This window comes from Xenopus tropicalis, chromosome 5 (genome assembly GCF_000004195.4).
Source record: "Xenopus tropicalis strain Nigerian chromosome 5, UCB_Xtro_10.0, whole genome shotgun sequence".
NCBI classification, from domain to species: Eukaryota; Metazoa; Chordata; class Amphibia; order Anura; family Pipidae; genus Xenopus; species Xenopus tropicalis.
Window position 1 is genome coordinate 24648148 of NC_030681.2, and position 72089 is coordinate 24720236.

Here is a 72089-nt window from a genome sequence, read left to right on the forward strand (position 1 = left end):
CCCTTCCATTGAGGTGCAATCCGTCAGGGCTGTATAGATTGTACCCCAAGGAAAAGTCAGCCCAGTGCTCTAGGAACCCAAACCCTTCCTTCCTACACCAAGACTTTAGCCACGCATTTAGCTCCCTAAGCTCCCGCTGTCTCCCTAAACTTGCACGCGGCACCGGCAAAATTTCCGAAAAAATGACATTGGAGGACCTTTGCCTAATCTTAGAGCCTAGATCCCTGAACTCACTCTTTAAAGTCCCCCACCTACCGTTCATTTTGTCGTTAGTACCGATATGTACCAAGACAGCCGGGTCTTGCCCAGCCCCTCCCAATAATGTGTCAACCCGATCAACCACATGCCGAACCCTGGCACCAGGAAGACAGCAAACTGTCCGGTTGAAGCGATCCGCTTGACAGATTACCCTGTCCACTTTCCTAATGATCGAATCCCCTATAACCACCATCTGTTTAGGCCTAGCTCTGCTCTCCTCCCCACCACTACTAGTGAAACTGGTCTCCCGGCTGTTAGAGAGATCAGCCTCACCTAGAACCGCCAATCCAGAGTTCACACTCCCATCTTCTTCACACAATCTGGCAAAATAGGGGCTCTGCTATCCATTATGTATTTATATCTCACACATTCCTATTGTAATGATTGCCCCAGGTGATCTCTGCCACATCCAATGTGCCCAGCAGCTCTCCTAATTCCAAGGACCCTACTTGTTACTTGTATGCCACTGCACTGTCCTGGCAACTGGAATCTCTACTGACTGACAAGTCAAAAACATAAGCATTGGATTAGATCTCTTATGGCCCACTACAGCACCGGACACCATTGGCCCACCAGTTAGATATAGACAGCAGTAAATCGTATTAGGTTTGGCACCAGTTTGGTTTTGACCCAGACAGTTCAGTTTTTCTTAGGCCTATTTGGGTCTCAACTGTTTTAAAGGTTTTAAGCCTTGTGAAACCCGAACAATAATCTGCCCAACAAATGAAAAATATTTTATATATTGAAATCCGCACTGTGATTTTTTTCTATTAACGTGGCTTAGTTACAGTATCAGCAAGTACAGTTAATTTCTTATTAAAGGTATGGGATCCCTTATCCGGAACCCATTATCCAGAACGCTCCTAATTACGGAAAGCTTGTCTCCCGTAGACTCCATTTTAATCAAATAATTCAGAATTTTGAAACAGATTTCCTTTTTCTCTGTAGTAATAAAACAGTACCTTGTAAATGATCCCAACTAAGATATAAATAATCCCTATTGCATGTAAAACAATCCTATTAGGTTTAATTAATGGCTTGTTGATTTTTTAGTAGACTTAAGGTATGGAGATCCAAATTACGGAACGACTCCTTATCCGGAATACCCTTGGTCCTGAGCATTCTGGATAAAGTACTGTACTTACAGAGAGAAAATGCAAATCAATCAAAAATGTGAAATTGTTTTTCTTAAAATTGCTGATTTCAAAACTTTTTGGATAACTGGTTTCTGTATAATAGATCTTATATTTTTAGTTATAGGATTTGATTTACTTATTAGGTAAAATATAGATAGAGCTAGGGTTGCTATCTGTTTTCTCTAGTTTTGAACCGGACATCCCAGTTTTTCAAAGAGCTGTACCGTTTAAACCTTTCTGTCTGGTTTAAAACATTGTGAAAACTGAACAGAAATCACATTTACTAAAACTTACATTTCTCATTTTTTTTTAATTTTAAAATTCAAGTAAACTCGAGTCCACAAATGTATCTATATTTACTAAAAAGTCTCAACTAATAAAGACTGCAAGAGAAAAGTTGAGAAGATTGCAAATTTTTGGACTTGACACATGAAAACACGCAACTTTTTTGAATTGCCGCACAAAAAAACAGCATCAAAAATCCAAAACCTCCAGAGTTTTGAAGCAAAAGAAGGATCTTTCAGGAAAGGGAAGGGACACCTGCCACTGACTTCTGCACAACCTCGGCAACTTTTAGCTGACGAATTGTCAGATTCGGATTTTCAGCTGTCTGGTCACATAGTAAATCTTGAAAAAGTTATGACTTTTTTCTCCATGACTTTTAGAGCTAAACATCAGAATCAGAAAAAATAATCAGACAGTTAGCAAATGGCCCCCTAAGTGTCATAACTCCACCAGGGTTTGTGCTTACCCCTGACGTCATCATGCCCACCCCTAGCGTCGCTGCCCCACTCCCAGTGCCACCAGCCCTCCCCTTTGTTTGGGGTTAGTCAAAGATTGAACAGTGGAAATAAGGATGGGCTGATGGAAACTGTCCTTGGCAGGGTCCACTGGGAGATCCTCTGGCACTTTGGTAGGCCAGAATGGCTCTGTTGGATATGAGGTGGGTATGCTTAGCGGTTGGTCAAAAGACAGTTGTAAGATAGAGAGAGCTTTACATATGGACATCACACCACATCACAATACATTCTGTACATGAATTGCGAGTAAATGGAAAGTGACTGTACATCACCAAGGGCACAATTTGCCGCAGCATACAGAGGTTGGTGGGATTTCTTTAGTCAGTCAGCACTGCTTTATATACTTTCACTTGGGTGTAACCTGCTTACGTTTTCCCCTATGATTGTTTTGCAAGTGATGTCATTGCCATTGTGCCTTTGAGACAATTACAGCACCTTTTAATCTTTTTCATATGGCAAAAATTCAGCTGCACGGAAGACACTCAGTTCAGATTAGAAACCGACCTCCAGTATAAAGACATTTTTATTTTAAACATGTGGCCACCAGATGGAGATGAGTGAAAAGCAGATTGATTTTGGCTGATTAAACAAGAAGCTGGGGTTGGAGATACTGTATAGATGGACATGCCAAATACAAAATGCCTACCAGTCACAAGGTGTAACACACCAAATTCTTCCAAAAGACCCCATATTTATAAAGCAACAACATATTCTGTTCCTCTTATTTAGAACAAACCCCGGTGCATTATTATTTCCCCCATTCTTATTCCGTACATTAAATAGGTAAAGATGTTTACAGTAAATGTTCTTCCCTTCCAGAAAGTCCAAGGCACACAGGGTATAGAGGTTGGCCTGTGGTTATAAAAGTTGATAAGCAGCAGAGTGGGATTTATTAGGCATTACAAATCCATCAAGTTCAACCCTTCTTAGTAAACCCAGCACACACAACCTATACTTACCTATCTATACTATCACATACATAAACCATATATACAAACATCAATACTAACTAGATCTAGATACTAGATATTAGTATCACAATAGCCGTGGATACTATACTTGTTCAAGAACTCATCCAGGCCCCTTTTAAAGGCATTAATTAGTAATACCGGTGCTGGCCATAGCCAGTAATTTACCATTTAGGCTGGTCAAATACTGGCCAGGTGGCAACCATAACTGACACATTCACAAAGAGTCTCACAGAGAGTCTTGCTAGGAAGCATGGTTGCCACCTGGATTGTACTTGACTGGCTCAGCTGGCAAAACATATATTTCATGTCAGTATAATTAATGGGACAGAAAGATAACAGAAGTAGTATGTTCAGTAATTTTTGGAAACTGTAGGAATTATCTAACCAAAATGTAAAGCAGATTGGGAACCTGTGAGTTGTGAAAGTGTGTTGGTGTCAGGGATGGTCTAAAGGGTGTTGGACCAAAATGTGCAGCAAGGCCCATATACTGTACCAGCCGAGGCCCTGAGAACACAGATCAACATGCTTCTCCTTTGTCATAATTATTCCCATCTTATTTAGAACATATGCAGACCTGGAGGGCCTGAATAAGTCCTTATTAAAGAACAAGCAGATTACCTGGAAGTACATTATGTAAATGCAGTAAAACATAAATAGAATTCCTAAAATACAAAGGCTGAAAACTGTCATGTGAAAGTTTCTGACACAGACCCCCCATGGTGAGTGGGACAGCAGAGGCCTCAAGAGATCCACTCATTGCCTGTTAGTCCATCTGGCAGATCCGCTCTCACATCTTTAGAAATAATTCCATACAGGCCTTGAACATAATTAGATTAATCACAGAGGTGATTTTATTCAAAACAGCACAAATAGAATAGAGTGTATGTGCATATTATGTATATTAGGGACATTAAATATGCATAGGATTGTAATAATGATGTTAACCTAGTTATTTTGTGGCCACTATAATAAAGCCAACATGGAAATCTTAAAATGTATTGTGCATCAGTGCTGTCCAAATGTTTCCATGCATGGGGCTGATTATGCACAATACAACATATTTGGGGCCAGATTATAATATCATAAAGTTTTTATAGAACAATGCCTGTGGAGAGCTTGATACATGGGGCTACCAGTTAAGCAGCAACATTTCAAATAACCAGATACTTTTACTTTACAGGAGCAGTATGCAAAGTGGTTGCAGTTACCATGTAGTTAGCTGCTTCCTAGAATTCCAATATTGTTGCAGTCACTAGGGGGCGCTGAATCTGACACTATTGGAGCCATTGCGTCAAAAAGGAACACAACTGCACTCACACTTTGACGCAAACCAGGCTGTAATAAAAGTTTTCTAAGCCTGGCTGGCAATATTTCAGAGCGAAAGTAACTTTGTAGGTCATTAATGAGTAGTGATGAGTGAATCTGTCCTGTTTCGCTTCGCCATAAAATTCATGAAATGGCAAGAAAATTTGCGAAACGGCAAAAAATTCACAAAATGCATTTGTTGCGCAATTTTTTTGTTGCCCACGTCTTTTTTGTCATCCGCAGCTATTTTTTTGGTCGCCCGCATCTATTTTTTGTTGACACGGCTATTATTTTGTTACCCGCATCAATTTTTTTGTCGCCCTCACTTTTTTGACGCAACCGTACCCTTTTTTTACGTGACCGCACCCATTTTGACGTGCAACAAAAAAAAAATCCACAAATTTTTCCGTGCCGAATTTCGCCAATGGCGAAATGTGGAAATTCGCTGCGAATCCATGCCTGGCGAAAAAATTCGCTCATCACTATAAATGAGCCCTGTAGTCTACAGAATGTGTTGGGCAAGGCAAACAACAAGGCAGCTCCCACACATATGTTTATATAAAGTATTCATGGAAGTGGATTATATGTGCAATAGTAGTGTCACACACTGTTCTGCTTTTTATGCAAAAGGCTATTTTTATTCTTTGGCTGATTAATATGCAGTGTTACTTTATATTAACTGATGGAGATCCCCTTCATGGATAATTCCTTAATGACCAATGTTAAAATCTCCTTGGGCGCAACATAGGCTTCTTGTGTGTACAACTAAATGAAACCACGAAGCACAATGTGGGCTCCTTGTGAGTAATAGCAAAGGAAATAGGCTCACTTTAAGGAACCAAAGGTGCTATATGGATTCAATGGTACAGTACAGCCAAAAAAAATCACTAAGCACAGTGAAGGTTTATTGTAAGCAGGGTCAACTTAACCCCTTAAGACCAATTGAGCCCCACGCCCTCTTTATGAGATAAGACTGTGAAGTCACTTCCCTGCATTATATAAACTGCACTGCCAGCTGCCTGTAAATGAAAGGCCTAATGTTAAAGTCTGTGAGGGACATGAGGTGGGGGCAGTCACTGTGTTCATCACAAAATGTGATAAAATAATTAGGGACCACAATGTATCAAACCACAGGCCACAATATAGAAAACATCAGGGTACAATGTGGGCTCACTAGAAGTACGAATAAAAGAAACAGCAAAGCTATACAGGCACTTTCATTACAAAACCAAAAACAAAAAAAACATAAGGCCTAATATAGACTAATTTTAAAGGAAAACTATACCCCCAGAATGAATTCTTAACCAACAGAGAGTTTATATCACGTTAAGTGACCTATTAAAGAATGTTACCAAACTGGAATATATATCAGTAAGAATTGCTCTTTTGCATCTTTTTCCCTTGAGCCGCCATTTAGTGATGGGCTGTGCGCTCCCTCAGAGATCAGCTGACAGGAAATAATGCAGCTCTAACTGTAACAGGAAGTATGGGGGTAAAAAATTTAACTTTGTTCATTAATTGGCTGATATGGCCTTGTAATTGCGTATCTTGGTTTGTTTGTGTGAACTGTGAATCATACAATCCCAGGAGGCGGCCCTTAATACTTAAAATGGCAATATTCTATTTAGGATTACCCAATGGCACATACTACTAAAAAAGTATATTTTTATGAAAATGGTTTATTTAGATGAAGCAGAGTTTTACATATGAGCTGGTTTATGCAATATATTTTTATAGAGATGTACCGTATATACTCGAGTATAAGCCGAGTTTTTCAGCACTAATAATGTGCTCAAAAAGGCACCCTTGGCTTATACTAGAGTATATACGGTAGTTACGTTCTCCCGGCCTTGCTCGCACCGGCCACCCCTGGACATATGTTCGCACCCCCCGTGGAAGTATGTTTGTGCGCTCGCAGATCCGTCTATCTCTATTTCGGTGATCCACTACCTTTCTAGCCATCGGGCGCGATAGCATGCGTGTATCCAGTGCCGGGCATCCGATGCGCGCACACTCAGTGCCAGTGCGCATGCGCAGCGTTTTGGCTCGTTCCCCTGCAGCGCGGATAATAACAGCAAGCGCACGCAATGGGGGAGCTGCAATATTAAAAGGAGGACCGCAGGCACCCAAAGTATATCAACTTAGTAACCTGTTACTAGAACTTCTAGCCACGGATTTGCCGCTGGATTCTTAGCAGTCATCTCCCGGAGAGCCGTATTAGCACAGAGAAATCTCGCACAAGAAAAAATGGGTGCACAATGTGTATATGGTAGATTTGCAAAATGACAAAATAGAAAAAGTACACAAATCTTGGCACTCCAACTTTAAATGTTGTATAGTGGAGTGCCAAGATCTGTGTACTTTTTCTATTTTGTCATTTTGTAAATCTCCCGGAGAGCCTGCATCGCCTCCCTTCCTTCCCTCTACTGCATGGATGTAAGTTATTCACCTACTGTATTCACTCTTGCAATGAGCTACTGGGGCAGGCTTTCCTGAAGCTACGGCCGATATGTACTACAACTCCCAGTGTTCCCCCGCGACATTTAAGGCAAGATCTGTAGTTTACCAACTGCACCAGAGCCTAGAAATGTATGATCCATACGCCAATGTGTACATTATTTCCTATTGCTGTGTGACCTTTATACTGGCCTGTCCTGTCTTTTTATACAGTACTTCTGTCACTGTGTCTCACTAAAGTCTTTGCATTACCAGGGCTAATTAAATACAATAATGTTGCACAAACTAAGGTGGCTTAACACAAGCCTGTTTTCTTATGGCTTGTCATTTTGAGTGTTTGAGGGACTGGGGGCCTGATTCACTAAAGTGTGATAAAAATTATCGCATGCTTTTTTGCGGTAAAAAAGACGCGATAATTTGCGCGCGATTCACCATAGTATTATCACGTGCGATAAATCGCCATTTTCGCATGCGGTATTTCTCGCGCTAGTTTTACCGCATGCGTTAATTTCCGCGCTGAAAAGAATAGAATCGCATGATTCACTATAACTTTTGCGCACTAAATATCGCATTCGGCTATGCGAAAATTTACTCCTACTACAGGCAGGCGAAAAATTATAGAAAAGTACAGTAAATTATTTTTTTGCAATAAAATATGGACTTACAGTGTTATTTATTCAAGTATGTGTCTTTTTACTCAATTTTACTCAAAATTAACACCTACTACAGGCAGGCGATAATTATAGAAAAGTACAGTAAATGAGTTTTTTGCAATAAAATATGGACTTTGCAGTGTTATTTATTCAAGTATGTGTTTCCCCTAGAGTGACGCAGCCGCCAGTTTGCAGCGAAATGTTCATTTTTAATACAGTAATTTTCTGCAAGTATTGGCGTGTATGGCTAACATGGCGTGCGTTCATTTGCGCGACTATTTATATTTGGCTACAAGTGATGAAATGTTTCGCCAGGCATGGATTCGCAGCGAAGTTTTGGACGTGCGTTGAATTTTTTCGCGGCGGAAAATTTATACAAGCGTCAAAAAATAATAGTCACGGGCAACAATTTTTTTGCCCGCACAACATTTTTGCCGTTTCGTGGATCTTTCGAAAGATTTGCTAATTTTTCACTAAAGATAACCAGAACACATTTGCTCATCACTAGTGGCTACTATTTATAAGCATCTACTATTTATATGCTACCATTTATATGCTACCATTTATATGTGGCTAATATTTATATACACCATTTATATGTGGCGACAATTTTTATACACTATTTCTATGCTACCATTCATATGCGGCGACTATTCGTGTGCGTAATTTAGCGTAATGTACCGGCAAATACCGCATTGAAATAGTCTTCGCGAGTTAAATAACGCATGCAATTTCGCACGTAAAAAAGCGCAAGTATGCTTATAGTGAATCGTGCGAAAAATCGTCAAAATTAAGACGCGGTAAAATTTATAGCACACACTAAAAATAGCGCACATTTTATCGCACTTTAGTGAATCAGGCCCTGGATATACTGTATGTTGTTTTGCCAAACTCAAGGGTGGTTCTGGATGCTTCTCCGATGGCCGAAATACACAGGTGGAGAAAATGCCCAATTTATTTATCTATTTTATTAATATATTATTTTTTCATCTGCAATGTTTTCTCTATCTTCCATGATGATGATAGCGTTTTGTGCAGGTGTGTTAAAAGAAATGGATGCCTCGGCTTATACTTGAGTCAATAAGTTTTTCCAGTTTTCTTAGGTAAAATTAGGTACCTCTGCTTATATTCGGATCGGCTTATACTCGAGTATATACGGTATATTGTTCAGGGGTGTAGTTTTCCTGTAAGCAGAACCAAAGTGCAATGTAGGCTCATTGTAAGTGCAAAGCAAAGAGACCGCACCACCTCACTGTAAGTTCAACTAAATCAAGTCACCATCATTGTTTTTATAACTAATGGCACTTTGGTGACGGAGGGGGTGCCCCTGTGTGTTTACATGCAATTCTGTAGCATGTTGACTGTCTCTTGTCTGTTTGTCTAACCATACCTCCCAACTGTCCCGATTTTTGCGGGACAGTCCCTCTTTTGACAGCTCAGCCCGCAGTCCCAGATTCTTACTGAAAAGTCCCTCATTTCCCTTTGATCTCCTGCACTGAAGCTAGAAAAGATACAAATTTAATTAAAAGTAGCTTTTGCAGAGAGCCCAGAAATCTTAACGAGCGTCACCTGCATTTAGAAACATTGTTTCTCACTTTTAATTAAATAAGTGGGCTTTTGGCATAGAGCCCAGAAAGGTAAAAAGCCCCCCCTGCACTGAGTTACAATTGTAACTAATAAGCTAAACAGGTCTCTTGGGGGAACTGAGACTTGCAGCTTAATGGACAATGAAAGGTTAATATAAATTAAAAGTAAGTCTAAAGGCATTCTTTTTAAGTACTTACTGCATATCTTAATTCCCAGATCCCTCCTTGCTTCTCTGAGATATGGTGCTGGCAGCCTACAGCAGTGTGAAGCCTACAGTGACATCACTGAAATCTCTCTCCCCTTCCTGTAGGTGCCAGCGGCAGCCTTTCTATTCTCTGAGCATGTGTGTAACTTGATCCTGTCTCCTGTTCTGAGCTACACATGCCCACCAGCCAATCAGAAGCGGATCTGGCAGAGGGGAGGGGGGGAGGGAATGAAACACATGTGCAGTATGAAGCAAGGAGGGAAAGGAAGGGAGAATACCTGTTTAGAGATGGCTGCCTGTTCTAGAAAATGTGAAGTAAGTGTGACTGAGTAAATATGTGATTAGGTGAGCCAAAAGTGTGGCGTTTTTACTAAACAATAGGAGGACTATTGGGCAGTATGCTTTTTACATTTTGACTTGCATTCTCCTTTAAAGGGCAATTTCACCTTTTCAGTAAAACTGTAATAACACATAAAACAGGACCCCCAGAAATATGTTCAATATGTGCCAAATTTAGTCAAATGGGAGTTGTATTTAGGGGGTGTGGTCCCAAAAATGGGCGTGGTCAAAAAATTTGCCGTGCTGCGTGCAGCATTTATTTTTGTCCCTCTTTCCATTTTCAAAATGTTAATAGGTATGGTCTATCTGTCTTTGATATTTGCCTCTCGACAGATTCTTTATTATATTGCTCAGATTCTCTCTTATAACTCTCCTTATATAATAAATAAGGGCCAATCCCTATTTATATATGATATATATTATATATCACTTTCTGAAAGACTTGGTCACGATTGGGACTACTAGTTAGTTGGCCTGCATGTGTATGGAGGTATAAATGCTGAGACACAAAATATTGATTTATATCTGGGTTTAATGCCAGGCACATAAATGACCGTAGAGGCTCGTGGCTTCTGGTTTTGCTGACACACCTGCTGTAAGGTAACCTAATCTAGACATATGTGTTGGTAGCTTTCAGTTTTCGTGTTACAGTAGTTCCCTTTCACTATCTGGCACTATCATATGTAACATCTGGGAAATGTCTGGGAATAGTTCCATGCTTTCAGAGTGTTCTTTGCAGCACATGAAACTGCCTTTTGGATATGCCACTTTATTGCACAACTTAAACTGAGCAATTCAGGAGGGAAATCCATCCAGTCCAATTAACAAATAGGCAATAGGACTACACCATTATTTGAGCATTGTTTGCATTGGTGAGAGCAAAGGGATTTTGGTGGAGTTTTTTCCATTTTGCAGTTAGCCCCTATTAATAAATAAGTCTCTAGTCTAAACTACTATATCAGTAGTGGTCACACTTGCTGGGTAGGCAGGAAATCAGTAGATAGATGGGAAAATGAAAGATGATAGAGATAGATCTGCTAGATAGAGACACATAATAGATAGCTAGAGACAGACACCCAGATAGGTCAAAGAAATACATAATGACGGTAGATAGATAATGCATAGATAGAAAGAGAGCAATATAAGAGAGAATCTGTCTAGAGGCAAATGTTAAAGACAGATAGACAAACAGACAAGAGACAGACAATATGCCACAGAATTGCATGTAAACAAACAGGGGCACCCCCTCCATTACCTCTGGCTCTTTCATGAACTACACAACCCCACTTCCCCCTCTGTAATGGTGTCTGCTCATCCAACAGCCACTGTCGATATAATATAGAAAACACGGCCCAACCCTGGTTTAGTCATGTTATGTGTTAGCATAAAATTTGAAAAATGTAAAGAAGGACTGGTGAACATTTTTGATCAGGCCTGTTTTGTGTCCACACCCCCAAGGAATACTTTCCTTGGTTGGAATAGAAGTGAAGAATGGGCAGTGAATAGCCCGGTGCATATTTACTATACAGTAGGGGGAAATAGGTCAGATGCAAATGTGCCAGTGACACTGCACGTGCTCAGTGGGCTCTGGGCAGCTGTTGAGAATCTAAGCTTAGGGGTCATTACAAATAATCAAGCACAAAATGAGGTTGGCCTATCATATAAGCTGATGCTACAGGGTTGATTATTAAATTCTGATGCTAATTACACTGGTTCTGATCTGCCATGTAGTTATTATCTGTATTAATTACCAATCAGCCTTATAATGTGACAAATATGTTCTGTATATTCAGTGCTAAAGGGCTGTGGTTGCCTTGGGCTGGTACAGAAGCCCAAAACATATTTACAACATTTCTAGCCTACTTTTTCTGTTAAGCTTCAGTTCTCCATTAAACTTCCGATTCGGACCCTTTCGGCAGCTAAATCTAGTCAGGGGCACCCAATGGGCCTACCCCGTCATTATGATGTTGTGGATGTCATGGCAATTTACTTTTAAATGAGAACTCCGGACAGCCACACCTTTCAGGGGTTTTATTACACATGCAAGCAGAGCCTCACAGCCAAGCCAAGGCAAATTACATAGATCGTGCAGCTCACTATATAGCAAAGTCATATCTTAACACAGTTTTGAACCAGCCAGAGGTATGTGCTAACCTGTCAGTGGAGTAACTAGAAGTCACAGGGCCCCCACGGCCCAGCCCCAACATCCCCCCCGGTTCCACAAAGCATATAAATGTAGAAGGGAGCACATCCACAGAAGTTAAACTGCAAAATGAAGAGGTTTACAATTTCTGAGGTGACACAGTGACAGTCACAGGCAGCAACTAGTAGCAAAACTGTTGCTGCTGATTGCAGCTGAAGACACTCTCACTCTCCGTGTGGCTGGGTTGGCTTGGCTGGTGACTTTAGGAAACTCAGGCCAGCTCAGTCACACAGCCACAGGCAACACACAGCACAGGGGTCCCCATCAGAGAGAGACACTGACTTGCCTGGTGATGGCTGTGTGCATCCACCCCCAACTGTCCCGCTGTTCCTGTTTCTAAGGGCAGCATCATATATCAGTCACAAACCCTGCCAGCAACTCACCAAGGGGTGGGGGCAGCCAATTAGGTAATGTCCTTGTGTATGACTGACTCCCTCACAGTATGCTGCTGCTATCCACTGTGATGGAGGATGCTGCAGGCAGAGACGGAGTAAGGCAGTGCTGCCACTAACAAAGCGTTCCTTCTGTCCCATCAGATAAAATCCTTTCCGGGTTCCCTGTGGCCTGCTTCCTTAGTAGTTACGCCAATGAATATATATATATATATATATATATATATATATATATATATATATATATATATATATATATATATATATATATATATAACATTCGTAAGATATCCTTGTGTCTGTCCCACTCTCCCATATGTACTGTATTAGAGTACTGTATAGGAGAAGCTGAGTTCATGCCCTGAGAGGGTTGGTATTGTGAGTCGCTATGCCAGCTCCATCTTCTTCCATTACACACTTTAACTGATTGTAATTTTCAGGGGGAATGGGGTCACTGGGTGGCTGCTAGAGAAATCAGAGTGTTGAAGGCAGTCCCCATCCCAGGCAGCTCCAGCCCTTCCTTCCAGGCACTCCCCTTCCTTCCTTTCTTGTACAGGGCTGTAGTGAGGGCCGGACACTTTATAAACTTAGCTACACACTTTGAGAGATGACACAGAGCTCAGAGAGCAGAGATCCCAGGATCCCGGTGCTGCCACTGCTGCCTAGAGCCTTCCACGTGCCACTACCCTGCTGCACTTCTCTCCCTGTGCACTGACAGATGATGAGGCGACTTCTGCAGACCGTTTTGTGGGTGCTGCTCTCAGCTCAGTTGGGGATTTTATCACTGGCCGACCAGAACCTGCCAAACTTTACTTGCATCGGCCAATCCTGTTATGTTGGCTTCTGGAACAGCAAGCGGTACAATAAGGCAGAGAGAAAGTGCAGGGAGTTGGGGGGGCATCTGATGGCCGTGAGAAGCTCTGTTGAAGCTGAAGTTGTTGAGATGCTCATGGGCGAATCAGGCGATAAGGTGGCCAGAGTGTGGATAGGGCTGGAGCTGAGAGGACAGTGCACAGACATCTCCCTGCCCCTGAGAGGGTTTCAGTGGGTGACAGGTGAGAGTGACACCAATTATTCCAACTGGAAGAGCAATGAGAGAAAATGTGGGGATCAGTGTGTGGTTGTTCACAAGGACCTGTCCTGGGAAGAAGCTCTTTGCGATTCCAAAACAGATGGAAATTTGTGTGAGATCCCTTACTCTACTTCATGCCAGCCCATGAATTTTCCCCAAGGATTAGATGTCACCTACGAAACACCCCTGGGCATGGCAGGCCCAGGAATCACTTTCCTTCCCCCTGACACCAAGGCAGTAATACCCAGTGCCCACCTTTCACTAGTTTGTAAAGATCAAGGTGATGGAGAGATGAAATGGACTTCTGAAGATGATGGGGCTTGGAATTGCATGATTGAAAATGGGGGGTGTTCTTTTATTTGTAATGGGGATACTGAGGGCTCAAGGTGTGAGTGTGGCCCAAACACGATCCTTAGTGATGATGGCAGGAGCTGTATCCCCCTACCAAGTAGTCTGCAGTGTAACCCTGACCAGCCTAATGGCACCTGTGTGTGTGCTGAGGGCTTCACCTCGTCAGAGGATGGGAGGACATGCCAAGATATTGATGATTGTGCTCTCATCCCTAACCCTTGTGATCAGGTTTGCACCAACACAGACGGGAGCTTTATATGCACCTGCCTTCCTGGCTTTGTGATGGCCGATGGACAATGCAAAGACATCATTGAATGTGATAATGAAACCATTTGCGAGCAGAAATGCGAAAATTTCCCTGGGGGTTTCAGCTGTGTCTGTGGTAAAGGCTACATCATTGACGAGAAAAATCCAAGGAGATGCAAGCCAATATGCAACACCACCATCTGCCCTGCTTTCTGCCATAACGGATGCAGCTGCCCTGAAGGATATGTTCTGGACACAGAAGAAGAGCTTAAACCTGTGTGTAGAGATATTGATGAATGTGAAAATGGATTTTGCAAAGACTTGTGCAAGAATTTGCCTGGCAGCTATGCCTGCTATTCAGATGAAGGCATTACAACAACACCAATTCCACCATTTAAACCAACTTCACCTAGGGATGACCATTCTGTTCAGCAGCCCATTATCGCTTTTGGCATCTGTGTGGGCATCCTGTCCATTCTCATTGTCCTTATAGCCATCATTTGCCACCTGGTGAGGAAGCACCACATGGACCAAGCGGCACTAGACTATAAGAACCCAGAGAAAGGTGTGGTGCTCCAGCAGGTGAAAACAACATCTTCAATGAAATTATAGCGACTGTGCCTTGTCACAATGTAATATCTTACACCCTCCCCCCAAACACCTTCCCTGTCTCGGTTAGAGACACAGGGATAATGGCAAGCAGATGGATACAGCTAACAGCTGGATAAAGTTTATGCTCCAGATCAGGTATCCAAACACTATGTGGCTAGCAACATTGGCTGCCAGGGTTCACTCATTATTTGTGTAATTACTTGAGTGCAAGGCCAAGCAGGTGCCTAACCATATTGTAAATAAAAAAATCAAAGAATTTTAGTCTGTTAGATCTCATTGGCATTAAACATCACAACACAATGCCAATGAAATCTGCCCAGTGAGTTTAGTTTAATGAGCCAGTAACCCTAAAGCGACATGTTATATTCACTTAGTTTTCTTTTCCCATATAGCAGGGCTTACAAACCTAAGCTGAAAAAGAATATGATTTGAAGTTACCGAGGACACAGGAGTTGTCTTTTTATTTTACAGGTACAGGATAGCAATAACTGTCTTGTCATATTCAATGCATTATTTTTATGTCTTGGTCTTACTTGTCCTTTAACATCACTGTCTGCTGCTGTGGGCTCTGAACATGCAAAAGTGTTGTGCAAATGCTCTGTTTGTAGCAAACACACACATTGAGGGGTATAACATGTTGTTCTCTCATCTAAAGGTATGTACTATCATATGTTGCTGTCATCATGTCTTTAATGGATCTACTGGGAGCTATAATCCAATCCTTTTCTGACAGCCAGGCCAGAGATAGAACTGATGTTACAACAGCAGACTTTGTGCACATACAGATGGAGCACTGGTTTTCTAAATAATATATCAGGATTTCCCAAACAGTTCCTATGGGTTTACATCATTAAACGGCTTCAAGTATGCTGAACACTTTCCAGATGATAATGCCAAAATTTGGTATATGTAAGGGAATATATATATATATAGAAAGAGAGAGAGAGAGAGATTTCTTTAATTTGGAATAAATATGTTATACTGCTTGTTACATCCTTATCTGAACTACTGAGTATTATCAATGGCCTTAAAAATCAAAGAAAGTTGTGGGAGATTGTCTAAAGTAAAAACCTTTTTATATAACTGCCTATTTTAAGCTTTACTGTTCCTTTAAGATTCTAGATTCAAGACACGGAACCCTTTGCATTACTGAGCACCCCACGAGTTCTGAGTTCTGTTTTCAGTGCAGCAGGTTCAAATAAGCTTATGCACTAAATGTATATAACAAGCAGTCGCCCTGTGTGTATGGTGTGTAAACAAGGCTATAGCAGCTCTACTGAAATACAATGTAAGGGAAATATATAAATGGAGAGAACAGGGGGCATTTTTACCAGCCGCCCCAGGTACACTCGGAATTCAGAGAACAGAGCTCGCACTGAGTTAAAATGCCTGTGGAGGAAAGAGTAAACTGTAAATTGTAATGTTACATGGTGTTACATTGATTTGTGAATAGTTATTTATTTTTTAAGGACAAACATGTACAGATACTTTTCATAATTAAACTATATTTTAAGAAGAAAAGGAGTGGGTCTTGTTCTTTTATATATTTACATTTAAACCCATAGTTTAGGGGTTGATGTGACTAACGTGACACTGTGTTTATGGAGCATCTCTGGAAGCAATTAAATCACCCTGGGGGGGGGCAGTTACTTGAGTACAGAGTGTCAGGCTTGTGTAAGACGCTCGTACCTGCGCAGTGCAAGAGTGTAAGTGAATAGCGTGCATCTGAATGCCGGGGCTGTGTTTGTACCAACACCTGAGGGGTTGCTTGCAGCTGGCGACTGGAAATGACTGTGAGTAGGGACAAAAACACATGTTTTCCATATTGCACTGTTAGGTATTTTTGTAGGCACACAGCATTTATACACAGTTTAACATATTCCAAGGTTTAATTAAAGCACTTGAGATAATGGGGTCGATTCACTAAAGGTCGTTAACGCATAATGCATAGTTTTATGCGTTAAAAAGTGTTCGATAATTAAGTACCAATTCATCAAAGTAATTTTGCGTGCGTTACTACTCATATCGCACGCGCAAAAATCACGATTAGCGCAAAGCGTTATGTCCATCACATTGTGATAATTATCTAATAGAAATAACGCATAATTCACAGACATATTTTAAGCGTTACAACATAAAATGTTGCGATAATTACTGTGAAACTTAACGCCTGCCAGGAGTAGGCGTTACTAAACAAAATTGCAGCTGGTGATTGGCTGTGGTGACAAGATGGATTTTGCAGTCGGATTTTTTCAAGTATGTGCCCTAGAGTGATGCATCCTCCAGTTTTCAGGGAAAAGGTAAGTTTCAGAACGGTAGTTTTCAAAAAGTAACGGTTACGTGCGTAATAGCATGCGCTAATATCGCATGCTACGAAATACATACGCATAAATATATTGCATGGTTTCAAATAACGCTTAAAAATATGTCACCGCAACATAAATAACGGCAATAACATCGCTTCTTAACTCAGACAAGTGTCTTTTTTGTGAATCGATCGTTAATTCTCAAAATATAAGAAGTGATAATATTTTTAACGCATGCTATAAATAGCACTCATTTTTTCGGCCTTTAGTGAATCAGACCCAATGACTTGTTTATATGATTTCATTATCATAGGATAAACAATGATATATACAGGTAGAGGAGCCATCATTCAGAAACCCATTATCCAGAAAGCTCCAAATTAAGGGAAGGCCATCTCCCATAGACTCCATTTAAATCAAATAATTCAACATTCTAAAACATACTTCTTTTACTACTACTGTTAAAAACATTCTCTGTAATAATAAAACAGTACCTGTACTTGATCCCAACTAAGATATAATTACCCCTTATTGGGGGCAGAACAGCCCTATTGGGTTTATTTAATGGTTAAATGATTCCCTTTTCTCTGTAATAATAAAACAGTACCTGTACTTGATCCCAACTAAGATATAATTACCCCTTATTGGGGCAGAACAGCCCTATTGGGTTTATTTAATGGTTAAATGATTACCTTTTCTCAGTAATAATAAAACAGTACCTGTACTTGATCCCAACTAAGATATAATTACTCCTTATTGGGGGCAGAACAGTCCTATTGGGTTTATTTAATGGTTAAATGATTCCCTTTTCTCTGTAATAATAAAACAGTACCTGTACTTGATCCCAACTAAGATATAATTACCCCTTATTGGGGGCAGAACAGTCCTATTGGGTTTATTTCATGGTTAAATTATTCCCTTTTCTCTGTAATAATAAAACAGTACCTGTAGTTGATCCCAACTAAGATATAATTACCCCTTATTGGGGGCAGAACAGCCCTATTGGGTTTATTTAATGGTTAAATGATTCCCTTTTCTCTGTAATAATAAAACAGTACCTGTAGTTGATCCCAACTAAGATATAATTACCCCTTATTGGGGGCAGAACAGCCCTATTGGGTTTATTTAGTGGTTAAATTATTCCCTTTTCTCTGTAATAATAAAACAGTACCTGTACTTGATCCCAACTAAGATATAATTACCCCTTATTGGGGGCAGAACAGCCCTATTGGGTTTATTTCATGGTTAAATGATTCCCTTTTCTCTGTAATAATAAAACAGTACCTGTATTTGATCCCAACTAAGATATAATTACCCCTTATTGGGGCAGAACAGCCCTATTGGGTTTATTTAATGGTTAAATGATTCCCTTTTCTCTGTAATAATTAAACAGTACCTAGTTCTTGATGCCAACTAAGCTATAATTAATCAGTTGCAGAAGTTGACTACATGCATCTACAGCCCTGGACAGCATCACTTCAGAATGATAAAATAAATTAAATTAAAGAGAAGGTCTATTAGGCAATTCTGTAATGGTGATGGTGGCCACATATGGGCAGATTTAAGCTGCTGATTTGGGTCCTTCATACAAATTTGTCATCTTGTCTGCCCATGTATGGGGCCCCCCAGCGGGCCTCCTGGATTGATATCTAGCTGGATATAGGCCAGATATTGATCTGGCAGGCTTGATTTTCCCTTTGGATCAAGGACTGGAGAATGCCATTATGAGCAGTAATCAGCATGGCTTTATGAAGGACAGGTCATGTCAGACCAATTTAATTGCTTTTTATGATGAGGTAAGTAAGAAGCTGGACAGTGGGGATGCAGTAGATATAATCTTTTTGGATTTTGCCAAAGCATTTGATACCATTCCCCACAAACGACTGCTTTCTAAGCTAAGGTCTATTGGTCTTAGTGAAGCCGTTTGCACATGGATAGAAAACTGGCTACAGGATCGGGTACAGAGGGTGATTGTTAATGGTACATTCTCTACTTGGAATAAGGTCCTCAGTGGGGTCCCTCAGGGTTCTGTACTGGGTCCACTTTTGTTTAATTTGTTCATAAATGACTTAGGGGAGGGTATTATGAGTAATGTATCAGTGTTTGCAGATGACACAAAACTCTGCAGACCAGTCAATTCTATCCAGGATGTGACATCCCTGCAGCAGGATCTTGACCAACTGGCAATCTGGGCAGCTAAGTGGCAGATGAGATTTAATGTGGATAAATGTAAGGTCATGCACCTGGGATGTAAAAATATGCAAGCCCCGTATACCCTTAATGGGACTGCACTAGGCAAATCCATAATGGAGAAGGACCTTGGAGTCCTTGTAGATAATAAACTTGGCTGTAGCAAGCAATGCCAGGCAGCAGCTGCAAGGGCAAACAAGGTATTGAGCTGTATTAAAAGGGGTATAGATTCACGGGAGGAGGGGGTTATTCTTCCCCTTTACAGAGCGCTGGTAAGGCCCCATCTAGAATATGCTGTTCAGTTTTGGTCTCCAGTGCTCAAACGGGACATTACTGAGTTAGAGAGGGTCCAGAGAAGGGCAACTAAGCTGGTAAAGGGTATGGAAAGTTTCAGTTATGAAGAAAGACTGGCCAAGTTGGGTCTGTTTACACTGGAGAAGAGGCGCTTAAGAGGTGACATGATAACTATGTAAAATATATAAAGGGATCATATAATAACCTTTCTAATGTTTTATTTACCAGTAGGTCCTTCCAACGGACACGAGGGCACCCACTCCGTTTAGAAGAAGGGAGGTTCCATTTAAACATTCGGAAAGGATTTTTTACAGTGAGAGCTGTGAGGTTCTGGAATTCACTCCCCGAATCAGTCGTGCTGGCTGATACATTATATAACTTTAAGAAGGGGCTGGATGGATTCTTAGCAAGTGAGGGAATACAGGGTTATGGGAGATAGCTCTTAGTACTAGTTGATCCAGGGACTGGTCCGATTGCCATCTTGGAGTCAGGAAGGAATTTTTTCCCCTCTGTGGCAAATTAGAGAGGCTTCAGATGGGGTTTTTTGCCTTCCTCTGGATCAACTAGTAGTTAGGCAGGTTATATATAGGCATTATGGTTGAACTTGATGGACGTATGTCTTTTTTCAACCCAATTTACTATGTTACTATGTTACTATGACTGCATCGGCTTATTGATACAGTCTTTGCTCCTATCCCCTTCATTGTAATGCATTTGTTTGACCAAGGGCCAAACGATTGGATTAGGTGGACATTTTGGGGGGAAAAACCTGCCTGTTTGGCGACTTAGCCAGCAGCAGATCGAGCAGATATTATAAATATTATCTGATCTTATAGTGTATGGCCACCCCAATCCACACCATCAGTGAGAAATTCATACACAAAGGCACATGTACATATATTCACTGTGTATAGTATTTGCTATATTATATTACATTAACATTTATTTATAAAGCGCCAACATATTCCGCAGCGCTGTACAATAAGTGGGTTACATACATTGGACATACAGAGTAACATATAAAGCAATCAGTAACCGATACAAGAGGTGAAGAGGGCCCTGCCCAAAAGAGCTTACAATCATATATATGTAGTTATGGAGCAAGTTCTATGAAGCCATTGGGCCTATTTGTGAACACTAAGATGCAATCCTTGTGATGCATTGAGCACATCATTTGGGGGTTTATGTCTATGTGTGTGTTTGAGTAGCCATGGGGCACATTTTTGTTTCTATAAAAGGAATGAAAGTATTTGCATCACTAATTAATGAGAATGTTGGGTTAGCGTTACTTACTTGTGTGCATTACCTGCTTCTGGGAAATCACTACCAATGGGTGATAGCATCACCATGAGTACACAGGTGGTAAAGGGGGCCCAAAATCTTCTAAGCTGGTGAACTGGGCCAAGGCTTTAAGCCCTTAAATATATCTATCTATCATCTATCTATCATCTATCTATCTATCATCTATCATCTATCTATCTATCATCTATCTATCTATCTATCTATCTATCTATCTATCTATCTATCTATCTATCTATCATCATCTATCTTTCTGTCTATTTATCTATCTATTAATCATCTATTTCCCTCTCTCTCTCTTTCTACCTATGTATCTCTCTGTCTATCTATCTAAGATCCCCAACCTTTCTTACTCGTGAGCCACAGTCAAATGTAAAAAGACTTGGAGAGCAACACAAGCACCATAAAAGTTCATGGAGGTGCCAAATAAGGGCTAAGATTGGCTATTAGGCAGCCTCTATGCACACTATCAGCTTACAGGGGCTTTATTTGGTAGTAAATCTTGTTTTTATTCAACCAAAACTTGCCCCCAAGTCAGGAATTCAAAAATAACTCCCTGGTTTGGGGGCAATGAGAGCAGCATCCAAGGGGTTGGGGAGCAACATGTTGTCCCTGAGCCACTGGTTGGGGATCACTTAGGGTTTTAGGTTCCAAGACAGAGAATCTTCAGGAGCAGAGGAAGAGTTTACTCTGATATTCATTGTAAGCAGTAATTCTGTCCTACTTTATGGCTGAGATTATAGTGAAAAAAAAAGCATCCTGTCACAGTCATTTTTTTTAAATAATGACCCTTTAAACTAGCACTTTGTTACCTTACAATGGCACACTGGGTAGCCCAGAGACCCACAGCCCTGGACAATTTGTAGTCTCTAAGAAACAGGGAGATCCTAATGAACATTCGCTGGCCATCTTAAGAGTTCTTAAACTTAATTTTGCAGTTTAAAGGTCTGTGAATGTGCTCCTGTGGATGTGGCAATAGCAGAACTTTGTAAAATTGGGTAGTGGGGGCATGGTGGGGGACTCAAACTCTTTTTTGCAGGGGAGGACCCTGTGACTTTTAGTTATGTCATTGACCCAATGGTCTTGCTGTGGGGCCCCAGGCTCGGATTTGTGGCAAGGCCTAGAGCGGCATAAATTTTGGGGGTGCATGCCGCATTGCAGCACATGCATTTGCTCATATATGGAGCATTGGGGAGAGGACACGCAGAAAACTTCAGTGCGTCCTGTCCCCAATGTTCTGTATGGGAGCTACAAGGATGCACATGCGCCCAATCCTCAGGAGAGAGGGGGGCAGAGAATGGGGGTGCCCTAAAAAGAAATCCGGCTCTGTGGGGCCCAATAACTAGTCATTCTGCTGCTAAAAAGTTCATGTAAATAGATCCCAATAAAAACAGATGATGTTACTGTATAATAAATAGTGCCTATAAATAGTTACAATAATTAATTCACACACTAATAAGTCAATCAGTTCATTGGGGGTCATTGGAGTTTGTCCCTGCCTGCCCTGTCACACTACTCTGCATTGTCACTGCTTGAAACATAATAACGATAATTATTATGTATTATCATCATTATTATCATATTATTATGGTAATATGTCCGTTATTAGGCAAGTCGCAGCAGTAATGTGATTTGCATATAGTCAGGGGCACTGCTAATAATGGCACATTGCTGCTGGGCAGCCTGACCTATAAAACAAGTGCAGCCCTTCTAACGGGATCTCCTTGAAGTGTTGCTTAATTCTCTTTATCTGGAAACCTTAACATTGATAATGGATAGATTGATTAGATTGATTGATTGAATGACTGATGATGGTGCATAGAGGTGTGGTACATACAGTAGAGCTATAGATTAGATAGATAGATAGATAGATAGATAGATGATAGATAGATAGATAGATAGATAGATAGATAGATAGATAGATATAGAGACAGACAGATGATAGTAGATAGATAGATAGATGTTAGATGATAGATGATAGATGATAGATGATAGATAGATAGATAGATAGATAGATAGATAGATAGATATAGAGACAGACAGATGATAGATGATAGATAGATAGATGTTAGATGATAGATGATAGATAGAAAGATAGATAGATAGATAGATAGATAGATATACTGTAGATAGATAGATAATAGATAGATAGATAGATAGATGATAGATAGATAGATAGATAGATGATAGATAGATGATAGATGATAGATAGATAGATAGATAGATAGATATAGAGACAGACAGATGATAGATGATAGATAGATAGATAGATAGATAGATAGATAGATAGATGATAGATAGATGATAGATAGATAGATAGATAGATAGATAGATAGATATAGAGACAGACAGATGATAGATGATAGATAGATAGATAGATAGATAGATAGATAGATAGATAGATGATAGATAGATAGATAGATAGATAGATAGATGATAGATAGATAGATAGATAGATAGATAGATATAGAGACAGGCAGATGATAGATGATAGATAGATAGATAGATGTTAGATGATAGATGTTAGATGATAGATGATAGATAGATAGATAGATGATAGATATATAGATAGATAGATAGATAGATAGATATAGAGACAGACAGATGATAGATGATAGATAGATAGATAGATAGATGATAGATAGATAGATAGATGATAGATAGATAGATAGATAGATAGATAGATGATAGATAGATATAGAGACAGACAGATGATAGCAGGGCCGGAACTAGGGGTAGGCAGAAGAGGCCGCTGCCTAGGGCGCAACGATTGAGGGGCGCCAGGCAGGGGCCTCTCCTGCCTACCACTAGTGCTACTTTGTCATTGCCTCCGCTGCTTAACATTAGCGGTGGAGGCAATGACCGATCGAATCGCACCGCCCCCCCCTGAACGGCGCATGCGCGCCAAAGCACAGGAGCAGGGAGGTGGGCGGAGTTGGCTGACCAGGTTGCCTAGGGCGCCCGGTCGGCTTGGCCCGCCCCTGGATGATGATAAATAGATAGATAGATATAGAGACAGACAGATGATAGATGATAGATAGATCATTGCCCCCACCGCTAATGACAAGCGGCGGGGGCAATGACTAAAGTAAGTGGACTAGGGGTAGGCAGGAGAGGCTGCCTGGTGCCCCCCAATCGTTGCGCTCTAGGCAGCTGCCTCTTCTGCCTAACCCTAGTTCCGGCCCTGAGCTGCTACCCTGTGTTACATTGTCAAACACCAGAGCCACCAGGGCAGAGAATAAAAAAGTACAAACATTGCTTTTAGCAGCAAATATATGTGTGTATATATATATATATACACAACTTAAATACCATTACAAATTTGTAATGAATGTACATTGCAAAGTTGCTTGAAATTATGTTTTCTTAGGCAAAAAATTATTTGTGGGTTGACATGTCCTTTAAGATTATCTATTTTCCATAGTAATTACACTGGCATGCCTGGGGTTAAAATGGCCATTATTTTATTTAGTCTCTCGCGCGTTCTGCACGTGACATCACTTCCTTGACATCGCTGGGTTATTTTGGCATCAAGCATTCATTTTGTTGGCCAGGGAGAAAAAAAGGAAAATGGAAGGCATCACAACGAGCCGGGTTTGAACCAGCGCCCTCTGGCTATTGCTTTCCTCAATATCCGTTGTTCTACCACTGAGCTCCGGTGGTGAAGGATCACTGGTTGCGACTCTGTGGTTAATATGCTGGTTATCTATTTCCTGTAGTAATTATACTGGCACGTCTGGGGTATGTTGTGGTCCAATGGGTGTGGTATTTAGGGGTGTGTTCACAAAGTGCACGTGGTGAAAATGTTTCACAGTGCGTGCCAGATTTTCATGTGTTATACTCTCTACTTAAACAGCCCCCCCCTCCCAGTTATACAATTATGTGAGTTTTGTAAGCAACTTTATGGGCTTCACCAATAAATTGGTTTCCTACAAACTGGCCACCTAGTTATTGTATGCAGGCTCAGTCTTAGAATTACAGCTTGTTTTTGCTTGATGACTTTGCCCCTCCCTTGAAAAAATTTCTGTGGACGCCCATGGTGACCAGATCACTGGAAAATTCAGAGACACGTCTAGAAAATCCAGCTAGAAATGCTGCCCTGATTGCAATGGACTTTACATGTAATCAGTGCAGCCCTGCAAAATGCATTTAGTAGATATAGCAGCACAGGGCAAAAGGAAGGCAAATGGATACTAACGCATGTAAGGGCTAGGGTTGGCAACAATTCTGGAAAAGAAATACCAGACCTCCTATATTTTTTTCTTTCCTCCTTATTAATAACATTGGCATCAAGCATTCATTTTACTGACCAGGGAGGAATTATGTTTGCACCTGGGAAAAAAAAGAAGGGATCACCGATGAGCCGGGCTTGAACCAGCGCCCTCTGGATATGGGTATCGGTTTTAATTTTTTATGGTTTTTGAATGATTTAGTTTTTTGTTGGGCAGCTCTCTAGTGAGGAATTTCAGCAGGTATCTGCTTGCCAGAGTCCAGTGTACCCTAAATAATAGACTAATAGACCTTCCCTTTGATGCTTTTTAATGTAGATCACATTAGGGGAGAGATGCATGTAGCATATCACTAAATTATATTCATCTCATGTGCTAAACTGTGTATAAATGCTGTATGCATGCAAAAATACCTAACAGTACAATATGGAAAACGTGTTTTTGTCCCTACTCACAGTCATTTCCAGTCGCCAGCTGCAACAACCCCTCAGGTGTTGGTACAAACACAGCCCCGGCATTCAGATGCACGCTATTCACTTACACTCTTGCACTGTGCAGGTACGAGCGCCTTACACAAGCCTGACACTCTGTACTCAAGTAACTGCCCCCCCCCCACCCCCGGGGTGATTTAATTGCTTCCAGAGACGCTCCATAAACACAGTGTCACGTTAGTCACATCAACCCCTAAACTATGGGTTTAAATGTAAATATATAAAAGAACAAGACCCACTCCTTTTCTTCTTAAAATATAGTTTAATTATTAAAAGTACCTGTACATGTTTGTCCTTAAAAAATAAATAACTATTCACAAATCCATACATATGAAACACCATGTAACATTACAATTTACAGTTTACTCTTTCCTCCACAGGCATTTTAACTCAGCGTGAGCTCTGTTCTCTGAATTCCGAGTGTACCTGGGGCGGCTGGTAAAAATGCCCCCTGTTCTCTCCATTTATATATTTCCCTTACATTGTATTTCAGTAGAGCTGCTATAGCCTTGTTTACACACCATACACACAGGGCGACTGCTCGTTATATACATTTAGTGCTTGAGCTTATTTGAACCTGCTGCACTGAAAAGGCACTTCTGTACAGAACTCGTGGGGTGCTCAGTAATGCAAAGGGTTCCGTGTCTTGAAACTAGAATCTTAAAGGAACAGTAAAGCTTAAAATAGGCAGTTATATAAAAAGGTTTCTTCTTTAGACAATCTCCCACAACTTGTATTTTCTTTGATTTTTAAGGCCATTGTTAATACTTAGAAGTTCAGATAAGGGTGTAACAAGCAGCATAACATCTTTATTCCAAATTAAAGAAATTTTCTGTCTCTCTCTCTCTCTATATATATATATATATATATATATAATATATATGTGTGTGTGTGTAATATATATATATTGGATTTTTTTCAATACATTTTTTCACTTTATTGCTAAGTCCTTGTGTGTGCGGCTCTCTGTCCGTATATTTCCTCATTTTAGCCAGCACCTAAGGCATTTGAATCTCAATAGGGTGTGCTCCACTCTTCCTCGTATATATACTGTATATATATTCTAAACTGGATTCTTAGGAGTTAATTTGATGCAAACTACTAAATATAATATTAAATTTTTGGGCATTACCATCTGGAAAGTGTTCAGCATATTTGAAGCTGCTTAATAATGTAAACCCATAGGAACTGTTTGGGAAATCCTGATATATTATTTAGAAAGCCAGTGCTCCATCTGTATGTGCACAAAGTCTGCTGTTGTAACATCAGTTCTATCTCTGGCCTGGCTGTCAGAAAATGATTGGATTATAGCTTTAGAGGGTAACAATTGACAGCGACATATGATAGTACATATCTTTAGATAAGACCTTTCTTTAGAGAACAACATGTTATACGCCTCAATGTGTGTGTTTGCTACAAACAGAGCATTTGCACAACACTTTTGCATGTTCAGAGCCCACAGCAGCAGACAGTGGTGTTAAAGGACAAGTAAGACCAAAACATAAAAATAATGCATTGAAACTGACAAGACAGTTGTTTCTATCCTGTACCTGTAAAATAAAATGACAATTCCTGTGTCCTCTTTAACATTAAACCACACACCTTTATAGCTTGGGGATGTAATCCCTGCTATATTACAATACAACACTTTCTACAAATGGTTTTTAAATTCTAGATGTACAGACTAAACAATCTTACATGCATTTATAGTGAGATGTAGGTTTTTATGCTTTTATGTTCTGGGGTTACTGTCTCCTTAAACTAGAATGACTGAGCAGATTTTATTGACAATATGTTGTGGTGGGCTAGTTGGCCTTTAATTGCAATGAGATGTGTATTAGTAACAAAATAAGACTTTTTTTTACAATATAGACAGAAATAGTGTCCTGGCATTTAACTGATCTTCCACCCAAATGATAACACAAATAATGAGCAAACCCTGGCAGCCAATGTTGCTAGCCACATAGCGTCTGGATACCTGATCTGTAGCATAAACTTTATCCAGCTGTTAGCTGTATCCATCTGCTTGCCATTATCCCTGTGTCTCTAACCAGGAAAGGGAAGATGTTGGAGTGGGGGGGGGGGGGGGGGTGTGTAAGATGTTACATTATGACAGTGCACTGTCGCTATAATTTCATTGAAGATGTTGTTTTCACCTGCTGGAGCACCACATCTTTCTCTGGGTTCTTATAGTCTAGTGCTACTTGGTCCATGTGGTGCTTCCTCACCAGGCAGCAAATCAAAGCGATAAGGACAATGAGAATGGACAGGATGCCCACACAGATGCCAAAAGCCATAATGGGCTGCTGAAAAGAGTTGTCATCTCCAGGTGGAGTTGGCTTAAATGGTGGAATTGATGTTGTGAGGTCTTCACCTGAACCTTCAGCAGGAGTACAAGAATTGTCCTTTTCAAGGATGAAGCCCTCTGGGCAATAGCAGGCATAGCTGCCAGGCAAATTATGGCACAAGTCCTTGCAAAATCCATTTTCACATTCATCAATATCTCTACACACAAATTTGAGCTCTTCATCTGTGTCCAGTACATATCCATCAGGGCAGTTGCATTGGTCAACAAAGTTGTCATTGCAGAAAGCAGGGCAGGTGGTGGTGTTGCAAAACTGCTTGCACCTACTTGGATTTTTCTCATCAATGATGTAGCCTTCACCACAGACGCAGCTGAAACCCCCAGGAAAATTTTCACAGTCGTACTCGCAGATGGTGGTTGGGATATCACATTCATTGATGTCTTCGCATAGCCCATCCACCATCACAAAGCCAGGAAGGCAGGTGCACATGAAGCTCCCGTCTGTGTTGGTGCAAACCTGATCACAAAGGTCAGGGATAAGAGAACAGTCATCAATATCTTGGCATGTCATTCCATCCTCTGCCAGGGCGAAGCCCTCAGCACACACACAGGTGCCAGTAGACTGGTCAGGTATACACTGCAGGCTACTTGGTAGGGGCATACAGCTCCTGCCATCATCACTAAGGTTCGTGTTTGGGCCACACTCACACCTTGAGCCCTCAGTATCCCCATTACAAATAAAAGAACATCCCCCATTTTCAATCATGCAATTCCAAGCCCCATAATCTTCAGAAGTCCATTTCATCTCTCCATCACCTTGATCTTCACAAACTAGTGAAAGGTGGGCACTGGGTATTACTGCCTTGGTGCCAGGGGGTAGGAAAGTGATTCCTGGGCCTGCCATGCCCAGGGGTGTTTCGTAGGTGACATCTAATCCTTGGGGAAAATAGATGGGCTGGCATGAAGCAGAGTAAGGGATCTCACACAAATATCCATCTGTTTTGGAATCGCAAACAGCTTCTTCCCAGGACAGGTCCTTGTGAACAACCACACACAGATTCCCACATTTTCTCTCATTGCTCTTCCAGTTGGAATAATTGGTGTTACTCTCACCTGTCACCCACTGAAACCCTCTCAGGGGCAGGGAGATGTCTGTGCACTGTCCTCTCAGCTCCAGCCCTATCCACACACTGGCCACCTTATCGCCCAATTTGCCCATGAGCATCTCAATAACTTCAGCTTCAACAGAGCTTCTCACGGCCATTAGGTTCCCCCCCAATTCAGTGCACTGTCTCTCTGCCTTCTTGTATCTCTTGCTGTTCCAGACACCAAGGTAACAGGATTGGCCGATGCAAGTAAAGTTTGTCAGGTTCTGGTCGGCCAGTGATAAAATCCCCAACTGAGCTGAGAGCAGCACCCACAAAACGGTCTGCAGAAGTCGCCTCATCATCTGTCAGCAGCAGCGGCAGCACCGGGATCCTGGGATCTCTTCTCTCTGAGCTCTGTGTCATCTCTCAAAGTGTGTAGCCAAGTTTATAAAGTGTCCGGCCCTCGCTACAGCCCTGTACAAGAAAGGAAGGAAAGGGAGTGCCTGGAAGGGTGGGCTGGAGCTGCCTGGGATGGGGACTGCCTTCAACATTCACTGCAGTGGTGTAACTGTGGAAGTAGACCCCACAGCTGGGGAGGGGTCTGGCTCCTCTGTAGTCTGCCGAGTCAAATAGGGAATGCAGGGTTGTCATTTTTTTACACTATACTTCGCCCTCTTCCTCTTTGCTTTTCACAAAAAGATCACTGAGTGCCCTTTCCATTCTGCTGAAGAGAGGGGCTCTGTTATTGGATCTATTTGCCAGCTTGACCAATCAGAGATCGGATCTCATGCAGATGGAAAGGAAAGACATATAGCGAGCAAAAGTTGTCAGGGAGAGGCACAGCTCTGTGAATGTTCCTGTCCGGAGCAGGAATGTAGAGAAACAGATGTGAGGCGAGTACGTACAATTTTAGTATCATTGTATCTGGTAGTGCTTATTCAGAGATGTGAGGGGTTAATGGCACTTGGTTTTGTCATAAAATAGAGGTGTAAGTAAGTGCGCCCTGACCCTACCTTAATACATATACATCTCCTGTCTTTTTGCTAAGTTACAAGCATCCCAGCACTAAGGCAAATAGCACTAAGGCAGATAGCACTAAGGCAGATAGCACTAGGGCAGATAGCACTAAGGCAGATAGCACTAAGGCAAATAGCGCTAAGGCAGATAGCACTGAGGCAGATAGCCCTAAGGCAGATAGCACTGAGGCAGATAGCACTGAGGCAGATAGCACTAAGGCAGATAGCACTAAGGCAAATATCGCTCAGGCAGATAGCACTGAGGCAGATAGCCCTAAGGCAGATAGCACTGAGGCAGATAGCCCTGAGGCAGATAGCACTGAGGCAGATAGCACTGAGGCAGATAGCACTAAGGCAGATAGCACTAAGGCAAATAGCGCTCAGGCAGATAGCACTGAGGCAGATAGCCCTAAGGCAGATAGCACTGAGGCAGATAGCCCTGAGGCAGATAGCACTGAGGCAGATAGCACTGAGGCAGATAGCCCTGAGGCAGATAGCCCTAAGGCAGATAGCCCTGAGGCAGATAGCCCTGAGGCAGATAGCCTTGAGGCAGATAGCGCTGAGGCAGATAGCGCTAAGGCCGATAGCGCTAAGGCAGATAGCGCTGAGGCAGATAGCGCTAAGGCAGATAGCCCTAAGGCAAATAGCGCTAAGGCAGATAGCGCTAAGGCAAATAGCGCTAAGGCAGATAGCACTAAGGCAAATAGCGCTAAGGCAAATAGCGCTAAGGCAGATAGCACTAAGGCAGATAGCATTTGACTGCAGCCCTGACACCTATCTCCCAACTGTATCACTTTTTGGGGGATGGTTCCAGTTTGCTGCCCATGGCCCACAGTCCCGGATGGGCAGCTAAATGTCCCGCTTCTGAGCAGTGAGGAGAAATCAAACAGTCCGGACTCCTTGTTGCTGAGCAGGGGGCGGTACCTATGCGACACCATTGACTTTGACAGGATATTTGACTGGGAAGAGAAGTTACTGAACTGCTTGGTAATGGCAGTGTTGCTAATACAGAATGTTTATTTTTGCTACCGCTAGATAATTAGTGCTTGCTTCTGCCCTAATAAGTGCTGATTGTTTTTTTTGCCTTCTTCCCCCCTCCAAAACATTTCCTTATCCTGACATAATCTTGCAAGACAGCTTGGCTCCAGGATTGCATTTAAAAATTGCATAATTAACCCATTTTTGCCCTAGCCCACGTATTAACTTTTATCATGATGTAGACATTGATATTCTAACTGAAATTGCAACTTTTCTTCATTTTTTATTTCTTTTGTGGTTTTTCAGTTATTTAGATTTTTGTTTAGCAGCTCTCCAGTATGGCATTTCAGCTGCTTTTTGGTTGCTAGGGTCTTGTTTACTGGAAGATAGGAGAGGGATTATATAAGAAGGCAAGTAATAAAAATGAACAATAACAATAAAACTGTATTGTCACAGAGAAATAGTATTTTAGTGATTCCCATTGGAAAGAGGCAGAAAAGGAGGGCAAATAATTCACAAGGTATAACAAATAAATAATAATGACCAACTGCAAAGTTTCTAGGAATGGGACATTCAATAAGGTACAAGTTAACTTAAAGGTGAACCGCCCCTTTAAACTACATGAGAAAGTCACACCTGCTGTGAATTAAATATTGGGTCAGCTGTTGCCTCTTTTGGCTATGCTTGCCCAAGGTCTAGTAACCCATAGCAACCATTAAGATGTTTGCTTTCAAACAGGTAACCAGCATATGCCACTAACATTTATTTAATCCCTTAGCTTCACAAACAACCTGCAGTCTGTCCCAGTTCTGAGACACTACTGTCCCATGTCCTGATCCAAGACCCGAATTTTAACCAGGATCTTGTTATTGGACAAACAGTGCTGCTTGGCAGACAGTTCCTGCTCCTGTAGAAAATATAACATATTGACTATCCCTGGTGGGAGCTCATTCCCTCTGTTGTCTTCCTGGGGACCCTGCACCTGGATCTATACAATATAGTCTGTGAGGAAGGAAGTGTCCCTCCTGTAGGGCCAGACTCAGAACACAGTGAAAAAGTAAAAAAGAAAAGTACACACTAAACACTAGGGGGAAACAAAATCTTCCAAGCAATTAAGTCAGGCATCTCTTTCCCTTATTTAAATATGTAATGCCTACATGTTACACAGAGCTTTAGACACATTGTTCACCATAATTTGGCTTTTGTAAATACAGGGTACAGGTATGGGATCTGTTATCCAGAATGCTCGGGACCTTGGGTTTTCCGGATAAGGGATCTTTCTGTTATTTGGATCTCCATCACTTAAGTCTGCTAAAAATCAATTAAATATTGAATAAACCCAATAGGATTGTTCTGCCCCCAATAAGGGGTAATTATATCTTAGTTGGGATCAAGTACAGGTACTGTTTTATTATTACAGAGAAAAGGGAATCATTTAACCATTAAATAAACCCAATAGGGCTGTTCTGCCCCCAATAAGGGGTAATTATATCTTAGTTGGGATCAAGTACAGGTACTGTTTTATTATTACAGAGAAAAGGGAATCATTTAACCATGAAATAAACCCAATAGGGCTGTTCTGCCCCCAATAAGGGGTAATTATATCTTAGTTAGGATCAAGTACAAGTACTGTTTTATTATTACAGAGAAAAATGAAATTTTTGCTTATAATGGAGTCTATGGGAGATGGCCTTTCCGTAATTCAAAACTTTCTGGATAACGGGTTTCCGGATAAGGGATCCCACACCTGTACTTTACTGTATAAAACAGTGCCAAGGTAAGGGTGCTAGCAGCTATCTTCTGAGATGTGAATACATATACTAAAAGGAACATCTGTCTGTAAGAGGGAAATCACTGAGTAAATAACTTGTAATAGTCCATATTTAAAAAACTTTTTTAATAAATGAAGCCTTTTTATATATTTACGTACTGGTGGTACTGTTCCATACTGTAATACCGCAATTTTAAAATCTTAAGAGGGTAATGTAATAAATGGTCTTAGGTTTTCTAGTCATTCATAGCAACCAATCTTCAGGTAGCATATACAGGTATGGGACCTGTTATCCTATCCAGAATGCTGGGACCTAGGATTTTCTGGGTAAGGGATCTTTCTGTAACTTAGATCACAATACTTTAAAGGGGCGGTTCACTTTTAAGTTAACTTTTAGGGGCTGATTCACTAAAGGTTGATAAAACGAGCGCTATTTATAGCATGCATTAAAAATGTTATCACTTCTTATTTTTTGTGACTTAATGCTCGATTCACTAAAAGGACACGTGTCATAATTAAGAAGCGATGTTCTTTGTGTTATTTAACTTGCGATGAGCTATTTTCTTGTGTTATTTCCTGCCTTGTGCGTTATTTCCCGCCACGGGCGATATATATTTTGCCGCGTGTGATATTTAGCGCACAATATTACACACGTAACCATTACATTCTGAAAACTACTGTGCTGAAAATGACCATTTCCCTGAAAACTGGAGGCTGCATCACTCTAGGACAATCACATACTTGAAAAAATCCCACTGCAAACTCCATGTTGTGTTGCCAAACGCTCACAAACCGAAATGTAGGTGTTAATATTTTCACAGATTAAAGCGATATTTTGTGCGTTTAACGCTTCATATGTGTTTGTGAATCATGTGTTAGTACTATTTCTATTCGCTAATTAACGCAATGCAATAGAAATAACGCTTTGTGGGGATACTTATGGGAGGTCTTGTCCGGCTTCGGCTTTGGCCAAACATTTTTAAAGTGGATCAAACTATTATACCAGCATCCCACAGCAAGAGTCAGAGTAAATGGGATTACATCTCCCGCATTTTCCCTGGAGAGAGGGACTCGCCAAGGCTGTCCGCTCTCACCAATATTATTTGCCCTAGCCATAGAGCCTTTAGCCATACTGATCAGGAACTCCCCAGATATTAGAGGCCTTACATATGGTAATATCCAAGAAAAATTATCGCTATATGCAGATGATCTACTAATATACCTGGCAGATTCAAGTGATTCGCTGACCTCTCTGCTGCAACAGGTGGACAAATTTGGACACTACTCCGGTCTGCGAATCAACTGGGATAAATCAATCCTCTGCCCTATAGATCCTCTCCAACCACAACCAATAATACCCAATATACCTTTAAAATGGGCCAATCAATTTAAATATTTAGGAGTCTGGATAACCGCAGATCCTACCAAATACATACTACTTAACCTAGACCCCTTGCTGTCAGATCTCAAAACCCGACTGATTCAATGGTCCAAGTTACCACTTTCACTCTGGGGCCGCATAAATATAATAAAAATGATATACCTCCCCAAATTTTTATACATACTACATAATGCCCCAATTTTTATCCCTAAAACTTTCTTTAAGAAACTTAACCAGATTATCCTACCATTTATTTGGAACAATCGACCCCCCAGAATGGCCTGGACAAAACTATGCGCTCCACTAACGGAGGGAGGCCTAGCCTTCCCCCACTTTTTTCAATACTTCTTAGCCTCACAAATACATTACCTACACTGGTGCTTCATTCATGACCCCTACAATCCAAATCTACAGCTCCAGGCAACAATACTCGGCTCCCTGGAAGGATTACGCAACTTTCCTTACCGGCATCTTAAAGATACAGCCCCACTGCCAACAACTCTAACTACTCCACATAAAGCCTGGACCACAGCACTTATACTACTCAAACACCCGCCACCCTTACTTACATCTAGACTTCCACTATGGGGCAACAAATATCTACCACAATTTAGGACATTACAAAATTTCATTTATTGGCCTCGCCATAATATTAAATACCTGGGAGATCTTATGGAACACTCAACCTTCCCAACATACCTGCAGATCCGAGAGAAAGCACAGCAACCTAATCTCCCCTTTTACAAATATCTACAGTTACGATCAGTGTTCAGGGACCAATTTGCCACTCTCACCCCCCAACTCATTTCTTTACCAGCGGAGGCTACTTTACAATCTAGTAACCCAGTAAAGCTCACCTCAAATCTATATCAAAATCTACTTTCAACAGGTCCAAAACCCTTCCACTCTGCACAAATGTGGTGGACTTCCCAAATACCAGCACTCACCCAAGACGATTGGGAAGAGGCAACAGACGCAATGTACAACTGTCTTATATCTACCAGAGACAGACTTATACAGTATAAAACCTTCCATCACCTGTATATCACACCACTAAGATTGCACCAGATGGGCCGTACCCCAACAAATCACTGCCCGAGATGTGCAGCAAGCTCTGCCAACTTTTTTCACATGATCTGGTCATGCCCCCATATTGCTAAATTCTGGTCAGCAGTGACCAAATATCTATCAAACAACTTAGCCTTCCCCACTGTGACCGCTCCTGAAACCTGCTTGCTAGGAGTCCTAGACACTATAATTGCCCAAAATAGCTCCCGGCTACGCTACAGAATATTGCTGTTCTATGCCAAAAAAACAGTTGCAATGCACTGGATGGGCACTACCCTCCCCACTGTTACAGCCTGGAAGAATCTAGTGAATGCTGTTGTCCCTCTTTACAAACTTACATATGAGAACAGGGGCGTGTCTGATAAATTCGATAAAGTTTGGGGTCCTTGGTGTGATCTGGAGGGAAACTGAAGGACTCTACTCCCATTCACATGGTGAAATCCCCGGCGTTTCCCCACTTCTCTCTACCACATCCTGAGCACTTAGCTCAGTAGGTTGATGTACCCAATACTATGTAACTGCCGCCAGATCCACCCTTAAACTTTGTATTGTTACACTTTCCCCCTCGATGTTTGTAACAAACCTTAAAGACAGACCTGAAAAGAAAGACTAGCATATTCTATTTACTGTAATGTTATATGTGTTATTTTATGTTTTTGTTTGTATAAAAAGCAATAAAACATACCTTTCAAAAAAGAAATAACGCTTTGTGATATGCGATATGTGTCTTAACGCATGCAAAATGACTTTGATGAATTGGTACTTACTTTTCGCATGCTTTTTAACGCAAAAAAGCATGCGATAAGCGTTATCGACCTTTAGTGATCAATCTCTCAATTGGTCTTCATTATTTATTTTTTATAGTATTTGAATGATTTGCCTTCTTTTTCTTTTTGCAGTTATTAAATGGGGGGTCACTGACCCCGGCAGCCAAAAAGCTACTGCTCTGTGATGCTACATTTTTATTGTTACTGTTACTTTTTATTACTTATTTTTCTATCCAGGACCTCTCCTATTCATATACAAGTCTGTCATTTAAACCACTCCCTGGTTGCTAAGGTAATTTGGACCCTAGCAACCAGATAGTTGCTGAACAAAAAAATTACAAAATGTCTCAGAATATTACTCTCTACACTATACTAAAAGTTAGCTCAACCCCTTCAAGCCTACTAAAAATATTGTAAACATTAATTAAATCCAATAGGATTGTTTGCATCCAATAAAGATTAATTATATTTTAGTTGGGTTCAAGTGCAAGGTACTGTGATGTAATTTCTGTCAAATGACTCAAATAAATAAATGTACCCCCTGTTGTAAAATATGAGGATATTAGAGGTCATCTTTCAGCGTTATAAAATAACTCTTTTGTATTAGGGGCTTCTAAATTGTCATGGAACTCTTTGGTGACTAATAATATCCTTACATTTTAGTAAGGTGGTAGTAAGTGGTACATTATTCCCTATATAAATCTCAGGGGGAGGGCGCTTATATATTTCTGCCAGGTGGTTGTGGAGGATTAAGCTTAAAGGGACACTCCAACTTCAAACTAAAATTTATTAAAGAGTCCCACACAACAGAGAACCCCCTTATATACCTATCCCTGTAATCTGTTCCTTTAACTGAATAAATACAATTTTTATATGCTGAAATCCAGGTGCAAAACAGTTCTTCACTTTCTGTCAAATTCTCCACAGCTTATAGGCAGCATGCAGGATCTACATAAACCACAATATTTCAATGTATTTTTCTCCAGTACAGTATGAAAGACATGTGCTCCATTAATGGTAATCTGTTGTGGGTCCCTTAAAGAAGAAGGAAAGCTACTCAGACATTTTATTAAAAGCCAATAGATTAGTCATAATAGTTCAAACTAGAACACTATGTTTATTCTACAGAACGCTTTACTACACCTGAGCAAACAACACTAGAATCTCCCTTGTTTGTTTGTTTAAGATATCTTGGTCAGACTTCACTTCCAGGCAGCAGGGTGCAGGCAGGGTACAGCTCTCAGCTCAGATTACAGCAGAGAGGGGAGGGGGAGAAAGCAGAAGGGGGAGGGGGAGAGAAGCAAACTGAGCAGGCTTCTGTTGTGCCCTGAAGGATTTTTCTGAGAGGAGGAAGTCTGACACAGAAGTTCATGTGTACAGAATAAAGGGAACGAAATATGGTGTTTCTTTCCACAGAGCAGTAGTCCTGTAAGATTTTCTAGCTGTATTTACATAGACCTTTCTGATAAAGCTTCTTTAGTTTTAAGTTTTTACCAAACTCTTAGCCTTTTCTGTGTCCTACAGGGTATGAGAAAAAAAACAATGTCCTGAGTCAACCACCATGAGATGAACTATATTGTTTTAGCCAGGATAAAATATTTCCTCTTATTCCACCCCATCTGTCTCTGTCATTCTGGCTCGTGCCTTCTCCCAAACGCTTTAGCAGGAAAACAGCCAAGTCAATAAGGAATTCTTTAAATAAACAGCATGCAGCCTTCTGTGCTAGAAAGCTGATGTTTTTATGGTGAAAATCTATGTGTACATAAATGAGAGGCATAGAGAACACTAACATATCGAGCAAGATTGCTGGAAAATTCTACCTATTTCTTACCCTGCTTTGAATCAGGCCAAACTGTGCCCACATTGATTTTGCCTACTGCATGTCCAGATCTGACAACAACCTTGATAGGTGCAGCATCAATATCTGCAGTATCCTTACGTCTTTCTTACCCCCGCATAATAACTGGACCTCAAAGAGGCTGCAGTAGTTAATTAACATTATATTTAATATAAATTACATTAACATATATAAACAACCATAACTTATTGTAACAAAACCATTTGTTCTACAAACATTAAACAGCAGTAACAGCCCACCAATCATCACAGAGGACTGACCTTTACATTAAGTTGTGTCCTGACTCCAATCCAAGGTAATCCACTTTACTCCAGGACCTCAGACTTACCCATTAGCCCCCTCACTTTACCAACTAGCCATTTTAATTAGCCTTGGAGCTCAGAGTTGAGCCACCCCTGCTAACTGCTACATAGGTCAACTCCGCTGTCTGTAGGGAAGGAAGGATGGATGCCTTGGTGCTCCTGTTCATCCTGCACCCTAAAAGGAACTGGTAAGTCCAGCTTCTGGGCCCAACCTTTGGTCCTTGTCCCACAAAATATGTAGGTAATCCTGTCCTGCAAGAAAAAATAGAAAAGGAGGAGGGAGGGTCCTGCTTCCTAGCACTTTCATGCCCTGCTTCCCTCCATTGCTTTCTAGCTCATTGGGCACCAAGACAACTAGGCCAGAATGAAATAAGGCAGAGGTTCCTAAAACAGGTAAGTGTCCCTCCTGAGGAACCCAAAGGGGTGTAGCCCGAGCATTAGTCAGAAAAATGATTAGGATAAATGTCTATCTGCATTTCTGGGTTCTTTAATGCTGTTCTGGTTGGCATCCCTAAACATTAAGTGAGATGAAGAACATACTTGAACATACATGTCAAACCTGCAAAATCAAGAACAAAGAAAAGAATAATATTTTCATACAAAGGTTTAAGGAACCTTGGATACAAAGGGTCACATCTTTGAAACTATTATGATATTTCCAGGGTGATTATTTTCAGGGAAGAGAGATCATTGAGTGTTGAGACAGCGCAGAATGTTAATGGTGAAATGAACAGTATGACCAGACAGTTAGTGTTTCAAACTCTTGCACAACAAGTGAAATTACTTTTCCTTTGTAGGCATTACAGTTAATGCAACATGTTCTTTCTATATTCGGCGCTGACCAACTTCTATTTAGCAAGTCTGGAAAATGTGTAAGGTTGTTGGACAAGGCAACATAACCCGAATGTATAAACTGTGCACGCAAATCTCTGGAATGAAGTTATGAGTCTGCGATGAACATACAGTATCGCTGACACGGAGGCTCACAGCAGATTAAACATACAGAGCAGAAATTGCAATATATCTTGCCAATAAATATAACCTTGCCTTCCCCAGGGAAAATGTGGTGGCAGGATACTGGCCATGTAGTTAAAAGGCCAATGTTGCCCCCCTAATGTTAAGGAGCATGTAATTATTGTGAGCAATGTAGAGAGATAAGCCAAGGTTCCCATTTACAGTAGCTTTTACTGCAGTTAAATGTTCTTTTTCTGTATGGCATCTAATCAAATGAATGGATACCCCAATGAGGGGGCTATACACAGTATGGCCACCCTTCTATTGTTGCATGCATTTACTCCCTCATATGCCCATGCACCTTGCTCTGGCTGACATAATGAACTGGCAGATTAAAATTTCCAACCTGTTGGATCATCAAGCCAGTTGGTGTCTATGGTACTTATATATCAGTAGGGATCATCTGACCAGCATAAACATACTGAGAATCACACAAACCGGTTTCATAGGTATAGCTATGGCCAGCTTCAGTATAAAGTAAGCAAGCACCAAATCATTGTTATAGGTTATTGAACTAGGTCAATCTGTGTCCAACTTCTACAAAACCTAAAGTTTATCCTACTACTACTTGTACTGTGATTCCAGAACTAGATTATTTTATATACTTTTGAGATGAGATTTTATTCTGACTACATTATGGAGCACATTTACTAATCCTCGAATCCAAATCCCGAATGGGAAAAAAATGAAAAAACGAAAATTTTGCGATTTTTTCGTCACCGTCGCGATTGTTTCATAGTTGTTGCGACTTTTTCGGTACCGTCGCGACTTTATCATATTTTTCGTGATTATTTCGGCGCTGCCGCGATTTTTCCGTATTGCGCTATAGTAAACAATCCAAATTTTTCGCGACGCTGACGAAAAAGTCACGGAAAATATACGATGAAGTCGTAACGGCGATGAAAAAGTCACGCAAAATCCGAAACAATCGCGATGGCCCCGAAAAAATCGCAAACATACCGATCATTACGAAAAAAACGCATTCGGACGTTCGTGGATTAGTAAATGTGCCCCTAGGAGTTTACTTTAGAACCTATCGTAGAAGAGTTCTAATAATAATTAGAAAAATACAGTGTAAGATTTTATCCAATTGTATCATTCGATAAGATTCTACAACATACTAAAAGTAATTTATTTGCATTATGGGCACATTTCCTAAGCAATTTTGAGAAAAAAGTCTATTTTGTTTCACTTCTATATATTTTCGAGATTTTTGCCAGTATTTGATTTTTCTGATATTGTTATGAGTTTTTCGAAAATTTTCCTTGAAAAACTTGAGTTTTCTGAAAATAACTCCCATAATTCGAGATTTATTAAAGTTTTGTTAACTTTTTTTTGTCAAAAAATATTTGCCAGGTTTGATCTGTTGAGTCCTATGGAGGCCTAGAATAGTAGAGGAATAGAATAGTAGAGAAATAGAATCCCCTCAAGGAGAAATGAATCCCCTCATTGTGTTCTGTTTCACCCTGTTTCAAGGAGATGTTAATCCCTTCATTGTTTTCTATTTCATATGTTTTCAAGGGGAAGTCAATCCATCATTATTTTCTATTTCATCCAGTTTCAAGTGAAACTTAAACATATTATTATTTTCCAAGAATGAGTGCCAATGCTCCTGGCTGCTGGAGCAATTGCAAGTCGGGAAAAATAAGTATTCAACATCCGTTTAACGCAAATTTTTTGAGTTTTAACGATACTTTTGGCTAAAAAAAATAGATTTTTGATTGTAAACTCAAAATTTACATACAAACTATTCAAGCTTTATTGTGAAATTTTATAAATACAACAATGATCGAGTTTAATTCGAATTTATACCATGTCGAGTTTATATGACTTTTATGGCCAGAAAAAAACTAATTTTAGTAAATCAGCCCCTAATTGTCAGGATGTCATTGTTTCACAACTAAAATTTTTCAGATACGTCCAGCTGAATGTCTAGATGATATTATTGAACCACTTGCAAAATATACAATCTTGTGGCCACTATTTTACATTTTTTTTGCTGCATTTTAAAATTTGACATACACTTTGGATATAGATCCACTATTTCTATATTGCTGCTGCTCTATGACTGTTCTATGTTACAAAATGCTGTTTCGGGAGAAATGCCAACAAACAAGCACCGATATTGTACTACCCTATATACATGCATCACGAGTCATTATTCTTCCTTGCACATGAGGGGAAATGTATGACTTGCAGCCATATGAACTAATGACTCATAAATAAAACAAAAGAGAATTGGAACTTTCAAAACACTTTCTGATGCCACCAAGCATATCTAGCTGTGACCTTGTGCTTGTATGAAAAAAACAGCCCCGAGTTGCACTAGCCTAAGTATGATGTACTAAAAACCAGAGGGGTGCCTCTATAATCATGAGTCAGAGCCAGGGTCGGACTGGGCCGCCGGGACACCGGGAAAAATCCCGGTGGGCCCCGGCTCTAGTGGGCCCCGGCGGCCCAGACCCGACCCTTGCCGGCGCTCCCCCTCTCGAACCCTCCTCCCCTGACGTGTCAAATTTATGCGCCCGGGGAGGACGTCGGGTGGGGGCCCTGCGAGGGGGGTTAAGGGGGCCCCTAAAGGGGGGGGGATTTGAGGATGCGCCCGGATGAGTGCACTTGAAGGGCGCCCGGGACGGGAGTCCCGGTGGGCCCTTCACAGCCCAGTCCGACCCTGGTCAGAGCTGAGACTAAGCTAAGAGCTAAGATGTGCAATCATATGTCTCATGTGCCTTTGATTTTGGACTTGGCAAATAGATAATGGTGCAAGCTGCTTTCTTTCTGTTACGAAAGCTCTTAATAGTAACATGGAAACACAATAGCTGAGGTTTAAAACAACACACAAGGTCAAACCTTCACTTAAATAGAGTAAATCCAACCTAGAAACTAAAAGCATTAATTGGTTAGTTTGTGTAACTTCACTAGTGCAATTTAGTACTTCTGTTCAGGGTCGGACTGGGTCGCCGGGACACCGGGAGAAAACCCGGTGGGCCCAGGCCCTAGTGGTCCCCGACGGCCAGACCCGATCCCTGTTGCCACTTCCCCTGGCTGGCGATGTCCTATCCTGATGCGTTTCACTTACGCGCGCTCAGGGGAGGACGTTGGGCGGCTGCAGGGGCCCCTGGGGGGGGTGCAACCGGTGGGGGTACCTTGGCGGGTGCAGGGCCCCTGGGGCAGCAGCCCCGATGGGCCCTGCATTCCCCAGTCTGACCCTGCTTCTTTTCATATTGAATAAAACGTCTCTCCTCCACAGCTCTGTGCTGCACTTTTTTTTTCATGGTGCTTTTAACTCATTCCCCCTTACTTGATTATTTATTCATGGCTCTGTGCTAGGACTGCTTGCAAGATTAACCTTTCAAAGTCAGCAAAATAAAACAGTATTACTCGCCCCCTACAGAAAGTAGTATTCTTTTCCATATAACAAAGTGGAGTTGTTTTATACAGCAATATATTTTACTAACCTGGTGGGTTTAGGTTAGTTATTGTGTGATTAATAGTTATTATTGCTATCAAAGAAAATAGCTAATCACACAACCAAAGGTGTCATTATTACTATAATTAAACAGTTAGTGCAGTGTGGACACTCATGTTCTTCATGTTGGTATCTATGGACATGTGACAGTGATAATGCAGATTTGTAAATGAGCAGGCAAATTTGTTAATGTTGCACTTTATCGTGCACTTTATTCATTACACCTCCATGGCTTAGTTTGCCTTCCATGGCTAAACTTTATTATGATCCATTCATCTGGAGCAAATGCAGGTAGGTGGTAAATGAAACAGACTGAATGCATAGCATGCTATCTGTCGCAGTTGTTACATATACGTGGATATAACTGTAGGGGGTTATTTATCCCAGTGTCAGTACCAGAGTCTGTGAGGTCACACCAACTGAAAAGGTTTGTGATTTTTCCCATGAGTAACGTAATATCAGTGGAAGCCTGTATTTAACACGATAGGCTCATTTATGATCGCAAAATTTTATTTCACAAATTAATAACATTTATCCATAGGTAGTTCTGTTTAAAAAGACTTTTTACTTACTTATAGTTGCAGCTGGTGCCGGTGCATTCATCCTGTCTCCTGTTCCGAATTGTGCCCAAGCGCACTTATTGATGCAAAAGAACCTTGGAGCTACCACCTCCTCAAAGGTAGCCTTAGTGTTCCCACTGTGGGCTGCGCCAATATACACAGCATACATATACCTAAGGAATAATGATAGAATCCAGAGGTGCAATTGTACCAAATCACTGCGACTTAGACAAGAACAATCATGCTCACCACTCACATGTATGGGTAAAATACCTTTATAAATAGCATTAAAGGAACAGTAACACCAAAAAATGAAAGTGTATAAAAATAATTAATATATTATGTACTATTGCCCTGCACTGGTAAAAGTTGTGTGTCTGCTTCTTAAACACTACTACAGTTTTCATAAATACCCTGCTGTGTAGCCATGGGGGCAGCCATTTAAATTGAAAAAAGGAGAAAAGGCACAGGTTACTAAGCAGATAACAGATAAGTAGCAGATTCCCATTGTATTCTACACAGTTATCTGTTATCTTCTTATGTAACTTGTGCCTTTTCTCCTTTTTTCAATTTAAATGGCTGCCCCCATGGCTACACAACAGCTATTTCTATTAACTACAGTAGTCTTTCTGAAGCAAACACACAACTTTTACCAGTGCAGGGCAACAGTACATTATATTTTAATTATTTTAAAACATTTTTATTTTTTAGTGTTACTGTTCCTTTAAAGTACAGGTATAGGACCCATTATCCAGAATGCTCGGGACCAGGGGTTTTCCGGATAAGGGGTCTTTCCGTAATTTGGATCTCCATACTTAAAGTCTACTAAAAATCAATAAAACATTAATTAGCCCCAATAGGATTGTTTTGCATCCAATAAGGATTATTTATATCTTAGTTGGGATCAAGTACAGGTACTGTTTTATTATTACAGAGAAAAGGGAATCATTTAACCATTAAATAAACCCAATAGGGCTGTTCTGCCCCCAATAAGGGGTAATTATATCTTAGTTGGGATCAAGTACAGGTACTGTTTTATTATTACAGAGAAAAGGGAATCATTTAACCATTAAATAAACCCAATAGGGCTGTTCTGCCCCCAATAAGGGGTAATTATATCTTAGTTGGGATCAAGTATAGGTACTGTTTTATTATTACAGAGAAAAGGGAATCATTTAACCATGAAATAAACCCAATAGGGCTGTTCTGCCCCCAATAAGGGGTAATTATATCTTAGTTGGGATCAAGTACAGGTACTGTTTTATTATTACAGAGAAAAGGGAATCATTTAACCATTAAATAAACCCAATAGGGCTGTTCTGCCCCCAATAAGGGGTAATTATATCTTAGTTGGGATCAAGTACAAGGTACTGTTTTATTATTACAGAGAAAAAGGAAATCAGTTTTAAAATTCTGAATTATTTGATTAAAATGGAGTCTATGGGACACGGGCTTTCCGTAATTCAGAGCTTTCTGGATAATGGGTTTCTGGATAAGGGATCCCATACCTGTATTTTGACCTACAAATTGCAATTTTGCTTGTGGATGTAAATTATAACAGGCCAGATTTAATTCAATGAGAAAAAGTTTTCTCACTGAACTGAATCTGGTCCAATGAGTGAATTCTGTAGAATAGATCAACCTCTGACATTGCATTATTTACTTACTTTAAGGCTTTACTTCCTTCAATGCATGCTTTCCCCCGACACATATTATGGGAAAAATTTATCAAAAAATAAGATTAAAGATCACCACTGAAATATTCACTCACTTTGTATTTATTCCTATGAGATTTTTAGAAGCTAATTTATCAATGGGTGAAAGTTAAAGAATACCATTTGATAAATACGCTTCGAAAATCCCATAGGAATGATTAGAAAGGGGGTAAATTTTCAGTGGTGAGCTCTAATCTCACATTTTGATGAATCTGCCCCATACACTCAAACACAGTGTACCGTACTTTAAAATGCAGGCGTGGGTTTTGGAACAATGTATTTTTATACTTAAAAGGGGCCATGAGTCTTCCCTGTTTCATGCCCATATGAGGGAATCCATGACTTTCATCTCTATAAATTAAAGGCTTTTTAAATAAAACAAAGAAGAGTTAGGGTGTTTCAGACACCTAGACACCTAGTTTTAGCCCTGCTTTGATGGAAAGGATTTGTAAAATGGAACTAAGACAAGAGCGATGCATTTACAGCCAGGACTGAGCAAGAGCAACTCAATATAAGAGGGTAAATTTATCTGTAGGAATTTAGAAGTATTTGCCATTCTGTGGTGAAGGCAGTTCAGCTCTTGGGTAAGTAATAACATCTGTTCCATAGGATCTTGGATAAAACATCTTTTGAAATCACAGTTAAAGCTCTCTAAATACAATTACAAGCAGAATTTAGGATAATATTTTATGTTACCTTTTTTATGTACAGTAAATGGTCTGTAACTCTGAATAATGAAGGATATGATATATGAATATAGGATAAACTAAAAAAAAAGTCTAATCTTTTAGATAATTATAAATAATATATGTTGCTGGGTTCACTCTGGGCATGTCAGAACAGTCCCAGCCAGAAGCACAGTAGGAGGGGTATAGCCAATCACAGCCCTGCAGTCACACAAGCAAAGACAGTGTGCTGAGTGCTGCCGCCACCCCTGCGCAGCCTGGGAACAGAGGCAGCAGGAAGTGGAACAGATGGGCGGGACTAACGGGCGTTTGGAGAAAATTTCAATAAATCAGCCCGAAACACTACTTTTTGAAGCACATTCATTTAATATTAAGATGAGTACAATTAATTGGCACAATATTGTTTTTCATACAATATGTCCCCTTTTAACTCAGCCTCTTACTAAGATAAGTCCTACCTATTTTTGTTGTTAAAAATAATGTAAAAAAGTGTGTAATGCAAGCTGTGGAGGGACAAGGAGATGGGGGCCACACAGGTAGGTAGATATTAGTACATAACAGTAGGGTGGGATAGTAGATAATAACCTCTAGGAAGGGGGTGTGGCTGTGGGATAGCAGGTATAGTAGGGAGAGATGGTGCCTATAGTAGCAGTGGGGGGATAATAGCCTCTGGGAAGGGACTGGGGCTGTTGGATAGCAGGTATAGTAGGGAGAGATGGTGCCTATAGTAGCAGTGGGGGGATAATAGCCTCTGGGAAGGGACTGGGGCTGTGGGATAGCAGGTATAGTAGGGAGAGATGGTGCCTATAGTAGCAGTGGGGGGATAATAGCCTATGGGAAGGGACTGGGGCTGTGGGATAGCAGGTATAGTAGGGAGAGATGGTGCCTATAGTAGCAGTGGGGGGATAATAGCCTATGGGAAGGGACTGGGGCTGTGGGATAGCAGGTATAGTAGGGAGAGATGGTGCCTATAGTAGCAGTGGGGGGATAATAGCCTCTGGGAAGGGACTGTGGCTGTGGGATAGCAGGTATAGTAGGGAGAGATGGTGCCTATAGTAGCAGTGGGGGGATAATAGCCTCTGAAAAGGGACTGTGGCTGTGGGATAGCAGGTATAGTAGGGAGAGATGGTGCCTATAGTAGCAGTGGGGATAATAGCCTCTGGGAAGGGACTGTGGCTGTGGGATAGCAGGTATAGTAGGGAGAGATGGTGCCTATAGTAGCAGTGGGATAATAGCCTCTGGGAAGGGACTGTGGCTGTGGGATAGCAGGTATAGTAGGGAGAGATGGTGCCTATAGTGGGGATAATAGCCTCTGGGAAGGCAGCACTTAATTTAAATCAAAAGGTCCACTATTTGCACAATGCCCCATGCTGTGGGCAAAATGCAAAAGAATAGCTCATTGCAGCCTTTTTGGCACTTTGCACACTGCATAGGGCTTTGGACAACACTCCCAGCTCTGTCAACTATTACAACAGACACTGGACAATTTATAAAGTGGTGCCAGAATGATCTCAGTCTAGAAAAAATCCCTAAAGCCCATGTTATCTTGAACGTACATTCTTTCATACCTAGGCACCTTGGTGTTATAGAAGTTGATAGCATATTTTCTTCTTAATGTTTGATCATTCTGGGTCATAAATAATCCAGCAACACAGTGTAACACTAACATAATATTCCCCATAGCGCAGTTGTAAGTAATGCAGGATAATCACTTTGCACTTATTACTCTCTCTACAAGAACAAGGCTGTGTGCCCATTAGGGTTTCCCTCACTATGAAATGCTAGTCCAATTAAATTGTTGTTGCCAAATGACTTTGAAGTTGCCTTGGGAAAAATGTCTATAGGTTTACATAGGGCGATAGGGGAACGTTGTGTAAGGGACTAAGACAACAGGATGGTGTTGGAATGCCCACTGTGCTTTCATATCCCTAAATAAGTAACCTAGTAAACTGACATAGTAATTTAGGTTGAAAAACAACACATGTCCATCGAGTTTAACCTCTTGGTCTAACTGAAACTGGCCTAACTACTAGGTAAAGGCAAAAAAAAAAAACATTTGATGAATTTTCAACTGCCTGGATTAACACTGTGTTAAAAGCTAAATTCAGTAACTCTGTATTTTCTCACTAAAAAACCATCCAAGTCATTTTTGAAGCTATCTAATGTATCAGCCAGTACAACTGTAAAAAACATTTGTTGAATATTATGATGGAGCCTCCTTTCTTCTAATCTGAATGGATGCCCTTGTGTCTGCTGAAAGGATCTGGTGGTGAATTAAGCATTTTATTTACTATATAATTATAGAGTTTATTGTATATTTATACATAGTTATCATATCACCAATTAAGCACCTCTTCTCCAGTGTAAACAATCCCAACCTAGCCAGTCTTTTTTCATAACTGAGGCTTTCCATACCCTTTACCAGCTTAGTTACCCTTTTTGGACTCACTCTAATTGAATAATACGCAATTTGAGCACTAGAGACCAAACCTGTACGGCACTCTACTATGGATCTGTTGTCTATTTTATGAGCTTGAACTTTGCTGGCCTTTGCAGCTCTTGACTGAAATTGCTTGCCACATTCAAGTTTATTATCCAGGACCCCAGGATTTTCTCCATTGAGGATTTGGCTAATGTAGCCCCATTAAGTGTATAACTGGCCATAGGAGCCCCCTCCAGCTACCAGATAACAAAATCCAGGCAATCGCTTTAGGCCTTGAGTTTGAGAGAGCCCAGCATGCCTGTACCTTTCCACAGTCATACCAGTACCAGTCATACACACTGGCAATCTCCTTTGAAACACTCACCCCCCAGCTTCAGGTACATCAGGTGGCGGCTGGGGAGCGTTTTTATTTTTATTTAATTGTTGATTATATAGGCCCACGAGGGCCACCCCACTAAGGCTGCTGCCCTAGGCACAGGCCCTCGGGTGCCTATATATAAATACAGTCTTGCACAGAACCCCTCATTGAATAATATCCTTATAATTTACAGTTTTCAGCATTTATTTCACCTTTAGGTTACTTAAATCTCTATTCAAGCTGTCCCATTTCAAAAATATTAATCCTCCTGGTCTCTTTTTTTTCCCAAATTTATTTATGACCTTTCCACTTTACCCATCCTTTACCTCTCCTTCCCTTTTACATACCAAATGGTATTTACTGGCTATGAAAAAAAAGTGCTCCATATGCAGTTTATTTTATTCTAGCTTTGTATCTAGTGGACCCAGTACAGAACCCTGTGGGACCCCGTTAAGAAACGTACTCATAGTGTTCCATTTAAAAAATCCCTCTGTACACAATAATCAGCAAGTTTTCTATAGACCTACCAACAGCAATATCAAAATCAACAGACCTTTGTTGTAAAAGCAGTCATTCATGGGGCAAAATCCAAATAAATCATGTATACTGCAGTAATGATGGATAGTAGCAGGTGCTACATATTTATAACTGTTATCAATATATTTAAATATATTTAATTTAGTACAATAGTGACATGTTTCTTTATCATTTACAATGAAGTTTACAATCACAAAGATTAGCTTTGAATTATTTTTCTTTATTTCAACATGGATTTGAAAACATTATATTATAGCCATGACACAGCATGCTGAAACACAAATAAACCACCAGCAAACCACGAGCCAAAAAGTGAAAGTGCCTGACCACAAACCAGTTTCATTATTAAGTTTTATTGAAATTGTAAAGTCAGTAAGTTATTCTGAGAAAAGCAAAAAATAACAAAGTAGAATGGGAATGTGATGCAGTTATTTCTGTTCTTCTGCCTTGGGAACATGCACAAGGGAGTAACGGCATCTGCAAAACTTGAATAAAGAAAACATTTAGGAAAAATTTAGCTCACGCAGACATGTGATAGGGATTCCATCTAACCAACATTTCCTGGTCTGTTTCACATTGCATATAAAACAAGGCAGAAGTATTGCCTTTTTAAAGAAAAGAAACAGTCCTTTATCAGTTTCACTATAGATGATGTAGAGCAGGGGTCCCCAACCTTTCTTACTCGTGAGCCACAGTCAAATGTAAAAAGACTTGGAGAGCAACACAAGCACCATAAACGTTCATGGAGGAGCCAAATAAGGGCTAAGATTGGCTATTAGGCAGCCTCTATGCACCCTATCAGCTTACAGGGGCTTTATTTGGTAGTAACTCTTGTTTCTATTTAATATGAACTTGCCCCCAAGTCAGGAATTCTAAAATAACTACCTGCTTTGGGGACACTGAGGAAAAACTTCCAAGGGGTTGGTGAGCAACATGTTGCCCTCGAGCCACTGGTGGGGGATCACTGCTGTAAACCAAGAATTGCTCAAAGCAAAGCTGGGCCAAGGCAGTGTAATACCCAAAGCAAGGGTCACAAAATATTCTCCCCTTTCTCCTCATGGTAGTATGACACCAATAGCATTAGCAGTGTTAGTGGCACAGACAGTCCAACTTACACAGGAAGGGGTAGGAGAGGAAGGGGTAGGAGAGGAAGGAGTAGGAGAGACAAGGATTGGCTATTGATAGTTGGATTTGTGCAGTAAAATTGCAATATACAACATTTTCTGCCATTTCAAACCCCTTGTTCCAGGCCAAAGTGGCTGCCAACCCATAGTTTCAGCCTAGTTGCTTATGCATTTGGAAAAGGTATGGGAAGTTTTCAGGGACCAACATCTCATCCCGGAAAAGGTCAGTAACTACTTTTTGTGCAAAAAGAAAATCACCCAGTGCAATTGCCAAACATATCTTGTTGTTGTTGATTTATGTCACCACATATCATTCATATGGGCATGGCATAGGAAAATGGAAGATTACGTTTCCAGGTGGGAACTCTGTTGCAAAATACATGCAAAGTGCATTTATATGTTTTACCCTGCAGTTTGCTTAACCCTACAGCATAGGCAGAACGGGACTCAGCAAAGCAGGGAAGGCAATACAATACATGGCTAACAACTTCATGCACTAACTGAGCATTTTATCATTAATTACGGCTTTAATTTATTGTACAGCCAGCATCACGTTGGTAACTTCCTGTTTCCTATACGCCAGAAAGTCTTACAGTGTGGGCAATATTTCTCTTTTCTTAGAAACTCACATGTGGGTTTTTGACCGCAATAATTCATTGGGGAATCCCGCTGTGGAAAGGTCATCAAAAGCAGAGGCTGCCCCCTATATTAGTCACTGCGGAAGCTGCACCTTCCAGATTTAGCTTATGTTTCATCACACTGTTTGCCAGGCTTGCAGCTTTTAGTCATAGGGGTTATTTAGCAGACTGACAATGGCATCAGCATGGCGCTGTACTGTATATGGACAAATGAACTAGGTAAATTGTAGGCACAAAACATAGTTACATAGGGGTGAAAAAAGACCATCCATCAAGTTCAACCCATCCAAGTAATCCCAGCACACACAAACCTAACTTTACCTATCTATACACTCACATACATAAACTATAAATACAACATTAATACTAACTGTAGATATTAATATCACAATAGCCTTGGATACTATGCTTGTTCAAGAACTCATCCATCCCCTCTTAAAGGCATTGGTGTTATGCACCTATATTTTGCCTATCTAACCTTTCTGCCTGCCTATATTTGTATAGATTGTCACTGGTCAACACCTACTGTTACAACACTTCCTTAAGACCTCGTGGTGTGGCACACTCGTTACTAAGCTATATGGGGTACTTTAAATTCTTAATGGCCCACTATACCATCAAATTTCCTAGCAGAACTGAGCATATTATGGGGAATACCTTTGCTAGTGTAAATTTATGGTACCGGTATATCGTTTTGCTCTTTATGGGTTGTCCCTGCTATAAAAAGGGCACTTTACTGATGACCATACTTACCTAATTACGTAATTACCTCATGCCACACTCCTTTGGCTGCATGGTAAATTCTGGAATTGCTCTTAAGACTATGCACACACACAGAGCACATACATATGTATACAAAATTGAATCAAATGTATATATTGGAGCATGTAGGGACCCACAGGTATAACGTTCCTACTGGCTTGGCAAAACCAAGATACCAAAACCAAAAATAGAGGGAAAACCTAATAGAGATCAGGGAACAGGAACCCTGATAACAGAGTCAGACAGCAGGACAGGAGTAGCTCTGTCATTGATACTCTAGGGGGCAGATTTATCAAAATGTCAGTTTAGAACTTAATACATAAAAACTCACCCACGTTCTATTCATTCCTATGGGATTTTTAGAAGTGTATTCATCAAATGGTGAGTTCTAACTTTCACCCACTGGTAAATACGCTTCTTGAAATCCCATAGGAATGAATAGAATGTGGGTGAGTTTTTATGTAATAAGTTCTAATCTCACATTTTGATAAATCTGCCCCTAGGAGTTGATCTACCTTAATTGATGCTGTAAGTATTAACTTTGTGGCTTTAGGTAAGGTAAATATAGGTAAAGCTCGAGCAAGTCCTGAGTTGGAAAATAGAGGTTAAATGTATATCAATACAAAACTGTTGTTACCAACAGCAACCGTACATCTGGGAGAGATCTGTATAAACAAGCCCCACATTTCTGCTCCTGGACTCCAGGTTCACCACCCCCTTAAGGCAAATCACATTGATTGCTATGGGGACCCCCTGCTGGGATTTCTTGCACAACATAGTGCAGCAGGATTTCTCAATATAACTAGAATCCAGGATAACTGCAAGCAGATCCAAACCATATTGCTATTTAAAGGAATGTTATTATTTCTATAGAACCCATATGCCAAGGAGCATAGTCACTTCAAACTGCTAAAAACTAAAGGGATACTGTTAACAAAAAATAATGTTTTTACTATTTTTTGTGAAAAGTAAATGTCAAGTGTTATACTTGCATGGGGTACTCATTTTATGTTACTCTGCCGCTGTTTTTACTTTCTGGCAAACAGCACCACCCTGTCTTGATTTAGGCATGGATCTAGATCTTGATATAAGGGTAAATGTCCCACAAGGCAGAACAGTAGAAATTAATCTTTAGGGGTCAACTGCAAAGCCTCATGCAGCGTGTAAAGTGCAAATAAGATCACACATTGTTATTAGAGCTATTACAGTGCTGAAATAGGAAAGGGCCTTGTGCATTGTGCACAATACCATTAGGGCAGTGATCCCCAACCAGTGACTCCTGAGCAACATGTTGCTCCCCAACCCCTTGGACGTTGCTCCCAGTGGCCTCAAAGTAGGTGCTTATTTTTTAATTCCTGGTAAGGGGGCAAGTTTTGGTTGTGTAAAAACCAAGAATAATGCCAAACAGAGCCTTCTGTAGGCTGCCAGTCCACATAGGGGCTATTACGTAAGCAATTATAGCTCTTATTGGCACCCCCAGGAACTTTTTTCCATGCTTGTGTTGCTCCCCGACACTTTTTCCATTTAAATGTGGCTCACGGGTATAAAAGGTTGGGGATCCCTGCATTAGGGTTTGCTTTCCATGGAATCAGTCCCTAGGCAAAACCATAAAAAATATCCCTGGTCCACTATTCCAACCCCTCCATAATCTTCAGTAAGCAGTACATGCTCAATCCGGTTGATTTCTTATGGCAGCTCCTAAACCCAGACTCTGCCTGACAGTGAAGCACAATTTTTAACCCTAGAGCACATGTCAACCACTCTAGGAAGTGTATCTGTTGCTGAAAGAGCCAACTTGGTACTTGGCAGTGGGTGTTTCAGTTGAGGACATGTTATATTAAAAGGGTTGCCCAGATGTGTACATAGAGCTATGGAACAGTGACAATCTTGTAAGTTGACTGTAGAACATTTTTGCAGAAATATATATATTTGGAAATCTCAACTCGAAAACCTTCTTTACACCCTTTGGAAAATAATTACCCTAAACGGAACATGCTGTGAATGGTATCGATAAGCCCTATCTGCAGTAGGGTCAGAATGGTATTGCAATGTCACCTTGTCACAACGAGTCCTCTGGAGTAGTGAAAGAAGCTGGGGGGAGTAGGATGTATAGATGGGGGGAGAGAGGGATAAATGTAACTGTAAGAGGAGCATTTAGAGGAGAGAGTGAACCAGAGGGCATGGGAAAGATAGAATATATGTGTGTGTAACTGCCATAATAACTTTATCTGAGTGATTTATGTCCTGGCTAATGCAGGGAGATTTTGTTTTGTATGTGTATGTGACAGCAGGCACTTCTCTTTTGGAAGAAATAAGAGTAATTCCGTTTTGAGAGATTAAAGGGGAAGGAAAGCCTCTTTCCCAGTATCCTCACTTTAAGCTAAAAGTAAGTCTATAGCGGCCCAGCCCAGAGCACTATATTTGGGTGTTTCTCTGCAAATGACTACTGAAAGCAGCAGCGTGAAGACCTTTTTTTTCATTGGAGGATTTTCTTGACACTCCATTAAAACACAAAATGCACTAAACTAAACACAAACTGAACATTAGCAAGATAATTACATATTACCATGGATGCTAAATTGCACCAGTGTAGTTGCTAGGAGCAACCAATATATATAAAATAATACAAGTCATCCAACAATCAGGGCGCTTTGTAACAGTATTGGGGGCAGCACTATGGCTGGGGACCCTGAATCACACTTCTTAATACTGCTCCGTAATTACAACTTTGAATTATTTGTCCTTCTTTGTTTGCAGGGCAGGAATTAGGGGTAAGCAGAAGAGGCAAGTGCCTAGGGCACAACAGCAGGGCTGCCTACCCCTAGTTTGGTTTCTGGTGGCAGCTTAGTAGTGAATTTGGGGTGGTAGAAGGATGCAGAGGAGTGGCGGTGATGAACACACATGGGGCAGTGTTTCACATCTTGGTGTTTCCTTCCCACGGGCTTTGGTGTGGTGGAAGAGCACTAATCGTTGCCACTTGCCTTGGGCGCTGTTACAGGTTAATCCGCCACTGTTTATTTGAATTCTAGCTACTCCCTTTTCTGTATGAGAAATGAGCAGAACTTAGAGGAAGTAGAATACATAAATACAGCACTACATAATGAAGGAACCATTATTGTCATGGGAGTAGCCACAGGTGTCTGTGCTCCGAAACAGAGACCAATTCTGTCACAGGGAAAGGCATATTACACACTGCTTTGGAGGTCATAAATAAAGTTGGTAGTCTTCTACATAAACTGCAGTTTAATGAGCCCTAGGAGCTTATACAAATCTCATAGCAAGAGAGAAAAGAATAGGAATGCATCCAGCAATGAGCAAGGCACGAAACGCACAAATTCTCGGAATGACTGGCAGGCAGTGGAAAGGAAACGACTGTAACACTTACCATATGGGCAAGGAGAAGTCATAACATTCCCCTACTGCTGATACACAACGTGTACTTCCGTACGTCCCCAAACTCTGCCAGGGTACAGGGAGCTCGTGTTTACTTAAGGATGTTCATGTTTGTCAGTGCAAAAAGATGTTGGTGCTCCCAGGAGACCCTAAGCTTCTCCAAGCTGTGAAAAGGATTTGTTTGACATTGAATTTTCTGCAGTTAAAACAAAACACATGAACACACTTACAAACACACTCTCACACACACACAAGCATATGCTCATTTTTTGGCACAAGTGAAAGACCACTTCCCTGTAGAAGAAAAGCAGTGAAAGTTGTCATAACTCTTTCTTGGCATTCTCCGCTGTTCTAGAATTCTTCCAAAGCACTTCAATAAGGCACTTCACAGGTGCCACCAACTTGCTAAAGTGATATGGCAGGCCCACACTGGCAAACTGTAGATTCTGGAACCCAGGCCAGATATGTATGTCTACACAGAATAGGTTAGTGTGTTCTATGGCTACACAGTATAGGTTAGCGTGTTTTTTGGCACAGAATAGGTTAGCTAAACCACACAGGGTATGGGACTTTTCTATAACAAATAAACTAAAAGCAGGAATAGTGTAATTATAACAGTAAAAGCACAAATATTAACATACTGAAAACAAAAGTCCTAACACTATTGGTGCTTCATTTGATGTGACAGGTCCCACTCACTAGGAATGGAACTCTAGGGGTAAGCCAACATGTGTACCTTTACCATGCATGTCACTACTGTATATCATCCTTAGTCACTTCTTAAGTAATGCTAACTAGAGATGTAGCGAACTGTTCGCCGGAGAACTAATTCGCACGAAAATCGGGTGTTCGCAAGTTCGCGAACTTTTAGCGATGTTCGCAATTTTGGGTTCGCCTTAGCTGGAGCCAAATTTTGACCTCTCACCCCAGAGCCAGCAGATACATGGCAGCCAATCAGGCAGCTCTCCCTCCTGGACCACCCCCGGACCACTCCCTTCCATATATAAACCGAAGCCCAGCAGCCATTTTACATTCTGCCTGTGTGTGCTTGATGAGTTAGCATAGGGAGAGAGCTGTGCAGGGGTTTGAGGGACAGTTTAGGTAGCTTTGCTGACTAGTAATCTACTTTCTACTGCTCTGTATGTAGCTGCTGTGGGCAGCTGTCCTTCTGATCTCATCTGCTGTAACCCAATAGTCCTTGTAAGGACTGCTTTTATTTTCTGATTACTGATTACAACGTATTTTTCAGAGAAATTTTTACCCTTGATCCCCCTCCTGCATGCCACTGTCCAGGTCGTAGCACCCTTTAAACAACTTTAAAATCAGTTTTCTGGCCATAAATGGCTTTTCTAGGTTTCAAAGTTCGCCTTCTCATTGAAGTCTATGGGGTTCGCAAAGTTCGCACTTTTTGGCAGAAGTTCGCAAACGGATTCGCAAACTTTTTTTGTGAGGTTCGCTACATCCCTAATGCTAACCAGTTAGTACTCAATACATAGAGCAAGTGATGCTTGCTCTTTGTATATATATCCTTTACTATACAAGCTAAATCAGGCTAATGGCACATAGGGCAGTTTTTTCACAGTGGTTTTAGTTGCCAGAGAAATGCCTGATGTCACCCTTGCCACATCCTATTGTAGAAATATTGCACCAATGCAATGGAATTTTTGGGAGATGTGTCACTTGTGAGTAGCACAGATTTCACGTGGGCAACAAATCTCCTCAGGTGCCATTATTATAAAGTGAAAGGGAGGCAGCACTGGCAGTTTTACCCCTTTTCCCATGGGATGGTTTCTCTATGACAATGCTATTAGCCCAAATCAGAACAGGGACAGCAGTACAGAAACATGGAGGTTTGTCAGTCCAGGCAGCTTAGGCTGATGCCACACAGCCATGATTCTTGGTCTGCGGAATAACACAGGGGTAATCTTTCAGCTAGAGTTACCACCTGCCCAGTTTTGGTTTTTGATAGTGCTATCTTGGTCTAAACTGCCTGCCTGGTGTTCTAAATTAGGAAAACTGGACAGGACTATATTAGATTGATACGGCATAACCCCACCCATGATGTCACTGACCCTGCCCATGATGTCACCTACCGAGACCCTGACATAATACACCCTGCCCTCGTGATGTCGCCACTCTGCCCCCTGTCCAGAGTTGTTGAATCCACAAGGTGGCAACCCTACCTTTAGCATATTGTTCTGATGATTGGCTGCTGGGGGGGAGAGGGAGGGGAGTCACCATTATTCAAACTTGCAACACAGCAGTGAAGAGTGACTGAAGTTTATCAGAGCACAAGTCATGTGGCTAAGGGCACATGGGAAAGTAAAGAAATGAATTGTCTCATGTCAATTTTTCAAAACTAAATATGATTTCAGTGCAGGATTCTGCTGGAGGAATGCTATTAATGTTTTCCTGTGACAGAACCCTTTTTAAGATTAGTAACTAGTTTGACAGCAGTATATAAGCCAATTAAATATTAAATGGGATTTTTAATATGTGGCTATTTTTAGTTGAAAATGTTCCTTTATATTGTAAGTTACTGAAATGTGGGGCATTCAACCCTTTTGAAGACCCAAAAACAGCAGATGAGGGGCATCAGTTCGGCAAATTTCTACTAAAAGCGAATTAGGGTAAGATACCAGGTAAGGATATATTTGCCATTCTAGGAATTCCTGGGACTGTGGCAAGATGGCAGCCTTATTATGAAATAAGCTGGAGCTCAATAAATGTAACTTAAGAATACATTCCCCCCATACTAGGATGCTATCGTATATATATATATATATATATATATATATATATATATAAAGCTATGTCATTTTCCAGATTGCTGTTCTTTAAAGGGGAAATATTAAAAAGAAAATAATCGCAGACAAGCAGAGGATTTTGTTCGTGAGAACCACCAATCAAATAAAAGGCTATTCACAGAGATTTGGCAAGGATAAGTAGGGCGCCCACCATGCCAAATGCATAGAATGTATTAATAATAAACAAGCAATGGAAATCACTTTTGATATAAAACTGAAAATCTCCCTGAATATAAAACTGCTTTTAGTGGTGTTAAATGTTTTTCTTCTAAATAAAAAGCAGCTGTTAATACGGAGCATACATGCAATGCTTATCTGCTTTATGTTCTATGTATTTTTATTAAAAAAGAAAACCCTACAACATGATTAAAAAAAAGTTTATAGCCATTAATGAAATCAGAAGCAATTCATACCCAACACAATGCAGTTTTGTTGCTATGATACAGCTATCGGAGGAAACCAGATTTCTTTTTATCTGTGGGATGAGAAATAAAAAAATAGATTAAAAAATGTTAAAAATGACAAATAGTTCCATGTATGAGAGTGGTACAACTTGGGGTTGCCACGCCGTGGTTGCAATATGCTTACATTTCACTAAAGGGGGTCCTATATTACACAATGAAAGTTAAATAAGGAATATTGGTCCGGGGCCAAATATTTGTTCTTGGAAACAAAACCATAGGAAGGCTTGCAGAGAATGCTGCAAAAAACTCTGATTTTTTTTTTTTTATAGCTGATCAAGTTCAGTAAGCAGAGTGTCACAGAAATGTCATCTGGGCAACTTCAGTTTAATATGTTAGTCGATTACTATTTGCTTTAAAAAATGCTATTTTTGTGATAGCTACAAAATGGGCTTAGGCTCAAGTAGTAAAGCTTCATTCCCCACTAATAAATCAATGGTTAGATGGCACCTTGAAAACACAGTGGCATTTTAGGTGTAAATCTTCATAAATATATGAAGGATTTTGCTGAAAATGTAAAAAAAAAAATACAGAGACAAACAACTAAATTAATAAGCAGTAAAGGAATGTTTAAAAAACTTTAAAACCTGAGCCTGCATTGCTTGAACCTGGTGTGCATCAGCATTTTTTACATATTTACATTGTTTATCTGATTTGCACCCAGGTTGTAATCCCTATAAGTGTGTGCCTCAGCCTTTTTATATATATATATATATATATATATATATATATATATATATATATATATATATATATATATATATATATATATATATATATATATATATATATATATATATATATATATATATAGTGGATTTATAGAAAGCACTCACGGCATATAAAGATAAAACAAAAGTTTTTTGTTTATTAGCTCACCGCATCAACACGTTTCGATCCTAATAGAATCGTCAATATCATTAGGATCCTATTAGGATCAAAATGCGTTGATGCGATGAGCTAATAAACAAAAAAACTTTTGTTTTATCTTTATATGCCGTGAGTGCTTTCTATAAATCCACTATTTACTTCTTTGGTCAGCACCCGGCGAGTGCTCGTGAAATGGTGAGTGCCGATTTCCTTTTGAGTATATATATATATATATATATATATATATATATATATATATATATATATATATATATAAAATCAGTAAATATTGCCCTTTTACATCATTTACCTTGAGCCACCATCTTGTGATGGGCTGTGCTCCCTCAGAGATCACATGACAAAATATGCAGATCTAACTGTCATCTTTAGGATCCAGATTCGGTTCGCCAGGACCGTGGATTTGCCCGAATCCTGCCGAATACCAAACCGAATCCTGGATTTGTTGCGTCCCTACTTAATATGGCACTTTTCCATATATGATTACCTAATGGCACATACTACTAAAAAAAGTAAACTCTTGTGAAAATGGTTTATATCGATGAAGCAATGTATTATATACAAGCTGTTTTGTGCAATATATTTTTATAGAGAAGGATTGGCAGAACTCAGTTTACCTTTAAAAATATTTTTTACAAAAAATGATCACACTTCGGCCAAAATATGTAAGCTCACGTCAAGTCCTACGCTGCCTATTAGCATCCAGTGCAATTCCCCAGCAAACAGTGTGACTGAGTAGTAAGACCATGTTACACTTACCCTTAACTCCGGAGCCCTAGTGAGAGAGTGGGGGGGGGGGGGGTTTCAGCTCATTAACATACACCTGAAATTAGTTCCATGTTTTAAAGGCTACAAGGCTACACAGCAGCTAGAAGCAAATATTTGGCTACAATTTGTAGACAAAACACAGAATATATGTATTTATAGAATATATATTTTTATAGAGACCTACTTTGGTCAGATAGATATTTCTCCTTTCAGACTGGTAGTAGAACTATCTTACTGGAAAAAAAGGTAGATACAGAGTAATATGGTAACTCTTAGAAATAGATTGGAGGCCAGTATAGAGAAATATCCTTCAGTCACTGACATGCAGAAATAAAAAAGCCCAAGGTAAAGAATGTTCCATCTTCATTAGTAAACAAAGTGCTTCACACCGAGAGCAGAAAATGGCAGATCGCCTTAGTTTTTCCCAAAGACTTAGTTCTGGCAGATGTTTGTAGCGCAAGTATTTAGTATGAGGTGTTTCTGATTTCTATGTGTGCTTTACCCCCACTAGTTTGTTTATATACTGGGTGACACTTTAAAACTGAATGATATATGGAAGGAGTCTTATTTTTCAAGCATTCCAACAGCCATTTGGACTTAGTGTCATCGAGACATTACTCGTACCTTTTAAATGTGTAATTAAATAGTTTTACTGGGAGACTGCTGGCCCAGATGGGCCCTGATTGGGAAATCCCTATAAATATCTGCAGAGGGTGCTGTCAGCTATTAATCCCATCTGGCTAGGACCATGCTGACATGAAATCAACATGGAAGATGAATAGGAAAGGGCCTGAAAAGAAAAATAAGCAACACAAAATAAGAATAACAGTAAAACAGAAGATTCATGGCCTGTTGTTTGGTTGTCAGGGTCAGTGACCCTTCACAAACAGACAGGATTCTTAGCTGCAGGCTGGAAAGAGAATAGGAAAAAAAAACCCATACTAAATAAATAATAAAGACCAACTGAAAAGTTGCTAAGAAGAGGCCCATCTATAATGTACATAACATTAAAGGGGAACTCCAGCTTTTGAACCAAAATTTGTTAAAGAGCCCCACACAACACAGAAACCCTAATATACCTATCACTTATTAACCTATTTCTTCAATAATTATGAATAAATCCCATTTTATATGCCGAAATCCAGCTGCAAAACTGTTCTTCTCTTTCTGTATCATTTAAAATCCTGGCAGGGGAGGAGGGGCTAAGACATTGATGTTACAAATTGTAACAATTTCTCCACATCTTACAGACAGCGTGCAGGAACTACATAACCCACAATGCATTGCACTGTGATGTTCCTTTCCTTATTGACATCACGTGTGCAGGGAATTGTGGGATTGGGAGGATGCAGGCTGAAGGCAGGCTGAGGGCAGTCGACTACTGTTACATTTTATTTGAGTTCCAAAGCAGTCAGCCGGATCAGCAGGGGAACAGGGGGCGGGGCTTAGGGAACTGTTACAAGCCATATTATTACATTACAAATCATCATTTTTTAACGGATGTATAATGCAAAGTTGCTTGAAATTATGTTTACTTTTCAAAAAGTGTAAGTTTTGTTTAGGTGGAGTTCCCCTTTAATTTAAAGGCAGTCTTCCCCTTTAAACTTTTTTTTTCCCCTTTCCTTTTTGTATGTGGCACGCGCGAGCAGTTCTACATTGCACCTCAGTCTGCTTTGATATTTGTGGGGGTGAAATTGTAAGAATTTGTTGTCTTGGAAACTAGGCTGTCTGATACTAACTGCATCTGAAATTTACTGATTGATTTAGAAGCCTATAACAGCAGTAAGTAACTATTACAGGAATAGAAAGGCTGCTGTTACGGGCAAGGTCATAGATGCGAGGGTTGCCGATCCCTATACACAAGTCTGCGTTCCTCTAAAAAATGTTATATATATTTATATATGTGTATGATAACATCTGTTCTGCTCTCAGAGAACCTTGGATAAAAGTGTTATATTTCTCCGTATACAAAAAGTCCTCTTATTGTAAAGTAAAAGCTGGAGTTTTTCTTGCTTGGGAGGGGGTGGACTGATCCAGGAAGTGGCCTATCTATAAACATGGCCGCTAGCTTTATACTTTCCAGGGCTGTATTTTGCCTCCCTAGGCATCCTGTCCCCTTCTCCTGTGCTTGGCTCCTGTGCTGATTAGCCATTTGGCCACTGGAATCACTCCTTCTCTTACTGACTTCATTGCCTTTACACTGCAACCATGCTACTGCAAAGTGCAATAATTGACAAAATGTCCCCTCCACTTGTCCCCAACACCAGTGAATATAAAGCACAATACTGAATGCACATGAAACACTTTTAATATACTAGGGTAAAAGACAGAGCAGAGCATTTTGTCTGTCGCTGTTTTGCCAGATGACAGTGGCAGACAAAATGCCATGTGTGCCATAACCCTAATGCCCCACAGCCAACCAGCAGCCCCTAGTATTAGGCAGAAAACAGTGGCATACAAAACACCCCTCACCTCCTGTCACCACTTACCATAATGGGAAATGCTCAGAAATGCTCCAGTAAGCATCAACATGCAGAACTAGAGGTAGGCAGAAGAGGCACTTGTCTAGGACACAATGGTGGTGGTAGTGGTGGGGTGCTAGGCATGTACCTTGTCTTTCTGCCTCCCCCTAGCTTGGTCAAGTCCTGTGGCCAGTCCGTCCCCACTTGCTGCCTCGGTGATCAGCACCTGTCTGTGTGCGCTCTCACTGAGGTGGGAGGGCAATTGGAGTGGTTGGACTGGCTTGGCCCACCAATGTCAACATGCCAATGCTATTTGTGCTTTAGGTAGCCTGAAGTGGCAGTAGTCAGAGAGAGCAGTTTTGTGCCAGGTGGTATCAGGCAGGGTGTAAATAAAGTATAGAGGGAGCAGGCCTTGCAACTGGAGAGCTGAAAAGACTAGAGAAAGCGGGGAGGGACTGGGGAGCTAGCAGTATGTTAATGACCCAGCGCTTAAGGGGTTAATTCACCTGATCCCGAGTTCCCATGCATAGCAAAGGATAAGGAGGAGTCTCCTCACAGGTTTCCCACCCCTCCTCTTCCGCCTGGCTTTCCTCCCGCGCTGCACTCCTCTCCCCCCACCGCTGCATATATAAATCATGATTCGTTGTCACAGCAAATGGCGGGTGATAGTCCTTGGCCATTTAATTTCTGGTGTTAATTGATGTGCGTTTGCAGCGGCCGGCATTTGGTTATAAAACAGCTATAAGTTCATTAAGATGTTTTGGTACATGAGGAAAAACAGATGGCAAGGACTAAGGAGGAAGTGTTTTTTCTAATAAAGCTGTGGCCGACCTGCACCCCACTCATGTCCTGGTGTTTTTGCTTTGGTTCAGTTAGCTTAGTGAGGGAAGGGAATAATTCTCCACAGTCTGGTGTGGGAATCCAGGAGGTATAGGGGCCCAGTAGGATACTGATTGAGCAGTTTCATTATATGCTTATGAAAAATGCCTTATTTTAGAAGTTTAGGAGGCCCTAAATGAACAGCATGTTCCAAAGGAATGGGTCCTGCCAAGTGACAGGCATGCATCACTCCAAACAGGCCCTTACACTAAAAGACCCTAGGGTAGCCATTTATTTTGAATGGGATGAGACTACTATACGTGCCTTGGTTTATTTTTTTCTGGAGCCCTTGCAGCAATATCACTTTCCCATACTTTTAGCATATGGCTAGGTTAGAATATATAAACACATGCAAATACTATAAAAAAAAACAATAGCATCCCTTTAAAGTGTTGGTTAAATTTCAGTTTATCCAAAATATAATCAAGGGTCTGAATGATGTTCCCTTTTTTGCTGTATTTGTGTAATGGAAACATTTGAAAGTTAAAGTGATGCTGAACATAGAAATACCCCAAGGTATCTGTCTAAGGTGGCAGTCTGTGCCCCATAACCTCTGGGTATTTCTGTGCCATGAATTGGATTCTGCTATCACAGAATATAGTTCTCATGTTATAAAACTGTGACGGCCATCTCTCTCTCTCTCTCTCTCTATATATATATATATATACAGTATATATGGATGAAATTCTGGAATATAGTATTCATTGCATGGCTTTGCTTTTCACTTTCATTCTTTTGTCCTTTTCTGACAAAGCTAGTGGCCCATCTATATCAAGTATGGGTAAAATAACTATTTAATATAACCTGATTGGAGTGGAGTATTTAGTTGGTCTAGAGACAGGTCATTGAAGCCCATGTGGAACTAAAGCCTTACACACTAGGTAAATAAACGACATGGTAGCTGAGGTTGAGAGGGCAAATGGCAATGACAGAGGGTACAATTCAGTTGAATATCATAAGGGATTTGAAAGACCCTGTGTTTTTTTATGGAGACTTTTGATCATTTTGAGTGAAAGTGGCACAGGCTGGAATGTGTACTGCCAGTGTAAAATATGAATTATTATAAAAAATAATAATCCATAATGATATTATATAAAATTTACCGGAAGATTGATGAAGGGAGGGTACTCTCTGGGAACCCTCAAAATCCGCAAATAAACATGAGTATTAATACAGGAAGAGTCTTTTAATCCTTTAGGCATAAATGGAATATAAGTAGTGATGACCGAATCTGTTCCGTTTCGGTTCACCGTAAAATTAGCGAATCTTTAAAAAGATCCGCGAAACAGCGAAAATGTCGTGCGACAAAAAAAATTTGTCGCCCGCAGCTATTATTTTGTCGCGCGGCTATTGTTTCGTCGCCCGCAGCTATTATTTTGTCGCGCGGCTATTGTTTCGTGGCACGCGGCTATTGTTTCGTCGCGCGGCTATTGTTTCGTCGCCCGCGGCTATTATTTGGTCGCGCGGCTATTGTTTCGTCACCCGCGGCTATTATTTGGTCGCGCGGCTATTGTTTCGTCGCGCGGCTATTGTTTCGTCGCCCGCGGCTATTGTTTCGTCGCCCACGGCTATTATTTTGTCGCGTGGCTATTGTTTCGTCGCCCGCGGCTATTATTATGTCGCGCGGCTATTGTTTCGTCGCACACGGCTATTATTTCGTCGCCCGCGGCTATTATTTCGTCGCCCACGGCTATTATTTCGTCGCGCGGCTATTCTTTCGACGCGCGGCTATTCTTTTGACGTGTGGCTATTCTTTTGATGCCCGCGACAATTCTTTTTTGACGCCGGCGACAATTTTTGGACGTGCGGCGAATTTTTCCGCGGCGAATTTTTTCATCCGTTTCGTGAAACAATCCGCCAATGGCGAAACGCGGAAATTCGCCGCGAATCCATGCCTGCCGAAACATTTCACCCATCACTAAATATAAGAAACAAAGTACAATTCTTAATTGGCACATAAATTGAGTTATTCTAAGGTGCCTGGCCTATTATCTTACATGACCCGATGTTGGAGGGTACTGAGATCTTGATGTTCCTTCTGGGAGTGTCTTCTCTCCCACCCTCTCTTCTCTCTAATACAAGTAAGGCTTCGCTTTATACAGGTTTAACATAGATCATATTCCACTTAAACCCACCCATTTGCCAGTAATAGATATTATATTGTCAGGGATTGCCTACTATGGACATGGCTATGTATCAGCACAACCTTGTATGTAAGAGGTGTTACTGCACCATAGACTCACTACTTGTCATGTAGTAAAGTCTAACAATAGCCTATAAGGATGCTGATTCTCCTTGTCTATTTCTGTTACAGAAGGCAAATTCCTATGACAGGCAAATGTACTGAGCTCGGAAGACCCAATCCTGTGATTTATATAAAAAAACATAAACAATATCTCTAACACAGAATTTTACATATAAAACCTAATACTAACTGGACATACATATAAATATTCATATATAAATGTATGAAAGGATGATTTCAACCTCTATCTTGCAAGGATACCAAAATCATCAGCCTTCCCCAAATGCCACCTGTCACTCCTCATTCATTCAGGGTTATATTTAACTTGTCCTTAGCTGTTAGTAGCCAGGGGTTATATGGTTAAGCATGGTTAATGGTTATATAAAGTTAATTAGCACTTTATAAATTCTAACAGCCAGCACAATAAGTCAGTGGTATTCGAGGGATAAAAGCCTGTGGTTACTATGGGGTCAGGCCCGGATTTGTGGTGAGGCCACAAAGGCCCAGGCCGAGGGCGGCACAAACTTAGGGGCGGCATGCCACCCCACTGCAGCAAAATCTTTACATTTTGCTCCCATACGGAGCAATGGGGACGTCTCCCCACTGCTCCGCTTGGGAGTTTAAAAGTTCGCGCATGCGCCTGGAAGGGTTGTCTTCGCACATGCATGTGGGGGGGAGGGCGTAGAAAGGGGGCCATATACACTGGTAACAATCCGGCGAAAGTGTGGCCATATACACTGGTAACAAATATACAAAAGACATATTTCTGAGAATAAAATCAATTTTATGCACAAAAGGATATTATTATATTATAAACTCCATTCTGTAAATTTTAACAAGCATTCTGTCTCACAAATGTATAACATTCATAGAACAGATTCAGAATGAATTATGTAAAACAAAACTTTGACAAAATATATAATGGTGTAACTGACTAGCATACTGTAATCCAAGCTAGATTTTCATGACAAAATAAATGCTTGTGACAAAAAGGAAGATTCTATAGCACAGAATTCATTCTATCAACAAAATGAATACTCAGTTTCACAAAACTGATAAAATATCCATTTTGTGAAACAACACTCAAATTACTAAATCAATAAGTAGCAAGTGTATTCATTATCCAAAAACTGGATAATGATAAATTACTGGTCTTTCTTCCCACTGTTTGAATTGTTTCTATAAAGTGTTGACCCTGCCCCCCCCCCCCCCCCGCCTGATATAGAGGGCGCCCTCTAATGTCTGTTGTGCTGCATAGCAATAACCATTAACAAAGAAAAACACTCTTAAAAGGGCAGCTGTTAAACACTACAGTTTCTTAAATGGAATGTCTTATAGATGGAGGAGAGCTATAATGCTGTACTGATTCTGTGGTACAAAACGGATCTAATGATGTTTCTCTGGATTGTGCAGCTAAAACATAAATAGATGATTGTTAGGCTCCAATGTCTGTCTTCCTCCTAGCCGTAATATTGCACCAGTTAGCTGATAGCACTCTCTTAACAATATCTTGAAAATCATTGGAGGGAGGAGCTTAAGGGTGAAGACTGGGCTACTAGTAGCAGCTACTTTTTCAAGGCTACTAAACTCCAGAAATTACCTTGCCATAGACAATACTGAGAATCGCCTCTACTAAAACACACATAGAAATAATTATCAGTAAATAATCAGCGTTGTCTTTTTAGTAGCCAAGACAAGTAGGTGCTACTAGTAGCTCTGTGTGCTAGATGGTTTAGGGCAGTGACAGACGGGGAGATTAGTCGCCCCGTGAAAAATCTTTGTTGCTGCGGGCACTAATCTCCCCGCAATGCCATCCCACTGGCAAGAATGAAAATCGCTGGTGGGATGGCATACGCATTGCTGCGATTTCCAAAAGTCCCCAAAGTTGCCTTGAGAGGAAACTTCGGGTGACTTCCGGAAATTGTAGCGCCGCGTATGCGTTTTTCTTGCGTTATTTTCCGCCGCGTGCCTTATTTCCCGCTGTGCGCGATATATTTCGCCGAGTGCAATATTAGCGCACGATTTAACGCACGTAACCATTACTTTTGGAAAATTACTTTTCTGAAAAATACCATTTCCCTGAAAACTGGAGGCTGCTTCACTCTAGGGCCAACACAGACTTGAATAAATCCCACTGCAAAGTCCATATTGTGTTGCCAAAAGCTCACGAACCACAATTTTTTTTAAGTACCGCCTGCCCCAAGTAGGTGTTAATTTTCGCACAGACTAATGCGATATTTAGCGCATTTAATGCTTCATATGTGTTTGTGAATCATGCGTTAGTATTATATCTATGCGAGAATTAACGCAATGCGAGGTAAATAACACATGCGATAGTGTGTTTTTTTGCGCATGCGATATGCATTTTAACGCATGCAAAATTACTTTGATGAATCGGTACTTATTTATTGCGTGCTTTTTAACGCAAAAAAGCATGTGATAAGCGATATCGCACTTTATTGAAACGGCCCCATTGTGTTTTATTGACTTAATGATTAGATATTAGGTATTATAATGATGGGTTAGGCTGGGAGAATAGCGCCTCACCTTAAGTTATCATATTAATGTTTTTTTGTTTTGTTTTGGTTTCTTTAACGCTCATTATCAGGAACAAAATCCCTAGAAACATCATTACATCAGTGTTATGGCGCAGCATCAGTACAGCACTATATTTCTCATCCATTTGAAAGACCTTCTGGTTTAAAAACCTAAAGCACAGCTGACATTAGAGGGCGCCCTCTATAGCAGGCCAGACAGTATCCTCAGCACTAGGGATAATGCAACCTTGTGGGCAGAGCTGGCAGTTTTTCATCTTGTTAAACAAATCCTACAAACAAATCCTTGTGTGTATGTGTGTGAGCATGTGTGTGTGCGTGTGTGTGCGTGTGTGTGCGTGTGTGTGTGTGTGAACACTCTATAGACAAATTAAAAGAGTGGGAAGACCAGTTAATTGACTCACGAATTTGACTGACAGTGTTGTTTTACAGAATAGTTATTTTATCAGTTTTGTGAAACTGAGTATTCATTTTGTTGATATGTGCTATAGAATCTTGCTTTCTGTAACAAGCATCTATTTTGTCATGAAAATCTATCTGAAATATGCTATTCAGTTCACCATTATATATTTTGTTGAAGTTTTGTTTTACATAATTCATTCTGAATGCTTGTTAAAATTTAGAGAATGGAGTTTGTAATTTAATAAAATCCTTTTGTGCACAAAATTGATTTTTGTTCTCATTCTTCACTAGAAATATATCTTTTGTATATTTGTTACCAGTGTATATGTTCACACATTAATTCTGTTTACTGGGGATTGTTTTTTGTATATAGAATATATTTTTGTAGACAAAATGTGCTTTGGACAAACGGCACCCCATAGGTTACACCTTCCTGGCAAGAGTTCTTAGCCATGTGATGAAATCAAAATGACAAATCTGGTTTATATTCAGAGAACCAGCTACCATTAACTGTTAGGAAATGTGAGCTAGATTTACAGACGGGCACTTATATATACAGAGCCGCTGCTTAGCCCGCTCTTACATGATTTACAGGAACGTAATAAAATGCTCAAGCTTAACGTTTATAAGAAGTGCCATACAAAAAAATAAAACATTAGGAGGGGCCCTGGGTCCTTGATGACTCCAGATAGCCTTGTTTTGAGGCACAAAGTCCAGGGGTGCATTCCATGTACTGTAGCCACGACCTGGTGCCCAACCTGGGAGGGGAAAATATATACATACTGTATAATGCAGAGAACGGCATGCACAGGGTCACTGCAGGGTTAATACAGCTACAAATTTCTAATTTACAAAAGGAGATCTAGGCCATGGGGTCAAAACATTTGCACCTATGAGGGACATCGCACCCATAAGTAAAACTTTGCATCTTTGCAAGAATCCTTAGCAACCTGACTGATGCCAGGGGTCACTAGTTGGGCTGTGTGCAGTAGAATTCAGTGGGAAACTCTGGTCGCAGGCCGAGTTCCCAGCATCCCCTGCATAACTCTACTTGCCAGGGCAGAAGTAGGATCAAAGGGGCCTCCTGAATATACACAAAAGCCTGTAGCCCCTACTCTCAGCTATTTGCTGGACCCCCAGAATTTACTATCAATCATTAGCTTGAAGCTAAAGTTCCACAACAGTTAAAGGGCAGCTAAAGTATTTAAAAATGTGTGCAAATATCTAACATATCCTTCATAATTGTATCTACACCCCTCAGGTGTTAGGGCCCAGGGCAAATGCACTTTCTTTTCTGCCCTTTAAAAAGGTTTGGAGATATCCAAAATTTACCCTGGCATTTCAAGTACACAGAGGCCCAATAAATAGTGAGTGTCTATGGCACCTTACAGCAGCCCCTCTGGCATTTGCCAGAACCCACAGATTGCCAGTCCAGGCCTCAGGGGGTTCTGCCTTAGTGTCCCTGTATATTTGTATTTGCTTGTGTTTAATACTGAATTCCTGAAGGAAAATCAATCTGGTACATTATATGAATGACTTTGTCAATAAGAGTATAGGTTATATATACAGTAGGGTTTAATATTTAGAAGTAATTTAAGTGGCTCTAAATCAGTAGATTAGTTTAATGCACTTATAATTAAGGATCTTGTTTCAAACAGCACTACTCCAGCCTCTGTATCTACAGTATGCCCTTGACTGGAGTCATAAGAGTTAACTTTTGAAGCCACACCATGTATCTGCTGCACAGTGCTGTCTAAACAGCTCCCCCTACTGGCCCATAAAAGAATATCCTACCATTACCCTGAGAATGTAGCAGCTGCAGCGCAGAGAATGTTGTGCCTAGCAATAAGCAGCAAGATTTATTACAGGGACAAACATGGAGTGTGGTTACCAAAGTTCCCCTTTAATGCAAGACAATTATGGGTGACAAATCATTCTAGGTGTTTCTACACAATACATTTACTCCATATGTTTCTTTGTTTTGGAACTGGGGATTTCCCTCTGGTTAGTTTTACTTTTGAATAACTGTGCCCTTAAGTGCTTCTTTGGCCTTTCTAAAATATTAAGCCAAGGGGCATTGTACATGAACACTTAAACCATACATCCAGGGATGGGGCAGTATTCCCAGAGTTTAGAGGAAGAAATGGATTCATTTTCAAAAACCTTAAAGATAAATGTGAGATTATTGAGGGCTGTGACTTGTGGAAAACAGTAAAGCAACCCGGCCAATTCAGACTGAGGCGACAGCTTATTTGCCTGTGTCTGGGGCCCTCTGATGGGCCTGTCTGACCGATATTTGGTCGAAAATCAGGCAGATATTGATCTGACTGCAGCGCCGGATTTCTGAATGCCGCCCCTATATTTCTGCCGCCCTAGGCCTGGGCCTTTGTGGCCTCTCCACAAATCCGGTCTGTCTGACTGGTTTAAAAATCCCTGCATTCTCATCATTATGATCCCTCTGGCCCAATGATTGGATCAGCCCGATATCATGGAAAGATCTGCTCCTTTCAATGCACAACCAGCTTTAAACATATTGTGGTGGTTTCAATGATGAAAGCAGCAGACTGTAAGTAGATACACAGCTGGCTGGAAACCTAATGTAGCCCAGCCAGTCCCACAGACAAATCATATGGTCAGAAACTCTTATAGACCTCTGCTTTGATGTGTCACGTTCAGACTGAGCAACTGTCATTTGAGCTCAGACATCCAACCAACAAAATGTCATTGCGGTGATGGCACAGTTGCCTGGAGAATGAAAATGTATCCAGAGAGAAACAATGTTAGAAATCATCTATTATGTCTTTTTCAGAGAACAAATGAATAATCAAAAATAAAAATTGCCCCAGCTCATTGACATACACCTGAATAAGCACATTGGTATTGCTGTCCAAATGACAGCGGATAGAAATATACAGTACAGATCAACAAAATGGGCCAATTACAGGTGGTTGCACTGTAGATTCTTACTCTGATGCTGAAATGGAATCTTGTGGGGATTCCTGCATAACCCCAACTGTAGCACTGTAATGTCACGCTGCCAGGGTCCTGCATATGGAACCAAGAAACTTGAATTGGATGTACGATACCTATATTCTATGCTAGCTGCAACCACCCTTGCAGGTTTTCACTCTTAAATGTTTTTAGCAAATGGTATGATGGACTATAAATCAGTGAAAGAAGCAAGTCACTTGAAGGTCCGGACTGGCAATCTGTGGGTTCTGGCCATTGTCAGCGGGGCTGCTGTATGATGCCATAGACAGTCACTATTTATTGGGGGGCTGTTTGGGCCTCTGTATACTTGATATGCCAGGTCCTATTTTGAATCCCAGTCCTGGTTCCCTGTGAGCAAAATACACCTATATATCCATGTATGAATATAAAGATTCATTCTTGACCTGCCTTGACCAGGAGACTGTTATACACAAAACTATTGTAACCCTATTTTGGCTACGGTTGTACTTTTAACACGCAATCACCTGCGTGTGGCGCTACAGGAGCCCTGAGCCCCCGCTTATTATGGGGGACAGGTGTAATATAAATGAATGGCGTGCCTCCACCCAGGGCAGGTATAGGTAGAACTATATGTCTCCTCCCTGGGAAACTCTCTGAGGTCCTCCTTGGACCCGGACTCCCAGCAACTCCCGGTACCTTGCCCCTCCCTTGGGGTAGCTGCTTACCAGGCAGTTGAGGATCCTCAGTATATGAACCACCAAGACACTGGTTAAAATGGTGAACCAGATGAACTTGTTTATTGATGCAGGCAGAACACTTCAGAGGATGTCACACAGACGGCTCAAGTCACACACTCTCTCTTTGGGCTACCCCCGGTACTCCCGCCGGATGCTTCCACCTAGGAACTCACCCCGGTCCACGCGTAGGGCCCCTTCACTGGGAACACTCCCAGGTGCTGACTTGGCTCCTCTTACTACACACTACAGGCCCTGAACTCCAGCCATGAGTGCTGGGGGGTCTTAACCCCTCTCTCTCCTGTTG

The 72089-nt window shown here is 40.8% G+C and overlaps 2 protein-coding genes across 2 annotated transcripts; one reads left to right on the forward strand and one right to left on the reverse strand.

Annotated features, from left to right (window-relative positions):
- The first annotated feature begins 12906 nt into the window (after positions 1-12906).
- LOC100497748 (thrombomodulin) lies at positions 12907-16108 on the forward strand. The gene has a single exon (XM_002936917.4). The coding sequence runs from the start codon at positions 13025-13027 to the stop codon at positions 14585-14587; it is 1563 nt and encodes a 520-aa protein (XP_002936963.2). The 5' UTR covers positions 12907-13024; the 3' UTR covers positions 14588-16108.
- Positions 16109-27522: 11414 nt separating this feature from the next.
- thbd (thrombomodulin) lies at positions 27523-29148 on the reverse strand. The gene has a single exon (XM_012963268.2). The coding sequence runs from the start codon at positions 29146-29148 to the stop codon at positions 27523-27525; it is 1626 nt and encodes a 541-aa protein (XP_012818722.2).
- Positions 29149-72089: the final 42941 nt, after the last annotated feature.

What these genes read in the sequence shown, in the direction of transcription:
- thbd (XM_012963268.2), bottom strand. Translation starts at nt 29,148, where the DNA reads ATGAGGCGACTTCTGCAGACCGTTTTGTGGGTGCTGCTCTCAGCTCAG.
- LOC100497748 (XM_002936917.4), top strand. Translation starts at nt 13,025, where the DNA reads ATGATGAGGCGACTTCTGCAGACCGTTTTGTGGGTGCTGCTCTCAGCT.